This window comes from Arachis hypogaea, chromosome 17 (genome assembly GCF_003086295.3).
Source record: "Arachis hypogaea cultivar Tifrunner chromosome 17, arahy.Tifrunner.gnm2.J5K5, whole genome shotgun sequence".
In the NCBI taxonomy this organism is placed as follows: domain Eukaryota; kingdom Viridiplantae; phylum Streptophyta; class Magnoliopsida; order Fabales; family Fabaceae; genus Arachis; species Arachis hypogaea.
This window is the reverse complement of record NC_092052.1, coordinates 93,167,263-93,239,351: the sequence shown is the minus strand read 5'-3', so window position 1 is coordinate 93,239,351 and position 72,089 is coordinate 93,167,263. Positions and strand designations below refer to the sequence as shown.

The following is a 72,089-nucleotide window of genomic DNA, read 5'->3' as shown; positions in this document are numbered from 1 at the left end:
ACTTCTCTTCTTCCACCTTCTAACCACCACCTCTCCCAGCCGCCCAGACCCACCGCCGCGCCACCATCCCAGCCGCGAGGACCGCCACCGATGCCACCACCCCCCCTTCTTCTTCTTCCCTTTCTTCTTCCCCTCCCCTTCTCCCCTTCCTCCTCCCTCCACAACCTCCGAACACCACTGCCGTCGCCCCAGCCCCGAGCCACCTCCACCGCGCTACCACTCCCCCCACAACCCTCACCCCCTTCTTCTTTCCCCTCTCTCACCCAACCCTAACCCAGGACCACCAAACCACCCCTGCCACCACCGCAGAATGCCGCCGCGCTGCTCTCCCCTCACCGCCGCGTCACCAACACCACCACCACGTTCCCCTCATCTCTCTGTGTCCAATTACTGTTCATACACACACCAGGTTTTGCCGAACACCGATTTCATTTTCTGATTAGTCAGTTAGTTGCATATTTTACAGTTTTTGTTCGAAATAGGATAGTTAGAGATGCATGTTGTAGTGGATTCTAGGTGGTTAGGTAGCTAGGATATGGTTAGTGGATTTAGGTCTGATAATTGCACCATTTTTGCTACATGTTTTTATCTTATTAGCGATTCTGAATTGGCTGTGATGATGTCATGTTCATATACTGTTCTTTCATGTTTGATGCTGCTATTATACCATGATAATCTTTTCAGCACTATTTCTTGTCATATGAACTGTTTTTCTTGTTGTTAATTACCCGGGGACATCCAATTTTAGCCGGAATGCTACCCAATTTTCTGCAAATGATTTAATCTACCCCCATTCATGTATTGGCTTGGAAATTCAATATTTTGCATTACTTGGCTACAACCCAACCAATTCATGAATGCACGGGCCAGCATTCTCATTTCTTTTGGTTCCCTGAGTAATAAATTGCTTATTGATGATTTCATTCTCATTTTACATTTACTTTATCTATAGGAATTATCATCAATAACTGCACTCCTTGCTTGAATATGAGTTGATTGTTCTTCAAAATTGTGAATTTCTTGGTAACTAGGGAAATCATTCTCATGCCACTCACTTTAACTTCCTTTTTAACTCCTAACCAGTTTAGCTTTCTAACTTCTCTTGTTGGTTTTTACCTAACTACTTTAACTTTCTAACTCAAGGCATGGTTACTATTTTTCCTAATTAACTTTAATTCCACTTATAATATATTTTGGATTGTGATTTTTAATCTCAGACTTTTAACTCGAATTCAATCCAAAATGTACATATATTTACCTCATTTCATGCTTCTATTACTCTTTTGCCTATATGCTTACATTGACAAAAATCCTACTTGCCTACTTGTTTTCCTGTTTTAGTTCTTCAATTATATCCTGCTACTTCTGCTTTTCAGGATGTCTGATCCCCAAAGGAAAGGAAAAGGCAAGGCAACTACAGGCAAACAAAAAAGAGGAGAATCTTCTACCTCTATCCTGGATCTCCTTCACGACAATTCCTGGCGGGAAAAGAACTTTACCCCGCAGGAAAAGGCCGACTAGCTCCTCACTGCCACAGATCCAGTCAAGTTTGCAAACAGATACTGTGAGCTTAAGTATCCAATGTTTGCCACTGCCAGGAACCTCTACTTGGAAAGAACTCTTAAAATTCCAGAAGAACTCACCCAGTACACTTCCAAACAGATAAAACAAAGAGTGCACCACAGAAGGAAACAGATTTTAGTCACTGAGGAAGCTATCGAGGACATCCTACGGCTCCAGCCTAAGTCAGATTAGCCTGACGGTTACCAAAAGGCTGAAGAAGATATGAGATTCATGCGATTTGACTGGGATGAAGTCAAGCAGAGAATAGCCCTTGATCCTACCGTCCCATGGGTCATGGGAAAGAATACAATGATGCCTAAGGGAATCAAGCTGATATATTTGAATGATGAGGCTCGGCTTTGGCACCAGATTCTGAGTAACTACGTGATGCCGAGCACTCATGAGAAGTTTCTGGCATTAGGGTACAGACCCCCTTTTCTCACTGCCTCGGGTAAAGCAGCCACATCTTCAGATGCCCCTTTTGCATCCACTGCACCTCCACCTGCTCCTGAGCCCATTTATCATCTGGTGCACCGCCTCTTCGTACACTTGGATCGTATGGAGTGTCGCTACAAGCGACGCTATGAGCACCTCAAGTTGATGATCCGATCTGGCAGCGACATCCCCTCCGAGCCTGACACCACTTCTGAGCCTTCTGATGCGGAGCCGGATGATCATGAGGAGGAGGCACATACCCAGGCAGAGCAGGGAGGACCTGAGCAGGCTGCACCACGCCCTGAGGAGCCCCACCAGATCCAGGCCGCAAATCCGGAGATTCCTATATAGACAGAGCCTCCGCTTCAGCAGGCAGCTCCTCCTACACTTATTCAGACTGCAGACCCTCAGCCTACCGCAGAGACACCAGCAGCCCATCCTTCCGGAGATGACACTTCTCACACCCAACTTCAGTGAGCATTGAGGACGATGCTATTATTTAAGTGTGGGGAGGTTGCCATCTCTGGCGTACTTTATTTTGGTGAACCACCTTTTAGACTCTTTTATCCTATTTTGCTTATTTTTTTGTATTTTTATTTATTTTTATTTTTATCTTTCAGTACTTGCACACTTTTCTTTTGCTGTATTTTGACTGTAATTCTGCATTTTGCACCTTAGTTTATATATATTTATCTTAGACATTTAGTTTAGTCTAGTTGCAATTTTAGTTATTAAGTTGTGATATAGAACATATAGATTAATTAGTTTAGTTTACCCTTTTTAGCATACGATAACTTGGATTAATTGAAAATAAAAGAGTAAACTAAAGACTTTAGTATAACAGAATCACAATAATCCACACACCTTGTATATATATAGCATTACATGTTAGTTAAGCTGACAACATTTTTCAAGGAAAAACACTAAGATTTTAAGGAGCCACCCTAAGATTCACATTGAGAATAATGGGAACCTTGATTTCTACTTGCATGACATACATGACTAATATATGATTTTTGAGCTAGAGAACACATAGCCTGTGAGTTTTTGAGCTTATTTATATGGTTACATTATTTAACCATAATTATTTCATTCTTGTGTGTTTGCCCTTCTTTTTATTCTGGTGATCATTACTTTATTTTAATCTATATGTCCAGTATAGAATATAGATACATACCAAGAGATGATTAAGGCCATCATTTGAATTTTTCCTCACTTATCCTAAATAAGCTTACCTTTTACATCACCCTTGTTAGCCCCCTTGAGCTTTTTAATCCCCTCTTGTTCTATAACCACACTACTAGCCTTAAGCAAAGAAACAAATTAAAAATTCCAAGTTGAATCCTTGGTTAGCTTAAGATAGAGATTGTGTATTCACTAAGTGTGGGGAAACACGGGAACATGGGTTGATAGGAAAGGATTAACTCAATAAAGTAATAAGGATTTTGGGAGCATGCTCATGTAAAACAAATTTAAAATACCATGTGCACTGATATATGTTCTGTTTATGTTTCAAAAAAAATCCTTTTTGTTACCTAAGTAAATAAGGGGACAAAATTATCCCAATGATAAGTTTAGTAAAGAAATCAATGCACATGAGATAAGAATCAAAATTAAAATTGGTACATGAGTATGTATTAAGAAAGAGAAAAATTGGGAACCCCAGGGAAGTTATAAATTATATAGAATATGTATATGTTGGGTGAGACCGTAGACTAATTAAGGATTCAACTTATAGCTCACTTAGCCTTATATATACCCCTACCCTTACCTTGGCCCCATTACAACCTTTAAAAGACCTCATGATCTTTGTATGTCTATATTCAATATTTGTTGATTGGTTAGATGAAGAACAAAGTTTTAGAAAGCAAGAATAGAAAAGAATAGAGTGATTAACCCTAAACACTGAGCGACTAGAGAATAAACATAAATCCAGTGAGGGTTCAATAGCTCATCACCATATATCTCTGTTTAATTGTTAATTGTCTTGCAAGCTTATGAAATGTTTAACCCAACTCAATTGTGAAGGTTCTTTAACATGATCTAGGTTTGGCTATACATATATAAATCCTTGAAAATATGAATTAAATTAACCACATGTAAGCTCTATATATATAGGTGGGTGATAAATTAAAATTGCATGATTCATGTAGGTAGTTTGCATCTAGAATAGATTGCATTGCATGAGATTCCACCATTCTAACTTTACTCTTTCACTTGGATTTAGCATGAGGACATGCTATTGTTTAAGTGTGGGGAGGTTGATAAACCCATATTTTATGATATAATTTGTGCTTAAATTGAGTATTTCTATCAATCCTTCACTCACTTATTCATGTAAATTGCATGATTTTACTTTTTCTTCCTTATTTTATGATATAAGTGAAAAACATGTTTCCTGTGCTTTAAAAATATTAATTTTAATTACCCTTTATTACCATTCGATACCGTGATTTGTGTGTTAAGTATTTTCAGATTTCATAGGGTAGGAATTGCTCAAAGGACAAAAAGGAAACATACAAAAATGGAAGGAAAGCACAAAAATGGAGTTTTGAAGAAAAGGCAGTGACGCGAGCGCATGGACGACGCGAACGCGTGCCTAGGGCAAAAATGCAGCGACACGAACACGTGGATGACGCGGATGCGCGCCTTGAGCAGAACGCAGTTGACGCGTACGCGTGACAAGGAGAACTCCCAGATGACGCGAACGCGTGAGCCACGCGAGCGCGTGACAGATACCACGTACAGAAATCTGCAGAAAATGCCCCCAGCGATTTCTGGACCCTTTTTTCGACCCAAATCCAAACAAAAAACACAGAATATAAGTCAGAGAATGGAGGAATCAAAAGGGAGACGTAGAATAACTTAACATACATTCGTAATACATAATTTTAGGATTAGATGTAGTTTTTAGAGAGAGAGATGTTCTCTCCTCTCTCTTAGGATTAGGATTAGGATTTCTCTCAATTTTAGGACTGCTTATCTTCATTACAGGTTCAATGTTCCTTTTATTTATTTTATCAATTTAGTTTATGAACTCTTTGTGTTTAGATTGATTTTCTATTATTAATGCAATTGAGGTATTTCAGATTTATGATTTTTATTTAGCCTTTTATATTCTTGGCTTTAATTGATTAACTGGAGACTCTTGAGTTATCAAACTCATCGTAATTGATAATTGTTATTTTTGATAATTGATTTGAATTCCAATAACTCTAGTTTTTCCTTAGGAATTGACTAGGACCTGATGATCAAATTGATTAGTCCACTTGACCTTCCTTTGTTTAGCAAAGGTTAACTAAGTGGGATTAAAACCCAATTCTCATCACCGTTGATAAGGATAACTAGGATAGGACTTCTAATTCTCATACCTTGCCAAGAGTTTACTTTATAATTATTTATTTATTTTTCTTACCATTCAAATTACTTGTTCCTTATTTTCAAAAAACCCAAAAACATATCTTTTTACATAACCAATAATAAATCATACCTCCCTGCAATTCCTTGAGAAGACGACCCGAGGTTTAAATACTTCGGTTATTAATTTTATTGGGTTTGCTTTAGTGACAAACAAAACTTTTGTAAGAAAAGAATTCTTGTCGGTCTAGAAGCTATACTTACAACGGGAATTTATTTGTGAAAATTCTAGATCGCGCGAGAGTTTCGTTCTTCGATACCACCTCAAGACTTTTACCAATATGAACCACCTTCCAACTACAATACCTTTCCCTCAAATAATGAACCCTCTCTTCCCACACCAGCTCCAATAGATGAAGATCTCCATGCTATCATGCTAGAACAAAGAGATCTTAGATCTTATATCCTAAGGCAATAAGAGGAGACAGAAAAGGAGTTCAAGGAGGTAGAAGCCAAGATTGCTATCGTGAAGGAAGCCATTAGCAACATGGTCTCATCCCACCTAAGCCTGTACAATCAAGACACTCCCATTGCTGAATGTGTAGAAGCAACCAAGGAGCTTAGTGAGGGATTGAACTCGGAGCTTCAAGGTGAAAAAGAGGAGTTAAGGCAAGGAGTGCAACAAGAGGAGGAGGTAGAGATTATTGAACAAGAGGAAGTAGTGGTTGAAGATGTAGGAGATGTTGAATACAAGGAGGAATCTCAAGTTGAAGAGCCCTCTTCCAAGGAGTTTCAAATTGGTGTTGAGGAGGATAGTGCACAACCTCCAAGGCACAATACGATTGAAGAATTGGAAGAAGTGGGGCAAGCACCTAGCTTCCCTATATATGATGATTCCACATCAACATATTATCCTTTTGAGTTTGAGGAATCCTTCCACATTGGGCTTGGAATTAATGATGAGGTAGACTTCACTAAACCTCCTATCTATGACTTGAGTGATGGAGAAGAGCTAGAGGACATTGGTGAAGAAGAATATGAACTTGAGGAAGCTTGGCAAGAGGTAAAGCTTGAAGAACCTTGCCAAGTGGTGGAAGCCTTTCAAAGAGGATGGACGGAAGTGGAACATGCTTTGTCAAGATCATTGGGAACTCCTCCACCTAAGTTGCCATCCAATCCTTCATTTGAATGGGTAAAACTTCTAATTCTTTGCTTTATTATCCCACTTGAATATGGTATTCTTGAGACGGATGGCCAACTTAGGGCGCTTTGCGGAATTAAGCGTAAGAAGGGGATGTTTAGTGCTTGGCGGTGTAAGTCTAGGCTTATTATAGTGGGAAGCTCAAAATTGAGGAGCATGGATTGGTGTAGTGCTCAAATAGATGGGTCTAGGAGGGTAGTTTGGTGCCTTCATGAGAATTCGACTTTCTTACCACCAGGAGGAAATTATCATGATCAACTCAAAGACGGGTGTCAAAACAAAGTGTGGGATCCCGGATTATTAGAAGAGGATCAACTTTGGGAGCTCATGGTTTGTGAAGAACTCCATCAAAGCTTGGAGATATCAATCTTTAATGATGGAGCTAATTGGAAGTCCAACATTGGTGGATGTTCAAGGATGGATTCAAGCACAAGCCACCTTGATGAAGAGCTCCCCATAAGCCCAACTTAAGGACAATAAACAAAAGTGCTAGGTGGGAGACACCCCACCATGGTAACATCGTTCATTTTTCTCTTTTGTAAATATTGGTAAAAAATTGTTTAATTTCATGTTTTGTTTGGTTAGTTGAGTTTATTTGGGAGACTAGTAGGTTAAATAAGATTTTATGGTGTTTTGGTAGCTGTTTGGAGGTTTGGAATGCTTGGTTTAGTGCAAGAACTTGAAAAATTTTAAAAAACAGAGCACCATGCCACGCGTACACGTGACCCAAGTTTTTTCAACCATCCACACGTATGCGTGGATCCAAAATTTTCACCTCCCATACAAATTCCAGAAAGTTGTGTGAGTTTTGGGCTAGAATTGTGCCTTTATCACAAAATCCACCCACGCGTACGCGTCACCCCCACACGTACGCATCGCCCCTCTGAATAACCCATCACGCGTACGCGTGACCCACGCGTATGCATCGATCCCATTTCACCCATCCACGCATACGCGTCACTCCACGCGTACGCGTGGACTGCTCTACTTCACCCATTTCTTTTCTTCTCTTCTTTCCATTTCTTTCCTTCTTCTCCCTTCTCCTCTTTTCTCTCCACCCTTCAACCATCATCCAACACTACCAAACACCACTTTCACCATTTTCTTTAGTTAGTTAGATAATTAGTTAGTTTAATTTTTGTTTATTTTTCTATTTTTCATTACAAATGTTAGATTATTAATATTGTTTGCTGTTTATTGCTGCTAATTACTGATAAGATGTTGTTCTAACATCATTGTTGTTAATTGTCATTGTTGGATTCTTTATTGAAGTTACCTTTTGTTACTTGGTTTTGAATTTTTCATGCTTAACATTTGTGAATACCAAGTACTTGTACATTGCCTTCAAGCATCTTAACTCTTTTGAGTTGCATGTTTTGGCCACCATGCATTCATCATCCATTGTTAGGCAATAGTGTATTATCAATGCATTTTTTTTAGGTGATGCTTATTATGATTGATCTTTATTCACATCACCTATTTCATGCATTGAGATTGCAGGATTGTGAAATTGGATTGTAAGCTTACCTAAGTGACATATTTTTTAGCTTTCTAAGCTTTGTGGACCATGCTTGCTATGTGATTGATTTTCACTTCTACATTCTTTTTTCTAAGTTCCATAGCATCCATGTGCTCCACCTCTATGTCACTTAGGTGTTGCAAACAAATTTCAATATGTGTCATTGTTGATGTGTGAGCTCTATATTTTATTTGGTCCACTAAGTTTCCTTGCACATCAATCAATGTCCATGCATTATCCAATTTCACAATTGCTTGATTAATTGCTTGAATGTTTTCATGCTTCTTTACTACTTGTTTGGTTGCCTTAATCTACAAGTTCTCTTCGAAGTATCTCAAGCACACTAGAATGAGTGACGTGCATACTTTCTTTGTGTAATTGTGACATAGCTCTCTATGATAGTGTGTGTGTTCTAAAGGGTGCCTAATTTGGAACTCACACACCTATTTTTCATTAATATCACACAAATTCACTCACTCCATTCCAGTGATTTACCTCATTCCAACAATATATGCTTCCTTGCTTTTGTATTTTCTCATCTTACGGTGTTATTTTCTATTTTTCATGACTGATGCACCATAAGCAAAAACGGAAGCGGAAGAAAGAACACACAGCACCGGTTAATCCACCAACTGAAGGTGGCAACCCGGATAGTCGTCGTACCCCCTTGCTCATCTTTGAATGCACCGAAGACGGTGCAAACTTTTAAGTGTGGGGAGGTCGTCCGACCAGTCAGCATTTTTAGGTGACAAATTTCTAATCCCAACACTTTTTCATTTCATTTTTTTAGGTCTTTTAGGATTTTTAGTTGCATTTTCTTATTTTGCATAACTATATATAATAAGCTTAGTCAAAATAATAAAATTTTCAAGAAATTTATCTATAGGGAAGCCCAATTGATTGAAAAAAAATTTTAGAACTTGCTTGAGCTATATATTGTGGATCATGTTTTTGAGCTAAGAACACAAGCATGTGAGATTTGAGCCTAATTGTGTGGTTACATCATATAACCACCTATTTTCATTCTTGTGTGCATTATTCTCTTTGTATGATTGTAATCTTTGATTTGTTTGATTCTTTATGTCCATTATTTTGTGTATGAATGCACTTATATGATTGAGGTCATTATTTCAAATAGCTCACTTACCCAAATAGCCTACCTTTTATCTTTCATTGCTAGCCAATTTTGAGCCTATGCTTAACCCATTTGTTCTTAATTTTAGCACATTACAAGCCTAAGTGAAAACAATAAATGTCCCTTGTTTATATCTTTGATTAGTTTAGGCTAGTGAGAGTGTTTATCATTTGATTTTGGGAGAGTTGGGAACATTGGGTAGAGATAAAAGTGTATTTTGTGGCTTTCTTGAAAATCATGAAAATTAGGTACATACTCATGTGTTAATTAAATGTAAAAGCATATGCATTGATGCTCATGTATATATTCTGGTTTGAAAAAAAATTGAGAAAAACAATAAAAAGAAAAAAATGAAATAAAAGAAAAACACAGAAAAAGAAAGAAAAAGAAAAGCAATAAGAAGGGGACAAAATGCCCCAAAGTAAAGTTCAATAAAAATCAATGCATATGTGTGGTGATCAAAAAGAGAATGCATGAGTGTGTAAAAAAATGAAGAATGGGTAGTTAGGTTAGCTTTGAATTGTATATGTTATTATATAGGTTAGGTGGGAAGTTTAAGTTAATCAAAGATTCAAATTCTAGTCCACTTAACCATATACAATCCTACCTTGACCCTAGCCCCATTACAACATATGGGAAAGACCTCATGATATTTGTATGCATGCATGAAATAATTGTTGATTGTTAGATGACAAACAAATCTTGGAAAGCATGATTAGGGGAGAATTGAGTGAATCAACCCTATACACTTGAGTGACTAGAGCGAACACACATCCGGTGAGGGTTCCATCGCTCAATTACATGCTTCCACCCATGATTATCTATTTTCTTGCAAGTTTGTACATTCTTTTTAATAACTCAATTCAATCGTGGGTTCGATTTTATTGCTATTACTTTAGCCCTTGTGTTCATATATGCTTTCTTGGGGATTGATTTATTTTGACTAAGTGGTTGTATTCATTTAGATAGTTGCATTTAGATAGGTTGCATTGAATAAATGTTGATACCCATTATTTCTTTCTTGAGTTTAGCATGAGGACATGCTTGGTTTAAGTGTGGGGAGATTTGATAAACCAATTTTGTGGCTTATCTTGTGCTCAGTGACGGATCCAGAAAATTTTGATTGTGGGGGCAAAATATATATAACATTATAATAACTTTTATAATAAAAATATTACGTTTACATAAAAATTAGCTATCAAATTATCTATTATAAATTTGTGTATAAATACATATATCATTTAACTTATTTTTAATATGTATTTTGTATTTCAAAATTTATATTTTAAGATTTATTCTGTACAAGTGATTATTTTATGTATACGTAGCATAATTGTTGTTATAATTATATTTTGTTATTGTAAAATATGATTAGGTTTCGAAATATCTAATTACAAATTAAAATGCAAAAATAGCAATTTAAAAAATAACATATAATTTAAAATTTAATTTTTTATATTTCATATTTTCAAACCTTGACAATATAATTAGGTAGCGACATCACCATCTTCTTTTGGCAGCGCTCCTGATAAACCCCAATTTTGTGGTTTATCTTGTGCTTAATTTAGGGGATGTTATCACCTTTTCTCACATTTATTCAATGAAATAGCATGGTTTTGTAATTCTCCTTTAATTTGTGCTTAAGTGTAAAAACATGCTTTTTGGGCCTTAAAATAGCTAAATTTAATTCACTTTAATTCCATTGGATCCCTTGATATGTTTGTTGAATGATTTCAGATTCATAAGGCAAGTATTGGATGAAAGAAGTGAAGAGAAAAGCATGCAAAGTGGAGAATTCATGAAGAAATGAGCATTTGGAGAATTGAGGGCCACGCGAACGCATCATCCACGCGTACGCGTGAGTTGAAGATTATCAAGCCACGCGCACGCGCCACCCATAAGTACGCGTGAGGAGGAATTTTGGCCAGCGACACGCACGCGTCACCCACGCGCATGCGTGAGCTAATCACGTGACCTCATTAAAGTGAATTCGCTGGGGGCAATTTCTGTAACACCCTACCATACAGAGTCTTATGCTTAAGTCATAATCCAGAGATGGCAAGGTATTACGACCTCTAAAACAAAAATCTAGTACGTATAGTAGTGTGAAACAAAAATCGCAACTCGAAAGCGCAACACTCCGATCGATAATGCAATGAGTAAAGGATAAGTTAACGCGAGATTATATATATACAAAAGAGTATCAAAAACGGAATATCAAAACTCAAATCCGGATGCGAAGATAACCGGTCCGAGCATAGCAATATATATATATACATATAATAAAATAAGGAAACCCCAAAGGAAATCCAAAGGGACACAAATACAGAACCCTATTCTCCAAAAATCTCCTATAAGAGGAGTCATCACAGTTTGTATTATTTAGTGGAGATAAAAGTATCTAAACAAGATATATAAACCGAGACGGAGTTTCGAGAACAAAGGATCTTCGCTAATCCAGAAGTCTCTAGCATGCCGCAGCGAGAAACCTCACGTCTTGCATCTGAAAACCACAAAATCCGCATGGGTAAGAACCAGAGGTCCCCAGCATGGTAATAGCTTCTACATATATAATACATAATAATAGAGGAAAGCCGAAGGCAATCTTAGAACTTTCTCCAGATAATATCAAAGCTTATAAACAAACTAAACCGTAAGTGGCAACTGACTAAAGATCCTTCAGTCTAACTAATACTTCCCTTTCCAATTCCTTCAGACCTTCCAACCACCAGCAGGAGTATAATATAGCCAACACAGTTATATCAGACAAGATATTTACAAATAGGAACAGATAAGGCATTTAGACAATTAGCAAGTAATATGCAGTCAAATAGGCAATCTCAAACAATTCATATAGTATGCATATGATGAATGCCTGTCCCTAGTGGCTGATGATATCATCTGTCAGTTATAGAGCCAACCCGACAAGTCCTAGTAGCTAACCATTGGACTGTCCCTCTGTCGCGCATCCCCAACTCGAGTTATACTCATCATAAACTTGATCATAATCATGATCCATATCCATCACCCTCACTGGTGAATATTTACGGGGACGAGCTCATCCGGGCCTTTCACAGTGCCCGGCCACACTTACGACATAGGGTCAAAAGAAATTCAAGTCTCTACCTGGAGCACGTGGTGGCTAGCCACTGCTTCCTCACAGGGAAACCCTCATCTCCGATGGTGGAAGTGCAAACATTCACAATTCATTCAACAGCATATATGCATTTATACTTAGCCATAATCATGGCTCCGCCGTAACACGGAAATAATCTAGCCATCCGGCTCACGGTTAAATCCATAACCAGCCAATTCATTAACAATTATGGCCCTTCGGCCCATGGCACAACAAGCACTTCCACCGCCATCCTCCGCATCTCACATAATTATCTTTGATCCTCATTGATCATTCATTTTTCCCTTGCTTCACTCGCAAGTTACCATATTTACTAGACCCTTGCCTCATTGCTAGGCATATTATAATGATTTAAGACATAAGTGGTGAGATCGGAGGCTTAGAAGTATGAAATTTGGCTTTTAAAACTCAAAAGTCAACTTTGGGATGAAAACAGGGCCACGTGTACGCGCACTCCACGCGCACGCGTGGATGGCCACAAAATCTCATCGACGCGCAAGCATCATACGCGCGAACGCGCGGGTTGAAAAATAGCCAAACGACGCGCGAGCGTCAACCACGCATACGCGTGGGTGCTCTTGCGCCCCAGGCACAAAACTGGCACAACTCTCGGGAAAATAGCTGGGCATTTGGTGCAGCACATCAACGCGCCGCGCACACCATGCGCACGCGTGGATGGTGCTTTCTTGAAGAACGACACGCACGCGCCAAGTGCGCCTACGCGCGGAGGGTCCAATTGTGCTTTCTTGTAGAATTTACAGATTCAACCTCCAATCTTCCGACGGACATAACTTTCTCATTTTAAATCGTTTTTCACCCGTTCTTTGAACGGCATGGACATCTCGGGTCCAATTTTATTTCTAAATAGATTTGGCACAAATCAGAGATCCGTAGTCCAAGTCATGTCCCGTCAAAGTATGCTAAAAAACCATGTTTTCATACAAAACTATAAAGTGCCATTTTCAAAACAAACCATTTTCAACTCTTTTCAAAATCAATCAAAACATGCCATTTTCATCCCTTTTCTTCGAAATCAATCAAAATGTACCAAAATCAACATCAAGCCATCCTCAACTCACACATTGACATTTTATCAAATTTCCCAAAATCACCATCCAACCCTTTTAACACTTCTCAATCAAATGGCTAAAGGACAAACACAATATCATGTCATACATCCTCCCTCATCCCAATTTCCAATAATACCATTTCTAATCAACCATCATTATACATGATCAACACCATACTCACCATCAACATGGTACCACCCACCAATTCAACCTTAATCATTCATCAAGCATATACCACAACATGCATTTTCTCATATATCACAAAATCAAGGCATCAATATTCATAATCACATATATGATCACATCATATATCTCAACCATTTAACAACATCAACCATTCAATGCCTATCTTAGGGCCTCTAGCCTAAGTATTTCCTACCACATTACATATTAGATACAAGAAACCGAGACCATACCTTAGCCGATTTCCCAAGCTCAACCGGAGCACTTCCAAACCACTTGTCCACAAGCTCTCAAGATCTCAACACCTCCAAGAACGGATTTTATCACACAACCTCTTCCAAGCTTTCCAAAATCACCAATCAAGCTCCAATATTCACATATACACAACCTAAGCCACAATCATCATACCCATACACAACATCTCAATACCCAACATCATAGAACAACAAATTACACTAGGGATGAGAATCTTACCATACCCAAGGTCCAAGGAGACAAGATTAACCTTCTCCTTCAAGAGAGTTGGGTCCTATAACATCAAAGAGTCCAAAATCTCAACATTTTATCCATGAAACTCGAAAACAAGGGCTGGAATTTCGAAGAGCAAAACGTGGCTTACCTTAAGATTGATTGTATGGGTTTTGTAGGGCTCTCCGCGGTGAACGCGTGGCCGCAAATGGTGCGGCGATCGGAGCTCTAGATCAAAAGTTATGGTGGTTTGAAGATCAACCAAGGGAGAGAACTTGAGAGAGTGTTCTTCCCCCCCTCCAAATCAATTTCAGCGTGTGTTTGTGTGTTGTGAGGAGAGAGAGTGCTGAAAACTAGGGTTTTGGTTTAGTTTAGTTGGGCCAAGGGCCCACTTTGGGTCCGGTTGGCCCGGTTTGGTCCGTTCGGTCCAATCTTGGTCCGATTTCTATAAAATTGGTACCGAAATTCTCGTCTCACTCTCCTCTATCACATTTAGCCATAAAAATAATATTTTTGGCTTTCTAAAATAAATTCTCATTTATGAGTTAATTAGCCATTAATTAACCAGGTCTTACAATTTCTAAGCTTCCCAGGCCCAAATCCAACTCGCTTCTGAGGGTATTTTATACAGAATTAAAGATTGAGCAAGGGGGAGCACTTAGTTGTAGATTAGGAAGCATGTAGTTAGTTTCTAGAGAGAGAAGCTCCCTCTTCTCTCTAGAATTAGGTTAGAATTAGGTCAAATTCTCCTAGATCAAGGTTAATTCCTTGTTTTTATCTTGTCTTCTTTACAATTTCTTGTTGTATTGCCTTAATTATTCTCTTTTCTCTTGTTAATTTTCATTCTCTTTACTGCAATTTTGAGGTATTTCATACTTAGTGTGCTTTCCTTAGTTGTTGTTGTTAATTTCTTGTATTGGGTAGTAGTAGATTTCATTAATGAGCACTTCGTTGAATTTGGTTTGTTTGATATTCTTTTATTGTTAATTGAATTGTTGTTATTGTTTCCTTGCAATTGGTAGTTGTTAGATTTTATTCTTGTTGTCATTTTATCTTACTTTCCTTTTATGCCTTCCAAGTGTTTGATAAAATACTTGGAAGGATGTTAGAGTAGATTTTTGAGCATTCTTGGCTTGAAAAGAGGAATTAGGCAATCTTGAGTCATTAATACCCAACCTATATTGGTGATCTAGAGTTGTTAGCTAGTATTATTTCCATTGACTCTAATCTCTTGCTAATTCAATTAGTGAGTTGATTAGGACTTTTAGATTGAGATTAGCTAATCTTATTTGACTTTCTCCCTATGTGAAGATAACATTATACCTTCTTCCATTGTTGGAGATGATGAAATAAGATAAATTCTTGTTAATTATTGCTATGCGTGACTAGGATAGAAAGTCTATATTCTTAATCCTTGCCATGAATGTCTCTCTTTATTAATTTCTTTCTTTAGTTGCTTGCTTTACTTTTCTTATCATTTATTTTCTTGCTCCTTTCATCAAATCAAACCCCCCGTATTCCTTCATAGCCAATAATCATTCATTTCATTGCAATTCCTTGTGAGACGACCCGAGATTTAAATACTTTGGTTAATTTTCATTGGGGTTTGTACTTTGTGACAACCAACACTTTTAAATTTGATTCGAGGATTGACTATCGGTTTGGAGCTATGCTCACAATGAAATTATATTGCTAAATTCCGAACCGGTATTAATTCTTGCATCAGCTCCTGTTTAGTGTTTCTCTTATTTTAGACTCTCACTTTTGTTTTTTAACAGATCAATTTAAAAGACTAGGCTAGTTTGGGCATCAGATTTTGGGCTTCCTATATGGGCCAGAACCTAGAGATGTTTTGAGTTGTATATGTGTACATAACTGTGAGGGAGTAACTAACTAACTTTTCATCTTATTATGTATCTATTTATCTTCCCAGTTTGCTTAATCTTGCGTTCCCTCTTATTTGTGATTTTCTTTAAGGAATGTTTCTGATAAAATCGAGTTAACCCGATTACAGGCTTGATATTATTAATAACACTGTCAGTGTAGTTTCAAGTTGGTAATACTCGATGTTTTGGTATGGGCATGCCATAGTGGAAATTAGGTCGTTACATCTATATCATATAAGGTTTTGTATTTAAGTCCCTGCCGTGATTAAAAAAAAATAGAATTAATAGAACATTCCATTTAACAAAACGAATATACCTAACACTTAACTGAATATTCCGTATAGTTTAACAAAATATTTCGTTAATTTTAATGTTTTTGTCACGATAGGAACTTAGTTATAAATTTTGATATGGTATAGGGACCCAATCAAAAAAAAATTGAAAATTTAGTAAAATTAAAAGGACCAACAAAGTAATTAAATCTTAATTTTATATACATCGTGTGATTTTTTTTTTTTTTGTTAACACGTAGTTAATTTAACACAGCACATAAATCATTCAACAAGTTCATCTTCACAAGTTTTTGTTTCATACAACTTAAAATATATACGTTGATTATATCCCAAAAATTAATTCTATTATAAATTATTTATATTCTTAATATTGCTTTTTATTTTTTGTTTGTTAGCTACTAACTAATTCTACCATAAACGTAAATCAATGTGTATAGTTAATGAAACTTTTCTATTAGTTATTCCATATTTTCTTATTTTATTTATAGGCATTAGGACTGCATTACATCGATGTACTCCTTTTATATCACAGTTGTTATATTTTTCATTTAGAAAAAAAAAAATAAAAGTTCAAGTTTTTATATTAATTATTCTCTTAATTTTTAAATAAAAAAGTTTTCAATCTTTTTAATTTATCTTTTTAATATTTCAAAAAATAATATATATTTGAACTTCAATTCTTTTAAGTGTTATAAAGATAATTAAATTTACAATTCATTACGCATTATGTGTTTCATAATGCATATTATCAATCAAAATTCGTTATTAGTTGTTGGACATGACCATATATACATTATATATTTCATGGAAGCAATAATTTTTCATTAGAGTACTAATCTTTCTATGTAGTTAATAAACCGTTTTTTCTTTAATGAAACTTTATTCATTTTATATTTCCATAAAAAAATACGAGTTCATTCTCTAGAGAAGATAACACTTTAGTTAAAGTTGTAAGGGATTTTAATTTTTCGGTAGTAATGTAAGTTGGATATATTTATTCTGGACATACTCAAGGACTAATTTGAATAAATAACTTAATTAAGCTCTTTTGAAAAGAAATTTAAAATATAAAGACTTATATTAAAAGTAACTTATAAATAACTTATTTTGGGTTTGATTTTTTAGTCCTAAAAATATTTATTTTAAAAAAAGAGTAATAATAAATTTTTTATTATAAGAGTCATTTTTTTAACTTCTTTGTAAGTATTTAAATAGTCTTTTAAAAAGTTATAAGTTATGTTTTGAAAATTATATCAAATATTACTGCCATAACTTTTCATAAGTTAAAAATTAAAAAAAAATTATTTATAGAACTATCTAAATTGGCCCTTAATGCAATTAACTATTCAAATTTACCATTTTATATATATTAAAAGTAGTTGTACCTGTTACTAAGAAATATAAATCAATTTAATGGAGTTTGCATAAAAATGATTCTAAGATTCAACATTACCTTTCAAATTCTAAAAGAGACAATTTTCCATTTGTTGTGTCATTTGCCAGGATCACTCTCAACATAGTTGCGTGTAGGGGTGTGCAAAAAAATTGGTTTCACTTAACTGAATTGAAACTGAACTGAAACTGTTTTAAATAAACCAGTTTTTTTTTAATAAAAAACTGAACTGAAACCATAGTTTTTATGAAAACCAGTTTATTAAAAACCAGTTTTTATGGTTCAGTTTAGTTTTTTTCATTTTTACTCTTTCTCTCTCCTATTTCTCTCTCCCTCTTCCCTTCTTTCTCTCTCCTCTTCTCTCTCTTTTTTCTCCCTCCTCTCTCTCTTTCTTCCCTTTCTTTCTCTCTTTTCTCTTTCTCCCCCAACCTTCTCTCATTTTATATCCCTCTTCTCTCTCTCCCCCTCTTTTTTCCAAAACAAGAGAGAGAAGGAGAAAAAAAGAGAAAAAGAGAAAAGAATGAGAGATAGGAAAAAGAGAGAGGAGGAGGAGGAGAGAGAGAAAGAGAGAGAAGGGAGGAGGAGGAAGAGAGAGAGGGAGAGAAAGTGAGAGAGACAGAGAGAAATAGAGAGGGAGAGAGAGAAGAGGGGAAGAGGGAAGGAGAGAGGGAGAGAGAGAGATAGAGAGGAAGAGGGATAGGAGAGAGAGTGAGAGAAAGAGATAAAGGGGAAAAGGAGAGAGAAAAAAAGGGAGGAAAAGAAAGAGGGACAGGGGAGAGAGAGAGAGAGGAGGGGAAGAGAGAGGAAGATAAGAAGAGAGAGGGGGAGAGAGAGAAAAGGAAAAGGGGGAGAGAGAGAGAGAGGAAGACAAAGAGAGGGGAAGGGGAAAAAGAGGAGGAGAGAGAGAGAGAAGAGGAAGAGTGAGAGGGGAAGGAGAGAGAGAGAGAGAGAAAGGGAGAGATGGAGAGAGAGAAAGGAGGGAAAGAGAGAGAGAGAGAGAGAGAGAGAGAGAGAGAATAGGAGAAAGAGAGGAAGAGGGGAAGAAAAGAGAAAAAAAGAGAGAAGGAAGAGAGAGAGAGAGGGAGGGAGAGAGGGGGAGAAGGAGAGAGAGAGAGGGTAAGAAAGAGAATGTAAAATCTAATTTTATATATGTTAAGAGAGACAGAGAGAGGAGAGAAAGAGAGAGGAGGGGAGAGGAAAGGAGAAGAGGGGGGAGAGAGAGAGAGAGGAAGAAGGATAGGGGAAAGAGAGAATGAGAGAAAGGGATAGAGTGGGAGAAAAGGAAGAGAGAGAAAGAGAGAGAGGGAGGGAGAGAGAGAGAGAGAAAGACAAAGAGAGGGGAGGGGAGAAAGAGGGGAAGGGGAGAGAGAAAGAGAGAGAAAAAAGAAAAAGAGAGAGAGGAGGGAGAGAGAGAAAGGAGAGGGAGAGAAGAAGAGAGAGAGGAAGGGGAAAGGAGAGAAGGGAGATAGAGAGAGGAGAGGGAGAGAGAGAAAGGAGGGGGAGAGAGGGAGAGAAGGAGAGAGAGAGAGGGAGAAGTGAAAGAGAGAAGGAGAGAGAGAGAGAGAGAGAGAGAGAGAGAGAGAGAGAGAGAGAAGGGGGGAGAGAGGGAGAGAAGGAGAGAGAGATGGGGAGAGAGAAAATGTAAAAACTAATTTTATAGAGGAATGCTAGGGGCCAGCAATTTTGGTGTTTTATAACCATCAATTAGCCATTAATAGTGTTTTTAATAGTGTGAGCTTACATCTAATGGTGGAAAATCACTTACTTTTGTTTTGATGGTTAAGTGTTGGCCAAAAAACACAAAAGTTGCTGACCCCCTAGACTTTTCCAATTTTATATATGTTAAAAGTTAAAACTAATTTTAACCTATAAACCAGTTTAAACTGGTTTTTTCTATTAAAACTGATTTTATTTTTATGAACTGGTTTAAACTGGTGCACTGTATTATAAACTGGTTTAAAACCAGTTTTTTATTTGACAAAATAGTTTGGTTCATTTTCTAAACCATTTAAAATGATTTAGTACAGTTTCAGTTCGGTTTATGAAAAAACTGAACCATGAACATCCTAACCATTCTCTATTAATTTTTTAATTATTCGATTCCTATCTTTATGTCGAGTTTTAAAAACATTATATACTCGAACATATTTTTTTCTTTAATTGAAAAATTTGTTTTAAACTATATAAACCAATAATGTGCCAATAGCCCACCACACCCGAACATAAAACAATACATATAACTGACATACTTAATCATACAATAGAATTATCTTAAAAAATTAATGTATATGATCATTCTCATTCGCAAACATCCTGACACAAAATAAAGGCCAACAATTGCTTTCCAATATGTTGATACAACATTTCTTTAAGTTGAATAAATTTTTCCCATGCACGGGTTACTACGCTAGTAAACATATTCATTTAGCGTGATCAATCCACGTTAGTACTTGATACTTGATAGTAGTCCACAGTAGGTAAAGAAGGCTGAACATTATTTGTTTTGGTTGGAATGCATGGCCATATGGATTTGTAAACCAAATTGTACAATTGCTTGAGAACAAAAAGCATAAGCTATCATCAATATACTACTGTACATCTTCAATCACCACTGCTATTGCAATCTGATTTTCTCGGTTTGGCAGTAAGTTGAGGCCTTAGCTGTATGTCATATACGTGAGTGAGAATCTAAGCCATGAGATCGAAACTACTAATTAATCAAGAAATTCCTTTGACATACAATTATCAAAACAGAGTTTAAACGTACCATTTCTATATACTTAAGCTGCTTTAGAACTTGATCTGTTTCGAGCTCCTGCAGCAAATCAATATGCAAAGCTCCAGAAATCAGAAATTGCTGCGGGCAAAGAATGTAATATGAAGGGTTAGAATGTATTTCACCTGGGGTACGGCACAATCAGCATGATATGGATCCCAATGGATACCACAGAAGCACTCCCAATCATCAGCTTGAACTTCAAAAAGTGGAGCTCTGCCAACAAATGCTTTAGCTAGATTAAGACGTTTCAAGCACAATTTCCTAGACTTATTCACACATTTATTTTAAGCTGATCCTAATTATCATACTATATCCTATGGTGACGATGATAATAATGAACAAGACTTTTATACTTCTTCCACTATTAGATGAAACTTGAGCTTTACAATGAAACAAAACCAAATAATCTGTTGCCAGTTTAGGCATGCAAATTTTAATGTTTTTCAGATAACAAAGGATGATGATGTCCCCATTGCCAACATAAACCCCGGGACCCAAGAAATAAATATGCATAAAGTTTAAATTGCACCATTCTACAACAATTTTCTTTTCTTTCTTAATAAAGAAAGAAAACTCTAGGTGAGACTGATAGAAAACTTGGATCTAAATGGCCACTCTAAACATTTGGCTTATTACAAAACATAAAAGCATCATTTGATCTTAGTAGTTGACCCTCCCAAAAGAACCTAATGGGAAACGCTTTGATGTTGTTGAGAAAGGAAAAAAATTGATAAGACTGTCCCACAAAATAACTGCATAAAAAATTTCAACATGAGACGTACCTGCGCCATTTTCCACACACAGTTCCATTGGCTCTATTTATAATCTCCTGACACTGAAGCCAATTTCCTATGGAACTGAGTCTAGTTGGATTTCTTTGATTCTCTTCCTGAAAATGTGATGCATTTCAATCACACAAGTTTGAATGAAGATCATAAAATAAATAAAGAAAACCCTTGCCTGCAGTGTTGAAAACTCCAAATGATTTATTTCCAACGGTTCAGGAAGTTCATCTTCATCACTACAAGAAACAATAAAATGATGTCGGTGACAATATAATAATAGAAAAATATGGCTAAAACAGACTTCAATGAACAATGATTATGGATAGAGACAAACCAGACATGTCCATTGAAAATAAGAAAACCTCACAAAAAGAGTGAAAAAGAAAGTGAGGCACCTTAATTCCTGATGAAGAAACCAAATAACAAAACTAATCTTATGAAGGAAAACCATGCAACAACACATCACAATCCCTTTGTTTACCAAGTAGTGATGTACTACTCTGCATTGTTGCCTTGTTTTTCCCTACTTTTACTCATGGTCAAGTCTAGTTCTGTCATATTATTATATGTTGTAGTACTAAGCATAACAACACACACTGATAACTGAACTGGTTAAAATGGATAAGCAAAATGGAATTGGGCTTTGGCCAAGCATGTCAGGCTTTCTATGTCATTTAACAGCCAACAAACAGTGACTCCAAATGATACTAGACTCGACATAAATAAAGTCAGTAAAGTCCAAACTCAAGGCAATGTAAGAAACACTTAAGTAACAATCAATGGATCTCATGGAAACGCTTTAAAAACATTTGTGATTAAAACTTAAGATACCTTCCCTGATGACCTAACCAACCAAGTACTTCAGCTTGAAAACCTTTACCAACCCGCACCTTGGTTGTATATGGCTCAGTTTCTCTCAGCATCAACAGTATGGGATTCAATTCTGCCTTAACAGAAACAGTTCTACATTTACCCAGTTCATTGTGGATACCTGGTGATTTGATTATTGTCTCTCTGAGAATTTTGTGACTTTTTGTAAGACATGAATGGCAAAACCACTCATCGGTTGGTAATTTTTTAAAACGTGGGTTATAGCAAGTTGGATGATATGCATCTTCGCAATGATCACATAGAAGCATGTTCAATGAACTGTCCAACCTACCACATGTTTTGCACAATCTGGAACAGCAGATATTACCAGCAGTAACAACAGTTTCCAAAGAGGCAGCATTATCTGCAAAACAATCTCCTCTAAGACCATAGCTTCTTAGAATATTCATGCAAGAATCCTTTTCTGTCTTTGCTTCCCTTGTAACATCCACAACTATTGCACTGGATGAGGAGCATTCACCAGGTTCATCAATTTCAGTTTCTACTGAATCTGAAACAAGTTCCATATTTGATTTTGAAGAAGAGCAACTATCATTTACACTGTCAATTCCTAAACTTTTCTGAATGTTATCTTTAACTACCCCATCGAACAGCACAGAAGAAACAACAGGATTTCTTATCATTTCAGAATCGTCTTTAACTTGGAAACTACCTGGCCGATCCTCAGCTGATGATAAACGCACAGAGGAACTTATGACTGACCGGCAATTGGAAAGAGGAGCATTTAATCCCTTACGTAGCTTTTTTCTCCTGTATACCATGTTAGGTGCAGTATTATCAGTCATGATACTAGCAGTTGATGGCTGACCTAAGCCACTTAGACAGTTCGAGTTGCAAGGATTATCAGCATTCCTTCTATCCTCTTTCGTTTGTTCAGCTTTTCCACACCAGTTAAGAGGGTAGTTGCTGCATTTCATGTATGCCTGCCAAGTTTGACCACTAGGCATCCGGTCACAAAGAATATCTTTTCCATCATCAGTTACATAACATGAACCAGCCTCAACTGAACTTAGAAGGGAACTTTGTATTAGCATTATCACCTGGATCAATTTCAAAACAAAATTGTTGTATAATGCTATAGAAGACCAAAGATAAACAACCCAAGAAATGGCAGTTCCATGTTTTGAACTCAAGGCTACTGCCCTGTTGGAAGCATGTCAGTCAACCTCATCCACTCAACACATTGAAGGCTACCTGATTTAAAAATCACAAAAAGACCATAAAGAAAAGATAGGAAACAAGTATAAAAAGGGCCAATACAATTGCACTCATAACTAACTAGAAACATCATATCTTTAGACATAAAACAGAACTTATGATGACTCAAACCCAGCTAAGTTTCCATTTCCCTAATTAATGAGTCATAGGTAGCATGCCAATAACTAATCTTCAGTTTGAACACAAATGAAATGAAGCCCTTAGTTTGATTTACATTAATCACCATATTTGAACTAGCCCAGCAAGTTTGAATCCTAATTGTTGTTAAAATTTTATTCAACCTGTTTCAGAAGAAATAATACTTGATTGTGGTCCATTCCTGTTGTTCCAAACTGCAACTAACAAAACCACATTCGTCTCTCTAATTCCAAACAGCTAAACACATATATGTCAATCCTAAATACAGCTACGGGCAGATTTCAAAATTTGGTAACCTTCAAATAACTTAGCCAACTAGATTCTCGTTGATGCAACAAGAATATTCACAGAATATGCAACCGCCATAATTGAAGTATATAGTATTTATAATACCATTTATATGCTATGGCCAGAAGTTTTTCAGTGGAGTGGAAGTGACAGAAATACGGAAATAGAAACAGGATAGACGGGAAGTTAATTTCCTTGTGAGGATGCAAAAGAATAAGGCACTGCCCTGCTTAAAGGGGCCTTCAAGGGAATTTCCCTTCCTTTAAAACCTATCAAAATAGGGTCTGCTGTCAATTTTCCCATTCTCCCTCCACCACCTAACAAGATGATGGAAGAATTTATGGAGACAACAACCTTTATAACATTATGCACAAATATTCCTCTCACGAAGACTTTTGGGACTGAATTAGACACATTTAATTTTGAGATGGTATTACTATGTGCCATCCACATGTTTCCAACCTTGCAACCTTCACATTCAGATGTTTAGTCTTGGGCCATGAGAGGTGTGCGTGAGAGTCCATGCTGCTTGCTTAAGGGTATGACCAATATTACTTTTAGTTTGAGCAACCTTTAGGATTGACTTAGACACACTCAATTTAACATATTTTAATTGTAGCTACACTATGAATTGTCCTCCTTAAATGCAAAATGACCAAGCATTTAATTTGGCAAGGAACAAACTAAATCTGTGCTGCTTTGTTTGGGTGAACTTTTAAGAAAAGATCTTTTTTCGAGTTATCTTTTTTTAAAAGATCTTATGTAAAAGTAAAAGTGATTTTATGTTTGGATATCTCATATAAAAAGATATTTTTATCTATCAATTATGTTTGGGTATAACAATATAAAAGCATTTTTTTATTTATTTATTACATGAAAAACATCTTTTTTTTAAAGAAAAAAAGATCTTAAAAGATGTAAATTACAGCTTCTCAAAAAAGATGTTTTTTTTTTTATTTTTCTAGTGCTTTTACTTTAAATACTAGAAATTTGCCAAACACGCTAAAAAATAAAAAAAAAATCTTTTTTCACTGAAAAATATCTTTTTTTATCAAGATAATGGCGCCCAAACAAGCACTAAATACATAACAAAATGGAAGGAAGATAGTGAGTAGTTGAAAATTGCTTGGCCAGATAAGAGACTAACTTTAGTAGTTGATGAAGTTTCCTTTCCCCGTAAAATGTATTAACTTTTGGACAATTAGCAACTTGAACTAGGTTATGTAAGTTATGATCCTTAGGGCATGTCCATTTCGTAATATCACACAGAATAGGACCGCTGAGTTCATCGACTAATTTATAGCTTTACAAGCCAAATACAATACTATTACTCCAGAGATGCATGGATTCATATTTCATTAATGCAAGTAATTACAATCCATGCCAATAAAGGCTTCTTCCAGGGCATGGAATAAATTTGTAACCTAATACCTCTTTACTCCGAGACCAATTATAAGAACAGGTGTTCTCTAATCGATAAAAATATTCGAAAGCAGAAGTAAATCAGAGCTTATTGAATTATGAAAAAGGGGATGAACTATGTAGTTATGGCTCACAAAGAAAGATTAATGTAGATGTAAGACAAAGCCCAATAGGTCTCAGAAGCTTTAACATTCCAAAATTCTTCTTTACGGAGTAACAAATTTAGAGCGATCCCAAGTATCAAGTCATTCAATAACCAATTTTAGAGTGATCCCAAGTATCAAGTCATTCAATAACCAAATTTAGGGCTTCAAGCAAATTTAATGGCAGGGGCATCTCCAAAGGGAAACAATCACAAGCAATTCAAACCGACAAGAAATTAAATCTATGGCCATAGAGAGCAGACAGCATTTTTCAAGAAAACAGATACACTAAAACGTCAAAATGTTATACGAGAGATTAGAAGACAAGAGAAACGAAGCATTACCTAATCGGACCAAGATGAAGATAGGAACTAGGAAGAAATTGCTTGCTTTTATTAAGTTGAAGCTTTGAGACTTGGGAAAATAGACCTGTTATTATTTAGAACAAGAACAAACAACAAAAGAAATTAGACTTAAACTTTCGATTCCCTTCCTTTGCATCATCGCTTTGTATTATAGCATCAAGTGATCAAACCTTACGTACTCACAACTCACAAGTAATAACACTCCCCTCCGTTACCCTTTCTTCCACCACAAAGCTAAGGGCTTATTTGGTTCGACCCATAAGAAAACATTTTTTCTCGAATTTTTTTTTTATTTTATAAAAAAATAAAAATAATTTTATATTTGTATATTTTATATAAAAATCTTTTTATTTATTAATTATGCTTAAATATAATAATATAAAAATAATTTTTGTTTATTTATTATATAAAAATATTTTTTTGAAAGAAAAAAATCTTTTAAAAAATATGTAAATTGTAACTTCTCAAAAAATATATTTTTTCTAATATTTTTATTTTTATTATTAAAAATTTGTCAAATATATTAAAAAATAAAAAAGATCTTTTTTATCAAAATAATGACGTCCAAACAAGTACTAAAATGGATTCCCAGTTAGATGGAGAATGAATCATCTTAATTGTTGAAAAAAATTGAGAGTGTAAAATATAATCTTTAGCCTTTCATTGTTCTCTCTCTCATATTTATTCTTGGTTCCACTTATAAAATTAATCGTGGGAGATCACACTTTACTCCCTCAATTGTTAAAAAAATTGAGAGGATCCATTTCCAATTAGATGCACGAAAGCCTCACGATATATAGTTATACTAGCAGAAGACCCGTGCGTTGAAAATTTCTGTTTTTTGTTTCGATTTTTTTTTCAGTCTTCTTAGATTGTCATTTTTTACATTAGTAACATTATTTTTGTTGCTTAACTTTAAAACAAAGATAGAAAATTTATTTACTTTATTACTACTCAAAATACATAAGTATCCTTTCTTAACTTCTCATAGTTTGTAGAAACTTTTTTAATTAGGATCAAGTTTATACTCTTTCTTTCTATTTTCGATTTTCGAAACATTCACTTTGATGAGCAAGCACTTCTTAGAATTGACTATAGAGATCATACCTCAGAGTACATTGTATCTTGTTCAACTTCATAAATTATGCGACAACAAATACAACTTAAAAATATAAACAACACAATTTAGAAGATAAACATGAATAAGAACCATAACCAATATAACTTATGTGTATAAAAAAATTCTTTGATTTATCGTGTTAAAATAATTTATTTTTTGGATAAAAAAGTTTATTTTACAAAAATGTAAGATGTCATTTTTCAATGCTATTAGAGGTCTATCAGAAAAAGAGGGCCGAATGCATAAAAAGATGAAGAACTTAAGGATTTGAAAAACTACTATTTTGATCTTTGATTTTATTTTTTTGCTTATTGAAGAAAAAGAGAAAGAGAAAGAGAAAAAGAATGGATGTGTGAAATCTCTCATCAAACTTATTATTTTCCAAGATGAAAGAAAGAAAAAGAGAGATAAGTGTAAGGCTTCTTTCGCTCAACTTCAACTCGTTCCTACAAATTTCTTAATCATTGCCTTTAATCTAAATCCTAACTTAGATGAGAGAGAGAGCGTACTATAGAGGACATTGCTTTTTGGTTTATCTTTTATTTATTTTTCTTTTTTGCTTTCTCTTCTATTCTTTATTCTTAAATGTTGTGAAAGTGATGCTTAAATGAATACTCCAGTGCTATTTGAATGCACAAAATATAGTCTATTTTTAACATACCATTTGAAAAATAAAGAAGTAGTATTTTAAAAATGGTTTCTAATGTGCCTCTAAATTTTTTTCAACTTATCAGATTCATAAAATCATGTGACCTTATACCACTACTCCTAAAAGTATATATCCTACCCACAAAATCATATAATTGAAGCAACATAGAGTTGTAAAATAGCTCTAAAAAAAAAAGAATTCAACTCAAGCAACAATTCTAAAATATCAAGAATGTATTTTTGTGTAAAAAATATAAATTTCTAATAACCTCCTAGTCTAGCTCTATATTAAGATTTAAAAAGCATGAATTCTTAAGGATGCTGATAATGGACAAATACTTTTTTTTTCTTTGTTAATTTTCAACCATATCAAAATAATAATGAATCTCAATGGAATCATTTCCCAAAACAAAACAGATAAAGCGAAAAAAACAATAACTTTAATGGTTTCAAAAAAAAAAGAAAGGTGATATGAGTAATATAATTATGCAAGTTTAGTAATCAAATGATTCCCTTTATCTAATTAACGTAAAAGCCAAAGCGGAAAAATTTTATACAATTTAGTAATTAAATGAGATTTCAAAATATTGAGATTACAAAATGTTGCTTCCGTAATATACAATCCATTTTATCTTCTTGCGCTTAACAAAAAGGATCCAGTCTCAAAAAAAAATCAATGAAACTCATTTAGTTAATATAATATTTTTGACACATATTCATTTGCGATGGATAAGTGATGCAGGAAAACATAAATGTCATCAAAAAATCTAAGTAATACTGCAAACATATTCAGCCTTAATTCATTAATCATAAAAATCTTCATGAAAGTGTTTCACAGAGCAACTTGTAAAAAATGTTGCTAACAACTTCCAATAAATTATATGACTACTCTTCAGAAAATGTTCATTATCCCAAAAGAGAGATATAAACCAATAAATTATGTAATAATTATAGAGAGTGGCATATTCGTGATTTTTTACCTATTAAATTTACCAATAAACTATGTGATCATATCATACACCCCATTTTATTCCTCAGCATTTGCGGTTTCTTCTAAGTTAGTTCTTCTGATGTTCAACATCGTTGGCTATAGCTTCTTTCTCTAAATGTTGTTTGGCTATAGCTTCTTTCTCTAAATGTTGTCTATTTGAATAACTCGACGTTCATTTTCAAGAACATCTTGCAAACATTCATGGTGACTCCATAAACTATGCACATAAGCCAACAAGCATAACATAAAACATGATAGAGAGAGATAACAATTTACCTTGTCATCAATCCCAGCTTCTCTCTGAGCATGAAGAATGTCCATGAGGGGACTTCTCTTGGTATACTCAAGTATATATTCTACTCTCGAAGAAATTAAATTCATACTTGAACCAACTCTTCAAACTCCCCAAAAACATAGTTTGAAAAAAAATCTATTACAAATTGATTCATTTAGAAAAAATTGCAAAAAGCAAAGTATGAGTTAAAGTAATACACTTTTTCATAAGAATAATCACTATAGTTGTTGGGAATGCACATTTCTTTTTCCAAATAAAAAATATACTTGGACTTTCGCTTTGTTTTCTTTGGGAATACAAATTTCTTTTATCAAAGAAATCATTAGAACTAAAGTTTCGCTCTTTTGGTTGTTGTAACCTCTTGTCCCATCAACTGACTTTGGGATAGTTATGGACCGTTCAATAAAGCAAATATGTATAACTTTAGCATCATCTTCGTGAGCATTTACATTAAACAAAATGTACACTAGATATAATTGACTATAGCTATAAGCAAAATATATTGATTAATTAGTGAAATCATTGAAAAATATTAGATGTTGCATTAAAATATATCAATTGTTATACCCAGACGGATTGATCATTTTCATATCAAGAATTAAGGTAGCTTTAGTGTGAAGTAGAAGTATAAAAGGAGAACACTCCATTGAAAGAAAGAAATTGATTCCACCAAGCTAGCACCACAACAGTAAAATTAAGAATATGAAATGACTATTATTTCAGATACAACTTAAAAAATGTGACTACATTAACACAGACTATTAGTGTCATGCATGTACCTATTCAGCTCTTCTTCATCTTCTTTATCTATGGTTTCGTCATGCAAAACCCGATTAGTCCACTCATTTCTGTTTTAGAGATCAAACCAAATCCGATTAATTTTTCTTTAAAAATATTTCCTAAAAATTAGAGCTTTTCCATTATTTGAAATTTAGCTATAGAATATATATTATTTAAAACTCTATTTTTTATTATGTGTTATTCAATTATACAAAACCTTAATAATAGATCAATGATTAGATCTAAATTATCAATTGTTGTTATTAGCAAGCATAATCAACAATATTTATCAAGCACACAACCATATTACCCCCAAGAATATTATTCGAGAAAACAGAAGCGAGAATATTACTAATTATCTGATTCAACCTAACTAACAATACTTGAATCTAGTAAAATTAGGCCAAATTCTTTGCAAGCTTTCTGTTCATACCCTGGGTCGAGCTGTCCGACCCAGGTTGAATCGACCGACCTCTTTAGGACAGAACTACCCGACCTCTTTAAAAAGAGTTCTGCCAAATCACTACAGAGGCCCAAGAGGGCCCAAACAGAGGAACACGACCCAAATCCAAAGGCAGCCCAAGCCTAGAGAGATAAGGGTGGTTCCCTTGAAGATAAGATGACTTCACTCAAAGATAAGATAAGATAAGATAACTATCTTATCTCCAGAAAGGTCACTCCACACCATTATAAATACACTGGAGCACCCAGGTATAACTCATACTCTGATTCTACTAAAAACCTGCTTAATACCCTTGCTAACTTAAGCATCGGAGTCCCTTGCAGGTACCACCACCCTCCAGTGATGAAGGACCAGCATCACCCTCAAGTCCAACAAGTCGGACACAGCGGCTCTGGCCACCACCCATAAGTCGGACACATCAGCGCCGATCAGCACAGAAGATCTCGTCCGAGATCGGCCTACAGTTTCAGGTAACCCTCGGAACATTGGCACAATTGCTGGAGACCTGAAAGTCATCCCATCATCATGACGAACAACCTTGACAACGACCACAACTCTGATTTGGAGAACAGAATGCCACATAAGAACGTGGATGTCACACTAGACGATGCTTCATAACCTAACAAAGACAAGAACTCGCCAAACACAGGAGTCATGGAGGCACTTCAAGATTGCCTTAAACAACTTGAAAAAGAGGTCGAATATCAACGGGAAGCCGAAAGAGACCTACGAAGAGAAGCAAGATGACGTCGAGAATTAGAAGACAAACTCATAAAGCTTGAAGCTGATTTTAAAGCTACTCATTCCAACCACGAAGATAGCCCACGCAAGGATCAAGACCCATTCACCAAAGAGATCATGAAGGCCAAAATCCCAAAGGAATTCAAACCCCCTGACATGACTCCGTACGACGGCACATCAGATCCCAACCATCATCTCAGCAATTTTAGAAGTAGAATGTATCTCACCGACGCCTCAGATGCCGTTCGATGCAAAGCCTTTCCGACTACCTTGACGAAGACAGCAATTAAGTGGTTCGACAATCTGCCCCCTAGGTCCATCTCCAGCTTTGACGACTTAGCCAAGAAGTTTCTAGCTAGATTCTCCATCCAGAAGGACAAAACTAAGTACGCCCCAAGCTTATTAGGGATCAAGCAAGGAGATCGGGAAAGTCTTCGCAGCTACATGGAAAGATTCAACAAAGCATGTCTAGATATACAAAATCTGCCGACAGAAGCAGCCATTATAGGTCTCATCAATGGCTTACGAGAGGGACCCTTTAGTCACTCTATATCAAAAAACATCCCACATCCCTGAATGAAGTGCAAGAACGAGCAGAGAAATACATCAACATGGAGGAAAACTCTTGACTAGGAGAGACCTCAAAGTTCGGATTCTCCTACTCCTCCCGAGATAAGGATAAAGAGTCTAAGAAAAAAGAAGATCAACATGGAGAAAAAATCAAGAAATACCATAATTACACCCCTCTTCGGGTGTCTCTTGTAGATGTCTACCGAGAAGTATGCCATACTGAAAGGATACCCCCACCTCGCCCACTCAAAAGCAAGAAAAGAGGAAGAAATCAGACAGAATACTATGAATACCATCGAATCTATGGACATTCCACCAACGAGTGCTTCGACTTGAAGAATGTTATAGAAAAACTAGTGAGAGAGGGAAAACTAGATCGGTACTTAGCCAGCAAATCAGATGAGCCAAGAAAAAAAAGAAGGGACGAAGACGTCGGACAAACGGAACGACTGCCTCGAACCCTGGAGAGACATGTCCACATGATACACAGAGGATTTGCGGGAGGAAGAATCTCCAAATCATCTCGCAAAGGACATCTTAAAGAAGTATATCATGTCGAGGGAGGAGAAGGAGCACCCGACCTCCCTACTATCACTTTTATTAAAGAGGACGCAGCTGGCATCATCTCGGGACATGACGATCCCATGGTCATCACTATCATAGTGGCCAACGCTAATCTCCACTGCACACTGGTAGACTAGGGAAGCTCGGCTGACATCTTGTTCAAAACTGCCTTCGACAAACTCGGACTAGAGGAAAAGGAACTCAGAGCATACCCGAACAGCTTATTCGGGCTAGGAGACACTCCAATCCAGCCACTTGGATACATCTCACTGCACACAACCTTTGGAAAAGGAAACCGGTCAAAAACACTCAACATAGACTATATCGTGGTCAACGTGAATTCAGCCTACAATGCCCTGATAGGTCGGACAACGTTAAATCAGCTCGGCGCAGAAGTCTCGACTCCACATCTGTGCATGAAGTTCCCAACCATAGAAAGGATAGCTACGATAAAAGCACACCAGAGGACAGCACGCCGCTATTACAACGAAAGCCTGAACTTTAGAGGCAGAGGAGAAGAAATCCACACCATCGAACTCGGGGGAGTTTGAGGGCGGGAAGAACTTCGTCCATAACCCGAAGGAGAAATAGAAAAAGTCCAGATCGGAGATGTCCCAGATAAAACAACCAATATCGGCATAATCCAAAAAGAAGACGCAAAGGAGTCCCTCATACAGTTCTTAAGAAATAATGTTGACCTCTTCGCATGGAAGGCCGCAGACATGCCAGGCATAGACCCCAAACTAATGTGCCACAAGCTGGTAGTATACCCAGGATCTCAGCCAGTACAGCAGAGACGTAGAAAGCTCAGGCCAGAACGATCCCAAGCTGTGGAAGAGCAGGTACAAGCTCTACTGGAGGCAGGATTCATAAGGGAAGTCAAGTACCCGCTATGGCTCGCTAACGTCGTCTTGGTGAAAAAATCAAATGGGAAGTGGCGGATGTGCACCGACTACACCGATCTCAACAAAGCTTGCCCAGAAGATCCTTATCCACTACCAAGTATCGACACTCTGGTGGATGCCTCCTCTGGATACAAATACCTCTCGTTTATGGACGCCTATTCGGGATACAATCAAATCCCAATGTACCCACCTGATCAAGAAAAAACCTCATTCTTAACCCCAAAAGCAAACTACTGCTATGTTGTCATGCCATTCGGACTCAAAAATGCAGGAGCCACTTATCGAAGATTAATGAATAAAGTCTTCACAGACCTTATCGGGAAAGTCATGGAAGTATACGTGGACGACATGTTAGTAAAGACACAAAGCGAGGAATCATTATTGTCCGACCTCACCCAAGTATTCGACACTATAAGAAGGCATGACATGCGACTTAACCCTGAAAAATGCACCTTCGCAGTAGAAGCTGGCAAATTCTTGGGTTTCATGCTTACTGTTCACACCCTGGGTCGAGCTATCCGACCTAGGATGATTGACGACAAAGCGACCGACCTCTTCAAGTCAGGCTACCCGACCTCTTCTCAAAGAGGTCGGCCAAATCGACAGGAAAGCCCAATAAATGGCCCAAATAGAGGAACACGACCCAAATCCAAAGGCAGTCCAAGCCTAAAGAGGTAAGGGCGGTTCCCTTGAAGATAAGCTGACCCCACCCAAAGATAAGATAAGATAAGATAACTAACTTATCTTATCAGAAAGGTCAGCCCACACTACTATAAATACACTGGAGCACCCAGGTATAACTCATACTCTGATTCTACAAAAACCTATTTAATACCCATGCTAACTTAAGCATCGGAGTCTCTTATAGGTACCCCCATCCTCCGGTGACCAAGGATCAAAAGTGCAGCCAGTCCAACAAGTCGGACATAACAGCTCCGGCCGCCACCAGCTAGCTGGACACGTCATCTCTAACCAGTACCGAAGATCTCATCCGAGATCGACCTACAGTTTTAGGTAACCCTCGGAACATTGGAGCCGTTGCCGGGGAACCTGAAAGTCATCCCAACACCATGGCGGACGATCGTGACAACGACCATGATTCAGATATAGAGGATAGAACACCGCATAAAAACGTGGGCACTACACCAAAAGATACTCCGGAATCTAACGGAGACAAAAACTCATCAAATCTAGGAGTAATAGAAGCGCTTCAAGATCGTTTAAAGCAACTTGAAAAAGAAAGCCAGTACCAGTAAGAAGTCGGCAAGGATCTACAAAGAGAGGTAAGGCGACGTCGAGAATTAGAAGACAAACTTCTACAACTTGAAGCCGATCTCAAAGCAAAGACTACCCGGACCACCCCTGAAGACAACTCTCGCAAAGATCAAGATCCATTCACTAGGAAAATCATGAAAACCAAAATTCCTAAGGACTTCAAACTCCCGGATATGACTTTGTATGATGGCACTACAGATCCCAACCATCACCTCAGCAACTTCAGAAGCAGAATGTACCTCACCAACGCCTCAGATGCTGTTCGCTGCAAGGCTTTTGCAACGACTCTTACGAAGACATCACTTAGATGGTTCGACAATTTACCTCCTAAGTCCATCTCAAGCTTTGACGACCTAGCCAAAAAATTCCTGGCCAAATTCTCCATCCAAAAAGACAAGCCCAAGAACGCCCCCAGTCTACTAGGAATCAGGCAAGGAGATCGGGAAAGTCTTCGCAACTACATGGAAAGATTTAACAAAACATGCCTAGATATACAAAGCTTGCCAACAGAGGCTGACGTCATGGGCCTCATCAACGGCCTATGAGAAGGACCTTTCAGCCAATCTATATCAAAGAAATACCCCACATCTCTGGATGAGGTGCAAGAGCGGGCAGAGAAGTACATCAACATGGAAGAAAATTCTCGACTTGGAGAAGCCTCGAAATCCGGTTTCACCTACCGAGATAAAGATAAAGAACCCAAGAAGAAGGAAGATCGAACGGGGGAAAAAATCAAAAAGTATCATAATTACACCCCTCTTCGGGTGTCCCTTGTGGATATTTACAAAGAAGTCTGTAACACAGAAAAGATACCCCCAGCTCGACCCCTCAAAGGCAAAAGAGGAGGAGGAAATCGGAACGAATACTGTGAATATCATCGGGTCCGAGGACATTCCACCAACGAATGCTTCGACTTAAAAAATATCATAGAAAAATTAGTGAGAGAAGGAAAACTAAATCGTTATCTATACCCGAGATGATGAACAAAGAAAAAGACAAAGAGATGAGGACGTCGGACGAGCTGAGCGATCACCTCGTACGCCAAAAAGACATGTCCATATGATACACGGAGGATTTGCAGTAGGTGGAATCTCTAAATCATCCCACAAAAGATACCTCAAAGAAGTATATCATGTCGAAGGGAAGGAGGAAGCACCCGACATCCCGGCAATCACATTAACCAAAGAAGACGCATCCGGTGTCATCTCAGGACACAACGATCCCATGGTCATCACCATCATACTGGCAAACGCCAATCTCCACCGCACATTAATAGACCAAGGGAGCTCCGCCGACATCTTATTCAAAACTGCCTTCGACAAGCTCGGCTTAGAAGAAAAGGAGCTTAGAGCATACCCGAACAGCCTGTTCGGACTGGGCGATACTCCAGTACAACCACTGGGATACGTGTCACTACATACAACCTTCGGAAAAGGGAACCAATCCAGAACACTCAAGATAGACTACATCGTGGTCGATGTGAGTTCAGCCTACAATGCCTTAATAGGTCGGACAACACTAAATCAACTCGGTGCAATAGTCTCAACTCCGCATCTATGCATGAAATTCCCAACTACAGAAGGGATAGCTATGATAAAAGCAGATCAAAAGATGGCACGTCGCTATTATAACGAAAGTCTAAACCTCAGAGGTAGAGGAGAAGAGTTCCATATAATTGAGCTTGGTGGAGTTCAGAGACGTGAAGAACTCCGTCCACAACCCGAAGGAGGAATAGAGAAAGTTCAGATCGGGGATACCTCGGACAAAACAACTAATATTGGCACAATCCTGAAGGGAGACGCAAAAGAATTACTAGTACAGTTCTTACGAGATAATGTCGATCTCTTCGTATGGAAAGCTGCAGACATGCCAGGCATATACCCCAAGCTAATGTATCACAAGTTGGCGGTTTATCCAGGATCTCAGCTGGTACAGCAGAGACGAAGAAAACTTGGGCCAGAACGATCCCAAGCTGTGGAAGAACAGGTACAAGCACTACTAGAGGCAGGATTCATAAGAGAAGTCAAGTACCCACTATGGCTAGCTAACGTCGTCTTGGTGAAAAAATCAAATGGGAAGTGGCGAATGTGCACTGACTACACCGACCTCAACAAAGCCTGCCCAAAAGATCCTTACCCACTCCCAAGTATCGACGTTCTGGTAGATGCTTCCTTCGGATATAAATACCTTTCGTTTATGGATGCATACTCCGGATACAACCAAATTCCCATGTATCCACCAGATCAAGAAAAGACCTCATTTTTTATGCCAAAAGCAAATTACTGCTACATCGTGATGCCTTTCGGTCTCAAGAATGTGGGAGCTACTTATCAAAGGCTAATGAATAAAGTCTTTTCAGATCATATCGGAAAAATCATGGAAGTCTACGTGGATGACATGTTAATAAAAACACAAAGCGAAGAGACATTATTGTCCGACCTGGCCTAAGTATTCGACACTATAAGGAAGCATGACATGCGACTCAATCCCGCAAAATGCACCTTTGCAGTAGAAGCGGGAAAATTCTTAGGTTTCATGCTCACACAAAGAGGAATTGAAGCAAATCCAGACAAATGCCAGGCTATACTCAACATGAAGAGCCCAACTTGTGTCAGAGAGGTACAACAACTCAACGGGAGATTGGCAGCCTTATCCAGATTCTTAGCAGGATCAGCGATAAGATCTCTCCCCTTCTATGCCACTTTAAGGAAAGGAAAGAAGTTCGAATGGACAACGGAATGCGAGCAAGCCTTCCAGGATTTCAAAAATTTCCTGGGACGACTACCTATCCTAACTCGACCACGAGAGGAAGAACCACTCGTATTATACCTTGCAGTAGGAAGTCAGGCAGTAGCCTCAGTACTGGTTCGAGAGGACGACAAAGGGAAACAGCCTGTATATTTCATCAGTAAAGCGCTGCAGGGATCCGAGCTGAACTACCAAAAAATAGAAAAGTTTGCCTACACTCTCATATTGATATCTCGACGACTTCACCCGTACTTTCAGGCCCACACCATTAAGGTTCGGACCGACCAGCCCATAAAGGGGATACTGCAGAAAACAGATCTAGCAGGCAGAATTTTACAGTGGGCAGTCGAGTTATCCGAGTTTGACCTCCAATATGAAGCTCGGACAGCCATCAAATCACAATACTTGGCTGACTTCATTGCAGAATTCACAGATACCCTGGAAACCCCCACAGAATGGAATCTCTATGTGGACGGGTCCTCAAATAAGACTGGAAGTGGCACAGGTGTGATAATAGAAAGCAACCAAGGAACCCAAGTTGAGCTTTCCCTCAAATTTGGGTTCTCGGCCTCAAACAACCAGGCAGAATATGAAGCGTTACTAGCTGGTTTGAAGCTGGCTAAGGAGGTTGGAGCTCAAAAACTCAACATCTTCAGCGACTCACAAGTAGTCACCTCACAAATAACAGGGAATTACCAAGCCAAAGATCCCACCATGAAAAAATATTTGGATATATCCAAAGAATAACTCGGACAACTCGGGGAATATAAGATCTGCCACATACCCCGCGAACAAAATGCCCGAGTTGATGCACTCTCAAAGCTAGCCAGCACCAAACCAGGGGACAACAATAGAAACCTCATCCAGGAAATGCTACAGAACCCGTCAATCTCGGAAGTAGAAAAAGTCCTAGCTATAACAAGTCAGGATCAAGGATGGATGACCCCCATAATTAATTACCTCAAAAAAGAAACACTCCCCACAAATGAGAAGGAAGCAAATAGGTTAAAACGGGAGGCTCAGTACTACACCATCATAAACAACACCCTATACAAAAGAGGGATTTCAATACCATTGTTAAAATGTGTGCCGACCTCTAACACGAGGGAAGTTTTAGAGGAAGTACACAGTGGTATTTATGGCAATCATCTCGTGGCACAAGCTCTCACCAAAAAGATACTTCGGGCGGGATTTTACTGGCCAACTCTACAAAAGAAAGCTACAGAATTTGTAAAGGCATGTCCCCCATGCCAGAAACATGCCAACTTTCACATCGCCCCGCCAGAAGAGCTCATCAGCGTAACTTCGCCTTGGCCATTTTCAAAATGGGGACTCGATCTTCTCGGACCTTTTCCCCAGGGATCAGGACAAGTCAAATTCCTCATAGTCGGAGTAGACTATTTCACAAAATGGATTGAGGCAGAGCCCCTAGCCAATGCCACTGCTCAAAGAAGCCGGAAATTCCTATATAGAAACATTGTCACGAGGTTCGGGGTTCCATACTCCATTACCACAGACAATGGCAATCAATTCACAGATGCAGGCTTCAGAAAATTAGTAGCCGACTTGAACATAAAGCACCAGTTCACCTCTGTCGAACATCCTCAAGCCAATGGGCAAGCCGAAGCTGCCAACAAAGTCATATTGACTGGGTTGAAACGGAGACTGCAAGATGCGAAGGGAGCTTGGGCCGAAGAACTTCCACAAGTCCTATGGGCATATCGAACTACGCCACATTCCACCACAAACGAATCACCGTTCCGATTAACGTACGAAGTGGAGGCAATAATCCCAGTAGAGGTCGAGGAATGGTCGCCTAGAGTAGTTGATAAACCACTATTTTATAGTTTATATTGTGTTTAATTGTGTGGTTTTGTCATGATCCTTACCCACTTATTCATCAATTTAGCATGCATTTAGATCTCCTTCCTAAATTCAGTACATGTTTGAAAATTACTTCTTAGAGACTTTAATTATTTAATTTTAATTCTCCTCTATTCCATTCGATGCCGTGATCTGTGTGTCAAGTGTTTCAGGCTTTATAGGGCATGAATGAGATGGAGATTGGAGAGGAAGCTAGCAAAAATAGAAGGAACACAAGAATTTGAGGAGATAACCAGCGAGAAGTGACGCGGTCGCATGGCTCACGCGGCCGCGCGAAGGAGCGCAAATCGCAGTGACGCGACCGCATGGCTTGCGCAGCCGCGCGGATTGGAAAGCGCAAGCGACGCGGTAGCGTGGACGACGCGAACGCGTGGAGAAGAAAAAGTGCAAGCGACGCGTCCGCATGGATGACGCGATCCCAGTCAAGGCTTTTATTTATATTATTTAAAATTCCTCAATTTAAATTCCAATTTACTTAGCTCAACCTCTTGGAACATCTGATTAATAAAACAGCACACTTTTCTGCAACTCGTTGGGAGACGACCTGGGACTTAAAACTCCCAGTAATTTTAATTTAAACTCTCTGTGACATATTTCTAAATTGATAGGCAGATTTTTGGTGAGTTAAGAACTATACTTGCAACGTAACCATTTTAATAAATTTTTAATTCACCAGCTTCTGCTTCCCATCAATTTTTGGCGCCGTTGCCGGCGAGTTGCAATAGAGTGCTAATTTTATTAATTAGAATTTATTTATTTGCATTTTATTTAATTTTGCTACTATGCATTGCATGTTTCTTCCGTCAAATGACACGTTCACTTCCTGATCCGCGCTTGCTAATATTCGATCCTGAAATTGAAAGAACAATTTCACGAATAAGGCGAGAACAGCGTAGGTTAGCCCGCTCTGAGGGCAGATCTGAAAGTGAATTTGAGGAAGAAACCAGCCCCCGTTCTACTGATTCGGTTGTTTTACGTGCAGAAAACATGGCAGCTAGAAGAGTTACCATTCAGGAGGAAGGAGCTCCTGATTTTACAATGCAACCGTTTCAAGCGCATCATCCAGCGGTAGCTACGGATTTTGAAATAAAGACCGCACTGCTAAATTTGATGCCCAAGTTTCATGGCCTACCTGCTCAAGAGCCTATCAAGCACTTGAGAGATTTCCAGGCAGCCTGTTCTACTGTCAGGCGTGATGGCGCTGATGAAACTTCAATTCTGCTGAAAGCTTTTCCGTTCTCTCTTGAGGGAAAAGCAAGAGAGTGGTACTACACTCAACCTATAGCAAATGTATCCAACTGGGATACACTCAGAAAGGAGTTTCTGGAGAAATTCTTCCCATCTGAAGTTACTGATAAACTGAGGAAGGATATCTCTACAATTGTTCAGGACGACAATGAGACTCTCTTTGAATACTGAGAGCGCTTCAATAATCTTCTGGAAGCATGCCCTCACCACATGATTGACAAGATCGTGCTACTCAGCTATATCACACAAGGTATGAGGCCCCAAGATAAGACCACATTGGAAAGTGCCAGCAATGGGTCTATGAAGAAGTACAAGACCACTGATGAAGCTTGGCAATTGATCAGTGATTTAGCTGAATCTACTCGGAACCACAGACAGAAGCAAGGCCGTTCAAAAGCCGTTGCAGAAGTATCTTCTGGCATAGAGACTACTGCTCTAAATCAAAGCATCTGTGAGATGACCAACCTGCTGAAGCAAATGCAGTTGAATCAACAAACTCAGCAAACTCAACCGCAGCAAAACCAACAACTAGTTCCACAAAGAATTTGCGGAATTTGTGCTGATTACAGCCATTACACTGATGAATGCCTGCAGCTCCAACAAGAAGACAACATGGTGGCATCCACTCACAACTTCTATGACCGTCCCAACCAAGGGTACAATCAAAGTGGAAATAATAACCATGGATGGCAGGACAATTCAAACCAGAATTGGAGGGACAACAATAATAGGGAAGGCAGAGATAATCAGGAAAATCAGAGGTGGAATAATAACAACAACAAGCAGCAAAATCAACCTTATCGAGCACCTCACATGAGGCAAAACCAAGGACCACCGAACAATCAGCAGCAAACCTCTCAATTTACTCATTCCTCTGTATCTTCTAATGAAGATTTATTACAAGCTTTTGAGAAAAGACAACTGGCCATGGAAAGTACCATCGTGAACAGTATTAACGCCAGTCTGAATGGTCTTGCCTCTACTCTGCAAGCTTTTATGACACAGCTTGGTTCAGCACAAAATTCCAGTAACCAACCTTCAAGCACCACTGGAATCCCCTCTCAACCATTACCCAATCCAAAGGGAGGCATTAATGCCATCACCCTGAGGTCCGGAACCACACTGCAGGAGAGGAATCAGGAGGAACTAAGCTCACCAGAATACGCCTCAGCTGAAGAGGTGGTAGAAATCGAAGATGTTGAAGAGGAAGAGGATATACAGGACATAGCTGAAGAAGAGATAGCTCAACCACAGGAAGAAGCACTAAAAGGCGCAAGCACCACGGAACCCACTGTTCCCGTTCCATTTCCACAGCTTGCAAGGAAGCCCAGGAAGCAGCAGGAACCTGATCCTAAAATGGTAGAAATATTCAAAAAGGTTGAGGTAACTGTTCCCCTTTTTGATGTTATTCAACAGGTACCTAAATATGCAAAGTTTCTAAAAGACTTATGTATCCATAAAGACAAGATTAATGAATTAGAAACTATTCCTTTAGGTAGCTCTATATCTGCTTTAATGGGAGGATTACCTGAAAAATGTAGTGATCCAGGTCCTTGCATAGTTAGTTGTACTATTGGTGGTGTAGTAATTTATGATTGCATGTGTGATTTAGGAGCATGTGTCAGTATAATGCCTTTGTCTATATATGATGTTTTGAGGCTCCCTCCCTTAAAAAGGTCGGCAGCTCGTTTTGTGTTAGCAGATAAAAGCATTATCACAGTGGCTGGAGTTGCTGAAGATGTTTTGGTAAACATTAAAGGGCTCACATTTCCCACTGATTTTTATATCTTGGAGATGCCCCATAATGATTCAGATAAGCCATCATCAATCCTACTTGGAAGACCATTCCTGAAGACATCAAAATTCAAATTGGATGCTTTTTCAGGAACATACTCCTTTGAAATAGATGGCCGCATAGTAATCTTCAATCTGAATGGAGTCATTGACAACCCCCTAGAAGATCATTCTATCTTCCAGTGCGATGTCATAGACGAAAGTGTGGCTGAAGTTCAAAAAGAAGAGTTTGAAGAGAGGCACACTGGACAAGGTCCAAGTGTGGGGACCCTCTTAACTGAAAATGAGGACACTTCGCCACTTTCACAAGCCCCAGATAATCCAGAACCTGCCCATGATCAAAAGTTAGAATTGAAACCTCTCCCTCCACATCTCAAATATGCTTATCTTGAGGATGAGCAGAAGCTTCCGGTTATTATTGCAAGGGAACTGACTTCTCAACAAGAAGAGCAGTTACTTGATGTACTGAGGATGCATAAGAAGGCAATTGGGTGGAGTTTGGCAGACATAGTGGGAATTAACCCTCAAGTATGCGAGCACAGAATATTTTTAGAAGAGGGAGCAAGACCTGTCCGTCAACCCCAGAGAAGATTGAATTCCACCATCTTGGAAGTTGTCAAAAAGGAGGTGACCAGACTATTGGAGGCCGGTATCATATATCCCATTTCAGACAGTGAATGGGTAAGCCCAGTACAAGTGGTGCCCAAGAAATCTGGAGTCACTACAGTGAAGAATGAGAATGGAGAGCTCATAGCAACTAGAGTTCAGAATGCTTGGAGAGTCTGCATCGATTACAGCCGTCTCAACCAAGCTACCCGTAAGGATCACTACCCACTTCCATTCATTGATCAAATGCTGGATCGCCTGTCAGGTAAATCACATTATTGCTTTCTAGATGGTTACACAGGTTATTTCCAGATTCATATAGCTCCTGAGGATCAGGAAAAGACTACTTTTACATGTCCTTTTGGGACTTACGCTTATAAGAGAATGCCCTTCAGCTTGTGCAATGCACCAGCTACTTTCCAAAGGTGCATGATGAGTCTTTTCTCTGATCTTATTGAGGACTGTATGGAAGTTTTTATGGACGATTTTAGCGTTTATGGTGATTCTTTTAACCTTTGCTTAGATGGATTATCTAGAGTATTAGCTAGATGTGTTAATACAAACCTTGTATTGAATTTCGAAAAATGACACTTTATGGTAAAGCAAGGGATTGTATTAGGACATGTGGTATCTAATAATGGCATTTCTGTAGACCCAGCAAAGGTGAATGTTATTTCTAGTTTACCTTACCCCTCTTCTGTGAGGGAAGTCCGTTCGTTCCTTGGCCATGCAGGTTTCTACAGGAGATTTATTAAGGACTTTAGTAAGGTAGCACTTCCCTTATCCAGATTACTGCAGAATGACATTGAGTTCGAGTTCAGTGACGATTGCAAACAAGCATTTGATAAGCTGAAGACTGCTCTAACTCAAGCCCCAATTGTGAGAGGACCCGACTGGAGCCAGCCGTTTGAAATCATGTGCGATGCTTCCAACCATGCAGTAGAAGCAGCGCTGGCTCAGCGTGAAGGTAAGGATCCTTTTGTTATTGCCTATGCGTCTAAGACTTTAGACACTGCCCAGTCCAATTATACTACTACTGAGAAAGAGCTACTTGCTATTGTTTTTGCTCTGGATAAATTCCGGGCTTATTTACTTGGTACTAGAGTAGTAGTGTATTCGGACCATGCAGCTCTAAAGTATCTATTAGTTAAAAAGGAATCCAAACCAAGACTTATACGTTGGATACTGCTGTTACAAGAATTTGATTTAGAAATAAAGGATAGGAGTGGTAATCAAAATTTAGTAGCAGACCACTTGAGTCGCCTTGAACATATTGAGGATGATTCTACTCCTATAGATGATAATTTTCCTTTTGACAACCTGCAAGCAGTATCTGAGGTAGCCCCTTGGTATGCACCTGTTGCTAATTACTTAGTTAGCCGCACATTTCCTCCACATTTTTCTAAACATCAAAGAGACAAGCTGAAAAGCGAGTCTAAATATTATATATGGGATGACCCATATTTATGGTGATGTGGTGCTGACCAGATAATTAGACGTTGTGTACCTCAATCAGAATTCCAGTCTATTTTAGAGGCCTGTCACTCATCTGAGAGTGGAGGACACTTTGGCCCTCAAAGAACAGCTAGAAAGATCTTAGACTGCGGATTCTGGTGGCCTACTCTTTTTAGAGATGCTGCTGAGTTTTGTAAATCTTGTCACCCATGCCAGAAATTTGGTAACATATCCAAGAGGGATGAGATGCCTCAACAATATATGCTTTTCTGTGAAATTTTTGATGTTTGGGGCATTGACTTCATGGGTCCATTTCCAAATTCTAGCGGATATTTTTATATATTGTTAGCTGTGGATTATGTTTCCAAATGGGTAGAAGCAATTCCTACCCGCACTGATGATGCTAACACTGTTGTTTCCTTTGTGAGAAACCATATTATATGCCGCTTTAGATCACCACGAGTGATCGTGAGCGATCAAGGCACCCATTTTTGTAACAGGATACTAACAGGATTGATGAAGAAGCATGGGATAATCCATAAAGTTGCAACAGCTTACCATCCCCAAACTAATGGGCAAGCTGAGGTGTCAAACAGAGAAATTAAGCATATCTTGCAGAAGATAGTAAAGCCTCATAGAAAAGACTGGAGCACCAGACTACAAGATGCACTGTGGGCATATAGAACAGCATACAAGACACCCATTGGGATGAGTCACTTTCGCTTAGTTTATGGAAAAGCTTGCATCTTCCAGTTGAAATCGAACACAGAGCCTTCTGGGCAGTTAAAGAGTGCAACATGGAAATTGAGAAGGCCGGAGTTGAAAGGAAGTTGCAACTGCAGGAACTGGAGAACCTTCGCCTATAAGCTTATGAGAATTCCAGAATTTGTAAGGAAAGGATGAAAGCTGTGCATGATCAAAACATCAAGAAGAAAGAATTTCAACCTGGAGATTTCGTCCTCCTTTACAAATCTCGACTAAGGCTAATGCCCGGTAAGTTAAGATCAAAATGGGAAGGTCCATACAGAGTAGAGAAGGCTGAACCGTACGGAGTTTATCACCTAAGCCATCCTTCAAGCTCTGAACTTATTAAGGTTAATGGACACCGCCTGAAGCTGTACCATGGTGAGAAGGTGCAGAAAAGCAAGGAGCTTTAGATCCTCCACTTGGAAGATCCCCACATAGCAGCAGATTGAGCTAGTAGAGCGTCCAACTTACAGACGTAAAAGCAAAGTGCTTGGTAGGAGACAACCCACCGCGGTATGATCGTTCTTTTCTTCACTTTTAGTTTTTCTTCTTTAATAACTCTTCTTTTTATTAGTGCTTTCGTGCTCTTTCAATTACATGTCTTTATCTTTCCTTAAAAAAAAAAATTTTTCGCCGCACGACGCGATCGCACCAGCGACGCGTCCGCGTGGTAGGGGGAGTAAAGAAAAAAATAAAAATGAACAGAAAGTTACGCAGGAGCAGCGCTGGAGTCATGCCAATGGCACAAATTACCCCACGCGACCGCGTCGCCTGGGAATCATAGCCTCCCAAGCGACCGCGTGCCCCACGCGGCCGCGTGCCCTTCATTTTCGACGTAAAAGGGTGCACAATGCTATATTGTGCGAGAGTGGTGCTGGATTGGTGCTGGAAGCACAATCCTTGTCATGCGACCACGTCGCCGACGCGGTCGGGTCAATTATTTTCTAACGCACACTCACGCGATCGCGTCACCCAATTTTGGCTATTAAAATAAATTCAACAGAGAGTTGTGCTGGAGCAAGGCTGCACTCACGCCAGCAGCGCAACACGGGTCACGCGACCGCGTGACTGACGCGATCGCGTCTTCTTACCTGATGCGCACCCACGCGAACGCGTGCCCCACCCGGTCGCGTCGCATGCACCGCACAGCTCAACCTAAATTGCCAAATTATCTTATCTTTCTTTCCTCCAAATCCTAATTTTTCTTTTCCCTCCTTCTTTCTTCCTTCTCCCTTCCCCTTTCTATCTCACCTTTCATTCTCTCTCTCTCTCTCTCTCTCTCTCTCTCCTCCATTAACAAGGTTTTACCTTCTTCTTCCTTCTTTCTTTTTCTATCATTTTTTTTATTGTTCTACATATATTTTCTTTTTCTTTTCTTCTTCTTTTAATTATTCCTATTTTCTTTATTCTTCTTTTCCCTTTTTACATGGTGTTAGAAATTTTTTTTTGAGTCATTATCCCTCATTATATGCTTGTGTCTTGTTACAATTTATTTGAAAATTATTATTATTTTTAAGGGATTGCTTGCATGTTCAATTTCATACTTTTTATATCTTGTTTAACATGCATGCCATGTGTTTGTGAAAAAGCCCATATAGTACTATGCACTTTTCTACATTACTTTACTCTACTATTCAATGCTTGCTTTTCACAAATTCTCCTTCTTATTTTATTAATTGAATTTAATTGTCAATACAAACGTGATGGTTTGTTACAAAGTATTGCTTGGTATATGCTACTCATGCCCTTTGCCAACATGCCAATAAACACCTTGCATTCATTTGTCTTTATATGCACTAGCTATTTTCCATCGTTGGCTTTTCACACACACTCGCGAGCATGTGTTAATGTCAGCATATCTTAATGTGCATCCATCACCCTCTTTTCCGTTCCCTTCTTTGCTGTATATCTCTTTGAATTTAATTTACCTTTTCTTCCCTTCTTTCAGGATGGCCACCAAGAAAGGAAAAGAGAAAGCTACTTCCAAACCACCAGCAAGAAGAGGAACTAAAAGAGCATTAGCGGCAGAGCCTTCTTCAACCACAGTCAAGCCCTCAACAAAAAGAGTTAAGAGGATAATAAAGGTTGATGAAAAGGAGAAAGCCTTTCCAGCGAAGGACGCTACGTGATTTCCCAATCGCTACTGTGAGCAGATGTTCCCTATCCTAGCAGAAAGGAACTACAACAATGAATACCTTCTTATCCTCCCGTCCAATATTGCTACCTTTGTTGAGCCGCAAATTGAACGAAGACAATGGGGTTTCCTACGGAGACAGCCAAGGCAGGTCAATCTTTCTTGGGTAGTTGAGTTCTACTCCAACTTCTACCTACCGACCCTGCAGTCTATTTATGTCCGGCAGAAGCAAGTGCCCATTACAGAAGAGGCCATTCAGCAAGCTCTGAGTCTTCCCCCTATTCCAGCAGGAATGGACGCTTTTCAAGAAGCCGCCCTTCATCGCCAGAGATACCAATTTGACTGGGACTCCATTTTCGGAGTTATCGCATTACCTGGCAGCCGTTGGATCTACGGATACCACCGTACCTGCCCTAAGGGAATCTTGGCTTCCGTATTTACCTTGGAGGCTCGCGTATGGGCACAGATCATGTCCCATTACGTCTTTCCGAGCACTCATGAGTCCTCTTTCACTGCAGACATGGCTGTTTTACTATGGTGCATCCTTACAGACCAACCTCTGAATCTCTCAAGACACATCCGGAATGCTATGGAGCATGTACAAATCGCGGGCAACCTACCTTTTCCCGCCCTGGTCTCAGATCTTGTCTCAGCAGCCGGAGTCTCCTACAGAGCTGGAGACACCAAAGCCATGCTTCCACGGGATGATCAATATGTCCCTAACGGGAAATACCTCAGACTTTTAGCAGCCACTACAAGCCAGCCTACTGAGCCAGTTGAAGATATTTCTTCTTCAACACCACAAGCATCTACAACTGAGAAATTGCTCCAACAGATACTTGAAAAATTGGATCGGCATGAACTGAAAGCTAAGATGAGAGAGCGCCGTAACGAGCGCCGATTCAATCACCTCAAGGAGCTACTCAAGGGACGCTTCAGAGACTCAGACACCCCGGACTCCACTTTCTTTACTAGCACAGGGAGCCATGACGGTCCCGACTGTGGAGATACTGCCACCAGCCCACCCCTGTTTCTGACAGATGGCACCGAGGACGGTGCAAAGCCTTAAGTGTGGGGAGGTCGGTCAGTACCTGACTTCCGGAGGTAAATTCTCTTCTCTGGCACCAATAATTAGGACATTTTAGTTAGATTTTTCTTTCCTTTATAGAATAGAATAAATTGCATAGGTTAGGATAGTTGCATGCATGTTCTACTTGATTGAAAAGACAATAAGTTTCTTTTAAAATCTATCTTTGGAACAAAATTTCACTGATTTTTCAAAAAATTCTTATGATAAATTTACTTGAGTTGTATTTGGAACATGATATTTGAGTTAAAGAACACACAACCTGTGGAAGATTTGAGCCTTTATGAATGGTTACATTATTTAACCATAATTATTTCATTCTTGTGTGTTTACTTCTCTATGATTGTAATCTATATTTTGTTTTATCTTATATATCCAATATTTATTATATTTACATGCTTGCACATGATTGAGGCCATTATTTGTTTAAACTCACTTATCCAAATCAAGCCTACCCTTTTCAATTACCTTTGTTAACCACTTTGAGCCTTAAAAACCCCATTTGTTCTATATTTTACCACATTACTAACCTTAAGCTGAAAAAAATAATTGCATATCCCAAATTGAATCTTTGGTTAGCTTAAGATAGAATTGTGTGTGCTAGTTAAGTATGGGAAATTGTGGGAACAAAAGTTGTTAAGGGGATGTGTCATGAAAATTTAAAGAGAGTTTGGATACCTATTCATGTGAAACTATAAGAATAAAAAAAAAATCTATGTGCATTGATAAGCTTTATTTATTTCAATTCAAAAAAAAAAGATGATAAACAAATAAATAAGGGGACACAAAATTACCCCAATGTCAAATTCAGAATTCAAAGATCAGTGCACATATGATAGAACCAAAATATAAGTTGATACATGAGTATGGATTGAAAAAGAGAACTCTGGGTAGCTAGGTATGAACTTTAAAGATTACAGTAAGTGTATACAAGTTATGTTAGAGCTTGGGTTAATTAAAGATTCAATTTATTAGCTCACTTGACCAAATATACATCCCTACCTATACCTTAGCCCCATTACAACCTTGAAAAGACCTCATGATGTTTGCATTGATATATTAACTGTTGTTGATTGGTTAGGAGAAGAACAAAAGTTAGAAAGCATGATTAGAGAAGGATAGAGTGATCACCCTATACACTAGAGATTAGAGCGTACATACATTATCAGTGAGGGTTCAATACTTGAATTTTCATGTTCCCTGCTTTCATAAGCTATCCTCTTGCACTTTTATCGGTTTTATTGTATAATGATAGAATTGGTGGAATTTGAGTTGTAATTGTCTTGAAGGGCTTATTTACTTTTGATCAAGTGGACAATAATCATATAGTTGCATTTATTTATATATGTAGGATTGCATTGCATTACATGAGTTTCTGCATGTTCAAACTTATTTCCTTTTCTCCTTCAATTTAGCATGAGGACATGCTAATGTTTAAGTGTGGAGAGGTTGATAAACAACTATATTATAGTTTATATTGTGTTTAATTGTGTGGTTTTGTCATGATCCTTACCCACTTATTCATCAATTTAGCATGCATTTAGATCTCCTTCCTAAATTCAGTACATGTTTGAAAATTGCTTCCTAGAGACTTTAATTATTTAATTTTAATTCTCCTCTATTCCATTCGATGCCGTGATCTGTGTGTCAAGTGTTTCAGGCTTTATAGGGCATGAATGAGATGGAGATTGGAGAGGAAGCTAGCAAAAATAGAAGGAACACAAGAATTTGAGGAGATAACCAGCGAGAAGTGACGCAGTCGCATGGCTCACGCGACCGCGTGAAGGAGCGCAAATCGCAGTGATGCAGCCGCGCGGATTGGAAAGCGCAAGCGACGCGGTAGCGTGGACGACGCGAACGCGTGGAGAGGAAAAAGCGCAAGCGACGCGTCCGCATGGATGACGCGATCGCGTGACATGCGCGATTTGCATAATCTGCAGAATTCGATGGTGGAAATTTTGGACCTTATTTTGGCCCAGTTTTTGGCCCGGAACAGCAGACTAGAGTCAGAGAATATGCAGAAACAACACAGACATTCATTCAGTAGTTTTAGAACTAGTTTTTCACTCTCTTAGGTTTTCTCTCTCTAGTTTTTAGAATTTGGATTTTCAATTGGTCTTAGCATTGGAACATTGAGAAGAGTTATTTCCTCATCAAGACTTCATCATTCTAGTTTGTTCTCTTAACTTGGTTTTATTCTTCCATGTTCTTTGTTATGTTCAATTTTGTCATTCAGATACTTTTATAATTAATTAATGCAAGGATTATTTCTCTTTAATTCAATTTCAATTCCAATAATCATGTCTTCTTTTAATTCCCTTTCATGTGCTATGGATTCTTTATTTACAATGCGTGAGTAGTTTCATTACTTGATGGGGAGTTGATTAAAAGGAACTCTTGAGTTGGAAGGATTGAAGAAAAAATTTGTAGTTGGGTTAAATGTTGGATTGCTATCCTGTCACCAACGCCAATCCTTTTGAACTAAGTGGGTTGTAACTCGTGAACAGATCTGGCATTCCAACTTGTTTGACTTTCCCTTACCTAGTAAAGGATAACCAAATAGAGTAACCGTTAATTATAAATCAATCTTAAAAATCACTCCATCAATGATAGAGATTCTAACTAATCAATTCCCAGTCAATGCTTTTATTTATATTATTTAAAATTCCTCAATTTAAATTCCAATTTACTTAGCTCAACCTCTTGGAACATCTGATTAATAAAACAGCACACTTTTCTGCAACTCGTTGGGAGACGACCTGGGACTTAAAACTCCCAGTAATTTTAATTTAAACTCTCTGTGACATATTTCTAAATTGATAGATAGATTTTTGGTGAGTTAAGAACTATACTTGCAACGTAACCATTTTAATAAATTTTTAATTCACCAGCTTCTGCTTCCCATCAGTAGTCCACTACAATGAAGAAGCCAACTCTCAACTTCAAAGAGAAGAACTCGACCTACTTCCGAAAATCCAAGAAAGAGCTCGGATCAAGGAAGAAGCGCTAAAGCACCGAATGGCTTCAAGATATAATCAAAAGGTAGTGCCAAGAGGTTACACAAAGAATGATCTCATCCTAATCCGAAATGACATTGGAACAACTCGACCCGGAGAAGGAAAGTTGGCAGCAAATTGGAAAGGACCCTACCGAGTCATAGAAGTACTTGGGAAGGGCTACTACAGACTGTCCGAACTCGATGGACGAGAGCTTCCCAGATCGTGGCACGCCTGCAACCTAAGAAGGTACTATAGCTAGTAAAGGTAAAAGATCTCATCATAGGATGCATTCTTTTTCCTGAAAAGGTTTTTTAATGAGGCGCCAAGTTTAGATCCAGATATTATTCGACTTAAAAGGATGAAAAACTCCAACATGTATATATTTGTGCTTTCTTTTGAATAAAAAATATTTTAGATATTATACAAATTCTCAAGACGCATTAATCTGAAGCATTCATCGTTCGATTATAAAGTAACAGATCGGCAGAAAGTGAAAAACAGATTCATTGCACGATCACGATAAAAGACCCATAAAGATGAAAACGCGATTCATCTAAAGGTCGACCAAAGAAAGACAGAAACCACCTTCTACAAACCGACAAAGATGAATACAGAATAATGCAAGAAGTTATCGAAAGTGATCCGAAAAAAGAACCTGACGAGGTCTTATGGATTGCTAAATAATAACTTAAAGACTGGCCGATGTTGAGAAGTCGGACCTAGTTAACCCAAGTTATCAGTAAATCCCTAGAAAGAGGTCTGGCCAACCCTATAAAAGAGGAATTGCTATAACTTAGAAGAGATCGACCTAACGAAGTCAGTCTCCTACAAAAATAAGTTATATAAGTAATCCCTGAAAGAGACCTGACAAAGGTCCAAGAAAGAGGATTACAAAATAACTTAGAAGAGGACGACATGAAGAAGTCGACCTCCTACAAACAAGTTATATAAGTAATCCCTGAAAGAGACCTGACAAAGGTCCAAGAAAGAGGATTACAAAATAACTTAGAAGAGGACGACATGAAGAAGTCGACCTCCTACAAACAAGTTATAAAAGTAATCCCTGAAAGAGACCTGACAAAGGTCCAAGAAAGAGGATTACAAAATAACTTAGAAGAGATCGACCTAGCGAAGTCGGTCTCCTACAAAAACAAGTTATATAAGTAATCCCTGAAAGAGACCTGACAAAGGTCCAAGAAAGAGGATTACAAAATAACTTAGAAGAGGACGACATGAAGAAGTCGACCTCCTACAAATAAGTTATAAAAGTAATCCCTGAAAGAGACCTGAAAAAGGTCCAAGAAAGAGGATTACAAAAATAACTTAAAAGATGACGTAAAGAAGTCGATCTCCCACAAATAAGTAGTCCCTGAAAGAGACCTAGCAAAGGTCCAAAAAAGAGGACTGCAAAGGTAGCTAAGACGAGAACCAACGTAAAGAAATCGGCTATGGATTGCTAGAAATACAAGCAAGAGCAAGAAAATCGAGAAACAAGTTGGACCCGCCCATTCACGACCTCAAAGGAGTCAAGCCGCAAGCAACAGGTGCAAAGCGATCCAAAGAGGCCGAGAAGCAAGCTCCAATATCCCCAAAAAGTGCTAAGACAAGCGCAAACGCGCAGGATATAAAATACAATATTATAACGAGCTTCAGGGTTAGCCCCAAAAGCTTGAAAACTATTTGTTGTTTTTCAAAAATAAAAGTTGCTAAACAAGCAACCCAAAAGAGTATCCACAGTCAAGCAAAATATTCAAACTACAAAAAAAGAGTTCAGAAGCCCACAAGCCGGGCTATTCACACAAAATATCTAAGAAAAATCAGCAAAGATCGGGAGCCTTTTCGACAGCATCAGTACAAGGAGAAGGAAGGCGAGTCTGAATAGGCACAGCATCCAGGGTTCCATCATCCCGGTTCAGAATCTGGCAATCCGGGTAAAACACAACTGGAGGAACTGAAGGGTTGACACTTTGGCAGAAGACACAGGGGGAGGTTCAACCTCATCATCATCCTGGTCATCAGGGACGATCTTACCATCCCTCACAACATTATCCAGGCTAAAAAGAGTAAGGTCGGCCTCGGGAGCAATAATCCGAACCTGTTCCCTCAAGTTCTCATAAGCAGCAGTTACGCTCCCAACAAGATGACCTTGAAGCTCGGAGTAATCAGCTCGGGCATTCTCCAACTCCTCCCTCAGGCGCACCACCTCCCGATAAGAGGTAACATAACTGTCCTTATGCCTCCTTGCCTTTTCGTTCTCCAGATCCTTCTCCAACTTGGCTACCTTTACCTCAAGCTCTTTCTTCAGGCCCTTCATCTGGTCGAACTCTTGTTTAGCTTCCTCCATAAATTCTTTGGTGGCATAGAGAGGAAGATTCTAAGCAGTACGGTATAGGGCAGCCCCCATATATGCCATTTTAACACTGTTTCGGGCCATAAAATTCAGATGGCAAAGGATTGACACATCATCCATGGGAAGGGTACCGTAGGGACCAATTTGCTGATCTACGAACTCGATTGCATTAAAATCAGGGGCGTCAAGGTTAAAGGCCTTAATTGTTTTCTGTTTCTTGTGGGGAGGAGCACCAGAAGTAATGGCAGAAGTCTGTGGAGGATCAGTCAGACGAACTCGAGGAGTGGGGATCACCTTCCTTGGCCCAGGAGAACTCGGCACGGGCGACTTCATAGGAACTTGAGAAGATCCCTCTCCGGCCGCCTTGGCCGAGATGTTTTGAGCAGCAGCAACCTTCTTCGCCTTCTTGTAGGCCTTCATGGAATCATTGTTTTTCGACATCTCTGAAAATACAAAATCAACCATAATGACAAGTTACAACATAGGAGAAGAAAAACTAAGAAACAAGTATAGAAACAAGTCAGACAGTACCCAAAGCAGTTCAAACCAAAGATGGATCACTCAAGAATCATTTTGTATCCAGATGGGGTGGTTCTCCCCACAAATCTTCAAGAACAACTACAAAAGCCCGCTCAACCTCATTAAGCATCTCCCATGTATAACGTGGCACTCAAACATTCTTTTGCCACTCTAGAGGAAAAGTAGGCTCGTCATTCTCATCAAGAAAACAGGGGCGAGCCCCCTCAACAGCACGGACTTGGAAGAAATAATTCTTAAAATCTTTAAAAGACTCATCATACATGGCAAAAACTTTATGCCCCTGGGCCGATCTGAAAGAAACCCAGGAAGCTTTCTTTTTGGAAGAACCTCTAGGCTTGGCCGAGACAAAAAGATAGAGGAAAAGAGTTTGAGAAGGTGTTATGCCTAACTCTTGGCAAAGCAGTTGAAATATCTTGATAAAACCCCAGGAATTCGGATGAAGCTGGGATGGAGCAATGTTACATGACCACAACAAGTCGGTCTCGAAAGCAGTAAAAGGAAAAGTAACGTCCAATTGGCTGAAGAAATATTCATAGGCGTAGAAGAAGGGACGCTCCCCCTCGATGAAAGTAGGAAAACAAGCCCTCTCATCAGAGTCAGGAGCTACAAGCTCATAATCCCTCTCCCAAGCACTGGTATCACAAATCCTTTGACGTTTCCTCAGCTCTACACAAAATTTAGCATCCACGACAGAGACACACATTAGGACAAGGGAGTCCAGCCAATCGGACATCCCCTTGGAAACTTTGGAAGACATCTCTACAACGTTATTGCAAGAAGACATGAGGCCAGCTAATCCTACAATAAGAAAAGAAGATGGGATTACAAAAAAACAACTCGACTAACGTGCAGAAGAACAAATAGAAAAGAAAAACCCCAAGACTCAAACAGAAAGTCCTGGGGCATCCTTTGGAGGCAGTAACAAAGCAAGGTCTCAGGAAAAATCTACAGCTTATGTCCCGGCATCTCTCAAACAAGAAAAGAAGATTTCAAATAACAAACATTTCAGAAAGTCAAAATACAAAAAGTCATCAAAGCCACTATCTTTCTGCAAAAAGCTTCGACAACACCAAACATGTCAAGCAGAGAATTGTCAAAAACATAGCCTTTTCCCAAGAATCAAACAAAAACCATCATCGAAAGCACAAGCAGAAATGGTGATAACATGCAAAAGGCCTAAAAGCATCAAGCAACAGGAAAGATGAAAAAATTCATAAAAAAGACGAAAAAACTTCAGAACACGCAACAATCAGGCACAGTAAAAGCAGAAAGATCCAAACTTTCTCCAAACAAAATCAAATTCAGACATAAAAATGACAGAGGAGGAAAAATCGAACCTAGAAAATAGAAGAAAACCTCGAAAGAAAGCTGAAGAAGCAAGAAGCAACAGAGCCACCCCTCGAACGGATAAAACTCACCGGAAGAAGACGGAGGGTAAAATCCAGAATCACCCCTTTTCCACAGAAAGTGGTAGTAGAGCAGGCGTCGCAGGAAGAAACTGCAAAACTCTAGGGAAAAACGGAAAATGAGAGAGTAAAGGGAGAAGTTACAAAGAGGAACGAAGAAGAGAAATCGTTTCTAATGGCAAAGTTCAAAATAAAAACCATGGGAAACGGGGCATTTGAAGTCAATTAATGAGGGTATTAAACCCTCGCACGTTCCTAAAACGCCGATATAAAAGCGCGTGCTTTTAAAGGAAAATGTTCCACATTCAAAAAGGCTCTGCAAAGAAAGGAATCGACAAAATGCTTGAGTTCAGCTTCACTAGAGAAAGACCAAAGTCAAGGACTCGACTTTAGCAAAAAAGACCGAGCTCAAGCAAGGGCACTGTTCACACCCTGGGTCGAGCTATCCGATCTGGGATGATTGATGACAAAGCGACCGACCTCTTCAAGTCAGGCTACCCGACCTCTTCTCAAAGAGGTCGGCCAAATCGACAGGAAAGCCCAATAAAGGGCCCAAATAGAGGAACACGACCCAAATCCAAAGGTAGTCCAAGCCTAAAGAGGTAAGGGCGGTTCCCTTGAAGATAAGCTGACCCTACCCAAAGATAAGATAAGATAAGATAACTAACTTATCTTATCGGAAAGGTCAGCCCACACTACTATAAATACACTGGAGCACCCAGGTATAACTCTTACTCTGATTCTACAAAAACCTGTTTAATACCCATGCTAACTTAAGCATCGGAGTCTCTTGCAGGTACCCCCCATCCTCCGGTGACCAAGGATCAGAAGTGCAGCCAGTCCAACAAGTCGGACACAACAGCTCTGGCCGCCACCAGCCAGCCGGACACGTCATCTCCGACCAGTACCGAAGATCTCATCCGAGATCGACCTACAGTTTCAGGTAACCCTCGGAACACTCACACAAAGAGGAATCGAGGCAAATCTGGATAAATGTCGGGCTATACTTGACATGAAGGCCCGACCTGTGTCAAAGAGGTACAACAACTCAATGAAAAATTAGTAGCCTTGTCCAGATTTCTAGCTGGATCAGCAATAAGATCCCTCCCCTTCTACGCTACTCTAAGGAAAGGAAAGAAGTTTGAATGGACAACAGAGTGCGAGCAGGCTTTCTAGGATTTTAAAAGGTTCCTAGGACAACCACCTATTCTAACTCGGCCACGAGAAGGAGAACCACTTGTGTTGTACCTCGCAGTAGGAAATCGGGTGGTAGCCTCAGCACTAGTTAGAGAGGACGAAAGCGGACAACAACCTATATACTTCATCAGCAAAGCACTACAAGGGTCCGAACTGAACTATCAAAAAATAGAAAAATTTGCCTATGCTCTCATATTAACATCTCGACGACTTCGCCCATATTTTTAAGCCCACATCATCAAGGTTCGGACCAGCCAGCCCATAAAAGGCATTTTGTAGAAAACAGATTTGGCAGGAAGAATCTTACAATGGGTAGTCAAGTTGTCTGAATTCGACATTCAATATGAATCGCAGACAGCCATCAAATCATGGTACCTGGCCGACTTCATTGTAGAATTTACTGACACCCCGAAAATCCCTACAGAATGGAATCTCTACGTAGACGACTCCTCGAACAAAATTGGGAGCGGGGCAGGCGTAATAATAGAAAGTAATCAGGGAACCCAAATCGAACTCTCCCTTAAGTTCGAGTTCTCTGCCTCAAACAATCAGGCTGAATATGAGGCATTACTAGCTGGTTTGAAGCTGGCTAAGGAGGTCAGAGCTCAAAAGCTTATCATCTTCAGCGACTCACAAGTAGTCACCTCGCAAATAGCAGGGAGCTACCAAGCCAAGGATCCCACCATGAAAAAGTACTTGGACAAAACCAGGGAACAGCTTGGACAACTCGGGGAATACGAGGTCCGCCACATAACCCAGGAACAGAATGCTCAAACTGATACACTCTCAAAACTAGCCAGCACCAAACCAGGGGGGAACAATAGAAGCCTTATTCAGGAGATACTACAGAATCCGTCAATTTCGGAAGAAGAAAAGGTCCTAGCCATAACCGGTCTAGATCAAGGATGGATGACTCCCATAATTAACTACCTCAAAACAAAAATACTCCCTGCAGATAAAAAAGAGGCAAAGAGGATAAAACGGGAGGCACAATACTGCACTATCATAAACAATACTCTATACAAGAGAGGGATTTCAACACCACTGTTAAAATGTGTGCCGACTTCCAACACAAAGGAAGTTTTAAAAGAAATACATAGTGGGATATGTGGCAACCATCTCGGAGCACAAGCTCTCACAAAAAAAGTACTCCAAGCTGGATTCTATTGGCCAACCTTACAAAAGGAAGCTACATAGTTCGTAAAGACATGTCCACCATGTCAAAAGCACGCTAATTTCTACATCGCCCCACCAGAGGAACTCATCAGTGTAACCTCACCCTGGCCATTCGCAAAATGGGGACTCGACCTCCTTGGGCCCTTCCCCCAAGGATCAGGACAGGTCAAGTTCCTCATCGTTGGGGTAGATTATTTCACAAAGTGGATTGAGGCAGATCCCCTAGCTAACGCCACTACTCAAAAAAGTAGAAAATTCCTATATAGAAACATTGTCACAAGGTTTGGGGTTCCATACACCATCACCACAGACAATGGCACTCAATTTACAGACACAGGCTTCAGAAAATTGGTGGCCGACTTAAAAATAAAGCACTAATTCACATCCATAGAACACCTCCAGGCTAATTGACAAGCAGAAGCTGCCAACAAAGTCATACTGGCCGAGTTAAAACGGAGATTACAGGACGCGAAGGGAGCCTGGGCTGAAGAGCTCCCACAAGTCCTATGGGCATATCGGACAACTCCACACTCCACCACAAAGGAATCACTTTTTCGATTAGCTTACGGAATGGAGGCAATGATCCCAGTGGAGGTCGAAAAAGGATCGCCCAGAGTGATCCTCTATAGTAAAGAGGCCAACTCCTAACTTCAAAGGGAAGAACTTGACCTACTTCCAGAAATCTTAGAGAGAGCTTGGATCAAGGAAGAGGCGTTAAAACGTCGAATGGCCTCAAGATACAATCAGAAGGTAGTACAGCAAAGCTTTGCCAACAACGACCTCATCCTAATCTGAAATGATATCGGAACAAGTCGACCGGGAGAAGGGAAACTAGCAGCTAACTGGAAAGGACCCTACCGAGTCACAGAGGTACTGGGAAAAGGGTACTACAGGGTGTCCGAACTAGAAGGGCGAGAGTGATGAGCGGATAATTTATACGCTTTTTGGCACTATTTTTAGGTAGTTTTTAGTATGATTTAGTTAGTTTTATTATATTTTTATTAGTTTTTATTCAAAAATCACATTTCTGGGCTTTACTATGAGTTTGTGTGTTTTTCTATGATTTCAAGTAATTTCTGGCTGAAATTGAGGGACCTGAGCAAAAATCTGATTCAGAGGCTAAAAAAGGACTACAGATGCTATTGGATTCTGACCTCCCTGCACTCGAAATAGATTTTCTGGAGCTACAGAAGCTCAATTGGTGCGCTCTCAATTCCGTTGGAAATTAGACATCTTGGGCTTTTCAGCAATATATAATAGTCTATACTTTTCTTGAGTTTTGATAACGCAAACTGGCATCTAAACGCCAATTTTCTACCCTTTTCTGGCGTTTAACGCCAGAACTGGCATAAAAGTTGGAGTTAAATGCACAAACTGGCACAAAAGCTGGCATTTAACTCCAAGAAAAGTCTCTACATGTGAAAGCTTCAATTCTCATCCCAAACACACACGAAGTGGGCCCTGGAAGTGGATTTCTGCACTATCTATCTTAGCTTACTTATTTTCTATAAATCTAGGTCACTGGTTCATTATAAAAATAACTTTTAGAGATTCATTTTGTACCTCATAAAATTTTACATTAGAACTTGTATTTTTTACAGCATGAGTCTCTAAACTCCATGGTTGGGGGTGAGGAGCTCTGCTGTGCTTCGATGGATTAATACAATTTCTACTGTTTTCCATTCAATCACGCTTGTTTCTATTCTAAGATATTCACTCGCACTTCAACCTGATGAATGTGATCATCCGTGACACTCATCATCATTCTCACCTATGAACGCATGCTTGACAACCACCTCTATTCAATCTGTAATAGCTTGAGTGCGTATCTCTTGGGTTTCTAATTTAAGTTCGTGGTATAGGCTAGAATTATTGGCGGCCATTCTTGAGATCTGGAAAGTCTAAACCTTGTCTGTGGTATTTCGAGTAGGATCTGGGATAGGATGACTGTGATGAGCTTCAAACTCGCGAGTGCTGGGCGTAGTGACAGATGCAAAAGGATCAATGGATCCTATTTCAACATGAGTGAGAACCAACAGATGATTTACCATGCGGTGACAGCGCATTTGGACCATTTTCACTGAGAGGATAGATGGTAGCCATTGACAACGGTGATATACCAACATACAGCTTGCCATGGAAGGAGCCTTGCGTGCGTGAAGAAGAAGACATTACGAAAGCAGAGATTCAGAAGACAGAGCATCTCCAAAACCTCAACCTGTTCTCCATTACTGCATAACAAGTATTTATTTCATGTTCTTTTACTTTTTGCAAATTAAAACTAAGAATCATTACTGATATCCTAACTAAGAATTACAAGATAACCATAGCTTGCTTCAAGCCGACAATCTCCGTGGGATCGACCCTTACTCACGTAAGGTATTACTTGGACGACCCAGTGCACTTGCTGGATAGTTGTGCGGATTTACAAAAGTGTGATTGCATTTTCATGCACCAGAGGGCTACCAAGGTCGTGGCATGCCTGCAACCTAAGAAGGTATTATAATTAAAGGTAATAAAGATCTTAGGTCAAGGTGCACTCTTTTTTCTGAAAAGGTTTTTTAACGAGGCACCAAGCCAAGGTATATAAAATTACCCGACTTAGAAGGATAAAACACCCACATGTATATATTTGCATATTTTCGATAATTTTTTTTCAAATTTTCTACAAATCCTCTTTATCAAGACGCATTAATCTGAAACGCAAAAATTCATCGCCCGATTATAAAGCTACAGATCGACAAAAAGTGAAAACCAAACTCACTGCTCGATCACGATAAAGACCAACAAAGATGAAAACCGAATTCATCAAAGGTCGACCAAGCAAAGATCAAACTCAATTTCTACAAAATCGGCAAGATGAAAAGCGGCAAAAACAGAATAATGAAAGAAGTTATCAAAAAGTAATCCATAGGAAGAGACCTGACGAGGTCTCTGATGACAAGTCATCTTAGCCTAGTTTCACTAGCCTTTTTCTTTTGTTTTCATTTAGTTTTATGCACTTTCTTGTATTATAAATTAGCCATTTGAATTGGAATTGCATGGTTTCCTTAAATCAATCAACCACCTTTTAATTGATACAAAATCATGAGGTTCAAGCCAACTTTAGTTGATAATTAATTGATTTATAAACCTTGTGAATTTTGTGATACTTTGATTGGTTGTTTTGATTACTTGTAGGTGAAGAAAGGAAACAAAAGGTGTGCCAACATTATGGAAGAAGGTTGCAAGAATGGGTTTGAGAAAATGGAATTCACGTTTGAGCTAACATTTGCCTCAAACGTCAACTCAAACGTGAGTAGCAGTTGAAGAACACCCTGGGGAAAAGCCAACGTTTGCACCAACATTTGCCTCAAACGTTGAGGTCAAACGTTGGCTGAAGATTGAAGCTCCTGGAAAGCAACGTTTGAGCCAACGTTTGCCTCAAATGTGAGGTCAAACGTTGGCTCCAAAAGAAAAGAGAATTGAAGCTCCTGGGAAGGCAACGTTTGCGCCAACGTTTGCCTCAAACGTGAGGTCAAACGTTGGCGCCAAAGAGAAGAGAAATGGCATCCCTGGAGGCAGCAACGTTTGAGCCAACGTTTGACTCAAACGTGAGGTCAAACGTTGGCACCAAATAGCATGAAGGGGCATACTTCAAACAAGAATAACTTGAGTTGTAGATGTTCAATTGAGGTGATTCCAAGTGGGTTAGAAAGCTGACATTCAGAGCTTTCCAACCATATATAATAGTCTCTATTGGGCACAAAAATTGGCAACACAACAAGAGGACAAAGTAGCCCCCAAGAAGCATACAAAAGGGAAGAACCACGTTTGAGCTCACGTTTGACCTCGAACGTTAGCTCAAACGTGGATGACAGCATCTTGGCCTAGCTGCATAATTTTACTCAAGTAACGTTTGAGTCAACGTTTGCCTCAAACGTTGGCTCAAACGTGAATGGTTCATGTCTTGGTTCACTAATGGATTTCCTCCCAACACCAAGAGCAATCAACAGAGGCCACTATCAACCCAATTCCATCAAGGCTAAAGGCCCAATTCAAGGCTTAATGATCATTTGAAGAAAGTGTATAAATAGTTTAGGATTTGAAGTTTTTGGGGAGCTTTCCTTTTAGCTTTTTCATAATAGCTTTCTTTTCAGTTTTGCTCAGAGCTCACCTTTATTTTTCTCAGCATTGTTGTTTAATTCAAGAGAATTTGGGAGGAGAATTGATCTCTCTTCTTCCTTGTTCTTGCCCAGCACTCTTTACTTTTCTTGTCTTGGATTTTGGGTGAAGAATTGAAGAAATTCTGTTTCAATCTCACCTTGGGATCTTGCTTTATTTTACTGCACAATTGAATTCAGTTTTGGTTCATTTCTTTTCATCTACTTTCTTTGCAATTTACAATTTCCTTTGCAATTGTTCTTGTTGGATCTAGGAAGGCATTGAGATCTAGACTTGGTTTTCTAGTCTCTTAGGTCCTGAGGTCCGAATTTCCCATTTCCCATTCCCTGTTTTGCTCATTTACAATTCTGTTTCTAGATCTGTTTCAATCCAAGTGTTCTTCTATTCCTCTGCTTGTTGCAATTTTACATTTCCTTGTTTTATTTTCTGCAAATCCAATTCCCACTCCCCTTTATAATTCAAGCCATTTACATTCCTTGCACTTTAAGATTCTGCAGTTTACATTTCTTGTGTTCTAAGTTTCTGCCAATTTAATTCCTTGTTCTTTAAGATTCAGCACTTTTATTTTCCGTTCTCTTTAATTTTCTGCAATCTACCCCTCTCCCTTTACTTTTCATGCAATTAAATTTCTGTTAATCACAAATCACTCAACCAACACTTGATTCGCTTGACTAAATCAACCAATAAACTAAAATTGCTCAATCCTTCAATCCCTGTGGGATCGACCTCACTCACGTGAGTTATTATTACTTGATGCGACCCGGTGCACTTGCCGGTGAGTTTTGTGTCGGATCGTTTTCCGCACATCAAGTTTTTGGCGCCGTTGCCGGGGATTGATTAGATTGACAGTGATTACGTGAAGTGGAGATCTAGATCAAGCACTTTTTCTTTTTTGATTCTTTAATCGTGGACTAACCCACTAACTATTCGAATTTTTGCTTAAACTAAACTTCATTCTAGCAATAGATTGAAGTGATTTTGCTGGTGTTTCTTTTGTTTTGTTTGTATGTCAGGTACAGGGAGATCCGTTCCTGTTTTATCTGAAGCTGACCAGAGAACTCTTAGAAGGTTAAGAAGAGCCGAAAGAGGGAAAAATATTGTTGGAGAAGAAGAATCTGAGGAAGAATATCACGAGATGGAAGGAGATACATCTAATCCAGGAGGAGGAGTTAACAGTCACCCACAACAGAGGAGAGTATTGGCCTCCTACACCTTTGCAAATGCTAGACATTGTAGAAGCAGCATTCTCACCCCTAATGTCAATGCAAATAATTTTGAACTGAAGCCATGACTCATCACATTGGTCCAGAACAACTGCTCATTTGGGGGAGGACCATTGGAGGATCCAAATCAACATCTATCTACCTTCTTAAGGATTTGTGACACGGTCAAATCCAATGGCGTGAATCCTGAAACCTACAAGCTTCTGCTGTTTCCGTTCTCATTAAGGGACAAGGCTGCACAATGGCTTGAAACTTTTCCCCAAGGAAGTATCACTAGTTGGGATGACTTGGTGACTAAATTTCTAGCCAAATTCTATCCACCCCAAAGAGTCATCAGGCTGAAAACCGAGGTGCAGACATTCACACAATTAGATGCCGAATCCTTGTATGAAGCATGGGAGAGGTACAAAGCCTTAATCAGAAAGTGTCCCCCAGAGATGTTCAATGAATAGGACGTGCTGCAAAATTTCTATGAAGGCCTGACATTGAAATCTCAGGAGGCATTAGATCATTCTGCTGGAGGTTCACTACAACTGATGAAAACTGCTGAGGAAGCCCAGAATCTTGTGGACATGGTGGCCAACAATCAGTATTTCTTTGCTCATCAAAGAAACCGCCAACCATCACAAAGGAGAGGAGTAATGGAGCTAGAAGGAGTAGACTCAATCTTGGCTCAAAACAAGATGATGCAGCAGCAAATTCAACAACAATTTGAGCAAATGGCCAAAAGGATTGATAGCCTCCAAGTTGCAGCAGTTAACACAAGCCAACCATCATCCACATGGGTGCAAAATGAAGAGACTCAAGAGGAGCAGCAGCAAGAACAAGTCCAGTACATGCACAACCAAAACTCTGGACAGAATGAAGGGTATGGAGACACATACAATCCATCCTGGAAGAACCACCCGAACCTCAGATGGGGAGACAATCACAACCAGAACCAACAACCATGGCAGAGGAACTCAAACCAAAACACTTCAAGAAACAACCAAAACCACAACCAGCAGCAAACTAGCCAAAACCCTTACAGAAAACCTCAAAACAACTACTCCAACCCCAACCATTATCAATCCAATAACCAACCCACCAACCAAAATGCCTACCATCCACCAACCACACCCCACAACCCACCACAAGTGTCACCAGAATCTCAAAGAATCACTAACTTGGAAACCTTGATGGATAAGATGTGGAAGCACCAAGAAATGACAACCAAGAACCATGAAGCTTCCATGAAGAGCTTAGAGAGGCAGATTGGGCAAATCTCCAAACAGATTTCTGTTGAGAAACCTTCAAGCTCACTTCCGAGTGACACCATTCCTAATCCAAAAGAAGAGTGCAAAGCTATACAATTACGGAGTGGAAAAACATTGATAGACAACAACAAGGAGGTAACCAAGAAACCTTTGGATAGCTGGTGCACGAATTGTGAATCACACTTTTCACAACGCGTACCACTAACCAGCAAGTGCACTGGGTCGTCCAAGTAATACCTCACGTGAGTAAGGGTCGAATCCCACGGAGATTGTTGGTTTGAAGCAATCTATGGTTATCTTGTAAATCTTAGTCAGGAAGTCAATTATGTTTATCAGTTGAATTGTGAATAACCAAGAGAGCATAAATTAAAGATTACTTGTTGTGCAGTAATGGAGAATATGTTGGAGTTTTGGAGATGCTTTGTCTTCTGAATCTCTGCTTTCCTCTGTCTTCTGATTCACGCACGCACGCCCTCCTATGGCAAGCTGTGTGTTGGTGGATCACCGTTGTCAATGGCTACCTTCCGTCCTCCCAGTGAAAACTACGCTCACGCGCTCTGTCACAGCACGGCTAATCACCGGTTGGTTCTCGATCTGGTTGGAATAGGATTTACTATCCTTTTGCGTCTGTCACTAACGCCCAGCCTTCAAGAGTTTGAAGCTCGTCACAGTCATTCAATCCTTGAATCCTACTCGGAATACCACAGACAAGGTTTAGACTTTCCGGATTCTCATGAATGCTGCCATCAGTTCTAGCTTATACCACGGAGATTCTGATTAAGGAATCTAAGAGATACTCATTCAATCGTATATAGAACGGAGGTGGTTGTCAGGAACACGTTCATGATTTGAGGAAGGTGATGAGTGTCACAGCTCATCACCTCCATCACAGTTAAGCGCGAATGAACATCTTAGATAGGAACAAGCGTGTTTGAATGGAAAACAGAAATACTTGCATTAATTCATCGAGACACAGCAGAGCTCCTCACCCCCAACAATGGGGTTTAGAGACTCATGCCGTCAGAGAATACAAAGTTTAGATCTGAAATGTCATGAGATACAAAATCAATCTCTAAAAGTTGTTTAAATACTAAAATAGTAGCCTAGGTTTACAAGAATTGGATAAACTATGATGGATGATGCAGAAATTCACTTCTGGGGTCCACTTCTGTGTGCTGGGGCCCACTTGGTGTGTGCTGGGGCTGAGACTTAAGCAATTCACGTGCAGAGACCATTTGTGGAGTTGAACGCCAGTTTTTGTGCCAGTTTGGGCGTTCAACTCCAGTTTTTGATCCTTTTCTGGCGCTGGACGCCAGAATTGGGCAGAGGACTGGCGTTGAACGCCAGTTTACGTCATCTATTCTTGTGCAAAGTATGGACTATTATATATTTCTGGAAAGCCCTGGATGTCTACTTTCCAACGCAATTGGAAGCACGCCATTTCGAGTTTTGTAGCTCCAGAAAATCCACTTTGAGTGCAGGGAGGTCAGAATCCAACAGCATCAGCAGTCCTTTTTCAGCCTGAATCAGATTTTTGCTCAGCTCCTTCAATTTCAGCCAGAAAAATACCTGAAATTACAGAAAAACACACAACTCATAGTAAAGTCCAGAAATATGAATTTTTCCTAAAAACTAATAAAAATAGACTAAAAACTAACTAAAACATACTCAAAACTATATGAAATTATCCCCAAAAAGCGTATAAAATATCCGCTCATCACAACACCAAACTTAAACTGTTGCTTGTCCTCAAGCAACTAGACAAATAAAATAGAAGTCTAATAGGTTGAGAAGCAATAATATCTCAGAGTTTTTGCTTGAAGCTCAGATCCTAATTAGATGAGCGGGACTAGTAGCTTTTTGCTTCTGAACAGTTTTGGCATCTCACTTTATCCATTGAAGCTCAGAGTGATTGGCATCTATAGGAACTCAGAATTCAGATAGTGTTATTGATTCTCTTAGTTCAGTGTGATGATTCTTGAACACAGCTTCTTTATGAGTCTTGGCCGTGGCCCTAAGCACTTTGTTTTCCAGTATTACTACCGGATACATAAATGCCACAGACACATAACTGGGTGAACCTTTTCAGATTGTGACTCAGCTTTGCTAAAGTCCCCAATTAGAGGTGTCCAGAGTTCTTAAGCACACTCTTCTTTTTGCTTTGGACCTTGACTTTAACCGCTCAGTCTCAAGTTTTCACTTGACACCTGCACGCCACAAGCACATGGTTAGGGACAGCTTGGTTTAGCCGCTTAGACCAGGATTTTAGTCCTTTAGGCCCTCCTATCCACTGATGCTCAAAGCCTTGGGATCCTTTTTATTTGCCCTTGCCTTTTGGTTTTAAGAGCTTTTGGCTTTTTCTGCTTGCTTTTTTTTTTTTTTTTTTCTGCAAGCTTTGTTCTTTGCTGCTTTTTCTTGCTTCAAGAATCATTTTTATGATTTTTCAGATTATCAATAACATGTCTCATGTTCATCATTCTTTCAAGAGCCAACATATTTAACAGTCTTAAACAACAAATTCAAAAGACATATGCACTGTTCAAGCATTCATTCAGAAGATAGAAAGCATTGCCACCACATTTAACCAATTAGAATTTCTTTTATTAAACTCGAAATTTTATTGCTTCTTATTCAAAAGATCTACTATTTTATTCATGTTTAATGATGATGAGAAAAATAAACTATAGCTTAATTGGAGATAAAATCAAATAGATACTAATTACTATTATATGACTTCTAAGGTAAACTTTTATAAGGACACTGTCACAGAGTTAAGGCAGAAATTGGAAATTAACAACCTTTATTCTGGGGGCACGGGGGTTCCTCTGATCCTTGGGATGCTTGGTATTACAAGAGAAGACTTTTGGCGCTTCAGTTCCCTTAAGTCACGCCCCTGCTCCTCTTGTTCTTTAAACATATAGGTCAGCATTTGACTGTGTTCCTTCTGTTGTTTTATTATTTGCTCCATAGCTTCCTGTATCTTGGTGACAGACGTCTCAAGATATTCCCAATATTCTGCTTGAGGAATCTCTGGGAGGAATTCCTGTGCTCTCTTCTTGATAGGATCCTCCTGTGCTTGTTGTCTCTCCATTGATGCTTTGGTGATTGACTTTTCAATTAGGATATATTCAGTTATTCCCATCTTGACTCCAGCGTCCTTGCAGAGCAGAGAAATCACGATTGGATAAGCCAACCTGGCCTCTTTTGAATTTTTATTAGCAATCTTGTAGAGTTCAGTGGAAATTAGCTGATGAACCTCTACTTCCTTCCCCGTCATGATGCAATGAATCATCACTGCTCTTTTAACTGTGACTTCAGAACGGTTGCTAGTGGGCAACAGAGAACGCCCAATGAAGTCCAGCCATCCTCTGGCAACTGGTTTGAGATCCTCTCTCTTGAGTTGATTTGGGACGCCCTTTGTGTTGGTGGTCCACCTGGCTCCAGAGATACATATATCCTCTAGAATCTTATCCAGGCCAATGTCTGCTCTCATCATCCTCCTATTGAAGGAGTCTGGATCATCCTTTAGCTGAGGTAGCTTTAATATCTCTCTGATCTTGTCAGGGGTGGTATGAACAATCTTTCCCCTGACCATGGTCTGAAATTCATAGCAGGCAGTTCCAGATAGTCTTTGCTTGTCAGTCTGCCACATATTAGCATAGAACTCCTGGACCATGTTCCTTCCTACTTTCGTTTCAGGATTAGCTAGGACTTCCCAGTTCCTGATTCGAATTTGCTCCTGGATCTCCGGATATTCGTCTTCTTTCAGATCGAATCTAACTTCCGGGATCACTGATCTCAGACCCATTACCTTAAGATAATGTTCTGAATGTTCTTTAGATAAGAACTTCCCTTGATTCCAAAGTGGTTTTGGAACACTCTCTTTCTTGCCTCTTGGAGTGGATTGTTTTCCTTTGGGAGCCATGATCTTAGTGATCTCGGATAAACACACCAAACTTAGAGGTTTGCTTGTCCTCAAGCAAAAGAAAAGAAAGGAGAGGGATAGAAGGAGATCGAGGTGCACTTGTTGATGGAGGAGGGGGGAGGCCGAACCCAATTTTAAAGGGGTGGGGGGGTGGGTTTTCGAAAAATTGGAAGAGATAAGATAAAAAGATTGAGTTGAAAAAGATAAGATAGAAGATAGAGTTTAATTTTTGAAAAGATATGATAGATTTTTGAAAAAGATAACTCTGAATTTTGAAAAAGATAATATGGATATTTGAAAAAGATATGGATTAGTTGAAAAGATTTTTGAGTGAAAAAGATAGATTTGTTTTCAGAAAAGATTTTGAAAAGGGTTGGATTGAATTTGGAAAGATGGATTTTTTGAAATTAAGAATTTTAGAAATCAGGGTTCTTGACATGTTCATGTAAAAATCATGCATTGAAGCATAAAATTTGAAATTAGAATGGAAATACGTGTGGGATAAATGGATTTGGCTCCTCCCTGTCTTCCTGGCGTTTGAACGCCCAAACACTGCTTGTTTTGGGCGTTCAACGCCCAAATGCTGATCTCCTGGGCGTTCAGCGCCCAGTTGCTGCCATTACTGGCGTTCAACACCCCTTGGGTGCCTGCTTCTGGCGTTGAACGCCCAGATTGCTGCCCTTACTGGCGTTCAGCGCCCAGTGGATGCCCATTTTGGGCGCTGAACGCCCAAAATGCCCCTTTACTGGCGTTTTCTTGCTATTGAGCTCCCTATCTCTGTTTTGTGTGCAGATTCCTTCTGTAACCCTGTAAATTTATACAAATGATTCTGTACCTTAGTGTCAGTGAACTTTATATAAACAAATAAAAATAAAATAGAAATAGGGCAAAATGCTTAGAGGATTGTTGCCCCCTGGCTGGGTTGCTTCCCAGCAAGCGCTTCTTTATTGTCTTTAGCTGGACCTTGCTGAGCTTTTAATCTAGCTTCATCCTTGAGCATTCTTGCTCGATGTTGCCTTCAAGATAATGCTTGATTCTCTGTCCATTGACAATGAACTTCTTATCAGAATCAATATCTTGAAGCTCCACATAACCATATGGTGACACACTTGTAATCACGTATGGTCCCCTCCACCGGGATTTCAGTTTCCCGGGGAATAGCCTGAGTCTAGAGTTAAACAACAGGACCTTCTGTCCTGGTTCAAAGATTCTAGATGACAGCTTTCTGTCATGCCATTTTTTTGATTTTTCTTTATAAAGCTTGGCATTTTCGAAAGCTGTGAATCTGAATTCCTCTAGCTCATTTAGCTGGAGCAATCGTTTTTCTCCTGCTAATTTGGCATCAAAGTTTAGGAATCTGGTTGCCCAGTAGGCCTTATGTTCCAGTTCCACGGGCAAGTGGCATGCCTTACCATACACAAGTTGGTATGGAGAGGTCCCTATAGGGGTCTTGAATGCTGTTCTGTAAGCCCACAGAGCATCATCCAAGCTCCGTGCCCAATCCTTTCTACGGGTATTTACTGTCCGTTCCAGGATTCTCTTTAATTCTCTGTTAGAAACTTCAGCTTGCCCATTGGTTTGTGGATGATATGGAGTGGCCACCTTGTGGCGAATTCCATACCGAACCATGGCAGAGTAAAGCTGTTTATTGCAGAAGTGAGTGCCCCCATCGCTGATTAGTACTCTAGGGACACCAAATCTGCTAAAGATATGTTTCTGGAGGAACTTCAGTACTGTTTTAGTATCATTGGTGGGTGTGGCAATAGCCTCAACCCATTTTGATACATAATCAACTGCCACCAGAATATAAGTGTTTGAGTATGATGGTGGGAAAGGTCCCATGAAGTCAATTCCCCATACGTCAAACAACTCAATTTCCAAGATTCCTTGTTGAGGCATGGCGTAACCATGAGGCAGGTTACCAGCTCTTTGGCAACTGTCGCAATTACGTACAAACTCTCGGGAATCTTTATAGAGTGTGGGCCAATAGAAGCCACATTGGAGGACCTTGGTGGCTGTTCGCTCACCTCCGAAATGACCTCCATATTGAGATCCGTGGCAATGCCACAAGATCCTCTGTGCTTCTTCTCTAGGCACACACCTACGGATAATTCCGTCTGCACATCTCTTAAAGAGATAAGGTTCATCCCACAAGTAGTACTTTGCATCAGTAATTAATTTCTTCTTTTGTATCCTGTTGTACTCCTTGGGTATGAACCTTGCAGCTTTATAGTTTGCAATATCGGCAAACCATGGTGCTTCCTGAATGGCAAATAAATGCTCATCAGGAAACGTCTCAGAGATCTCAAGAAAGGGGAGGGACGTCCCTTCCACTGGCTCTATCCGGGACAGATGATCAGCCACTTGGTTCTCTGTCCCTTTTCTGTCTCTTATTTCTATATCAAACTCTTGCAGAAGCAATACCCATCTGATGAGCCTGGGTTTTGAATCCTGCTTTGTGAGTAGATATTTAAGAGCAGCATGGTCAGTACACACAATCACTTTTGATCCTACTAAGTATGATCTGAACTTGTCAATGGCGTAAACCACTGCAAGTAGTTCTTTTTCTGTGGTTGTGTAATTTTTCTGGGCATCATTTAGAACACGACTGGCATAATAAATGACATGCAGAAGCTTGTCATGCCTCTGTCCCAATACTGCACCAATAGCATGATCACTGGCATCACACATTAGCTCAAATGGTAATGTCCAGTCTGGTGCAGAAATGACTGGTGCTGTGACCAGCTTAGCTTTCAGTGTTTCAAACGCCTACAGGCACTTTGTGTCAAACACAAATGGCGTGTCAGCAGCTAGCAGATTGCTTAGAGGTTTTGCGATTTTTGAAAAATCCTTTATAAACCTCCTATAGAATCCTGCATGCCCTAGAAAGCTTCTGATTGCCTTAACATTGGCAGGTGGTGGTAATTTTTCAATTACCTCTATTTTTGCTTGATCCACCTCTATTCCCTTGTTTGAGATTTTATGCCCGAGAACAATTCCTTCAGTCACCATGAAGTGACACTTTTCCCAGTTTAAAACTAGGTTGGTCTCTTGGCATCTTTTCAGAACAAGTTTCAGGTGATCAAGACAGGAGCTGAATGAGTCTCCATATACTGAGAAGTCATCCATGAAGACTTCCAGAAATTTTTCCACCATGTCAGAGAAAATAGAGAGCATGCATCTCTGGAAGGTTGCAGGCGCATTACATAGCCCAAATGGCATCCTTCTATAAGCAAACACTCCAGATGGACATGTGAATGCTGTTTTCTCTTGATCCTGAGGATCCACTGCAATCTGGTTATAGCCTGAATAGCCATCCAAAAAGTAGTAATAATCATGACCTGCTAGTCTCTCTAGCATCTGGTCTATGAATGGTAAAGGAAAATGATCCTTTCTGGTGGCTGTATTGAGCCTTCTGTAGTCAATACACATGCGCCACCCTGTAACTGTTCTTGTAGGAACCAGTTCATTTTTTTCATTATGAATCACTGTCATGCCTCCCTTTTTTGGGACGACTTGAACAGGGCTCACCCAGGGGCTATCAGAAATGGGATAAATAATCCCAGCCTCTAGTAATTTGGTGACCTCTTTCTGCACCACTTCCTTCATGGCTGGATTTAGCCGCCTTTGTGGTTGAACCACTGGTTTGGCATTATCCTCCAATAGGATTTTGTGCATGCATCTAGCTGGGCTTATGCCCTTAAGGTCACCTATAGGCCACCCAAGAGCTGTCTTGTGTGTTCTTAGCACTTGAATAAGTGCTTCCTCTTCCTGTGAACTTAAAGCAGAGCTTATGATCACTGGAAAAGTGTCACCTTCTCCCAGAAATGCATATTTCAAGGATGGTGGTAGTGGCTTGAGCTCGGGTTTAGGAGGTTTTTCCTCTTTCAGAAGAAAGTTCAGAGGCTCTTTCATGTCCTTTGAATCCTCCAAATCAGGCTGAACATCTTTAAAGATGTCTTCCAACTCTGATTCGAGACTCTCAGCCATGTTGATCTCTTCTACCAAAGAGTCAATGAGATCAACTTTCATGCAGTCTGTTGATGTGTCTGGATGCTGCATGGCTTTGACAGCGTTCAATTTAAACTCATCATCATTGACTCTCAGGGTTATTTCCCCCTGTTGGACGT

General features: G+C 39.3%; 1 protein-coding gene and 1 non-coding gene across 16 annotated transcripts; both read right to left on the bottom strand.

Annotated features, from left to right (window-relative positions):
* Positions 1–19,905: 19,905 nt before the first annotated feature.
* Positions 19,906–25,936, bottom strand: LOC112764630 (uncharacterized). 15 transcript variants are annotated; one of them, XM_072222981.1, is made up of 9 exons: positions 25,859–25,934; positions 25,648–25,732; positions 23,195–23,288; positions 22,035–23,097; positions 21,379–21,439; positions 21,201–21,307; positions 20,541–20,631; positions 20,407–20,454; positions 19,906–20,300 (listed from the first exon to the last, which is right to left on the bottom strand). In XM_072222981.1, the coding sequence occupies exons 4-9, from the start codon at positions 23,039–23,041 to the stop codon at positions 20,241–20,243; spliced, it is 1,374 nt and encodes a 457-aa protein (XP_072079082.1). In that variant the 5' UTR covers positions 23,042–23,097; positions 23,195–23,288; positions 25,648–25,732; positions 25,859–25,934; the 3' UTR covers positions 19,906–20,240. The 15 variants fall into 15 exon arrangements, with proteins under 15 accessions (XP_072079082.1, XP_072079079.1, XP_072079084.1 ...); XM_072222978.1 differs by having other exon boundaries at positions 25,848–25,928; XM_072222983.1 differs by having other exon boundaries at positions 22,035–23,033; positions 23,135–23,288; positions 25,839–25,893.
* Positions 25,937–40,008: 14,072 nt separating this feature from the next.
* LOC112768163 (small nucleolar RNA R71) lies at positions 40,009–40,116 on the bottom strand. Its single transcript, XR_003185600.1, has one exon. It is a non-coding gene; the product is annotated as a small nucleolar RNA R71 (small nucleolar RNA).
* Positions 40,117–72,089: the final 31,973 nt, after the last annotated feature.

What these genes read in the sequence shown, in the direction of transcription:
- LOC112764630 (XM_025810321.3), bottom strand. Translation starts at nt 23,128, where the DNA reads ATGCTAATACAAAGTTCCCTTCTAAGTTCAGTTGAGGCTGGTTCATGT. An exon ending in TGGTTAGGTCATCAGGGAAG is followed by an intron (nt 21,440 to 22,034) that starts GTATCTTAAGTT and finishes TGTTTCTTGTAG; the next exon opens with TGATGAAGATGAACTTCCTG. An exon ending in AGCTTAAGTATATAGAAATG is followed by an intron (nt 20,301 to 20,406) that starts GTACGTTTAAAC and finishes TATGACATACAG; the next exon opens with CTAAGGCCTCAACTTACTGC.